Source organism: Silene latifolia, chromosome 7 (assembly GCF_048544455.1).
Source record: "Silene latifolia isolate original U9 population chromosome 7, ASM4854445v1, whole genome shotgun sequence".
NCBI lineage: Eukaryota > Viridiplantae > Streptophyta > Magnoliopsida > Caryophyllales > Caryophyllaceae > Silene > Silene latifolia.
In genome coordinates this window covers 5,873,464-5,945,552 of record NC_133532.1, presented here as the reverse complement: position 1 = coordinate 5,945,552, position 72,089 = coordinate 5,873,464, and the positions used below count along the sequence as shown (strand labels likewise).

The window sequence follows — 72,089 nt, the reverse complement described above, 5'->3', positions numbered from 1 at the left end:
TGTAAATGATTTGGGCCATTTATTGTTGGCTATGATTTAAATTTACAATTTTACTCTTGTCATTTTTTTCAATCTCTTACCTACTCGATAATTTTTACCGTTCCCTCGTCTTCATTCACCAAAATCACCACCACACCTATTGCTCCGATTGAAAAATTTTCCGTTCACCCCTTGCTCCGGTCACCGTTTAACGTTGCTCCGGCCGACCTTTGCAACTCCGGGTACCACCATCATCGACCTCGACTGCCTTTCACTCTCCCACACCTCCCATCCCCCGCACTTCGATCCGTCCTATAATCAACAACCCATTTCCGGGTACTGCTTCGTAAATCAAGGTTCTATCAAGGTTCTGTTAACTATTCCTTAGTGTATGAGTCATTTAGTTTATTACATACCGATATAACATCAACATCAGCATAGGCCTAGTGAGGTGTCATAAAATTGGGTCATTTAGGAGCCAAGTTGTTATTTGTAATCGAATAAGTTATACTCCCTTCATATTAGACCAGTGGTAACACTTAACTTTATGCCCATTTGATATTTACACAAAATGTCATTACATACCTGACATGGCTATCGCAACTATAAAAAATAACAACCTGGTCTCTAAATAATATAGCTATGGAAGTCGGGATTGTATCCACATGGGACGCTAAAATGTGTTCTACTTTTCTGACTAAAGTCTGTCTAGGTAACAAATTTGGGGTTGTTTGATTTTGTTTGGTAAACTACAAGTAGTGAAGGAAAAAAAAGTACGAGAATAGAAATGAGTATAAATTATAGGAGGAGAGAACTAGGATTGTTGGTTCACCAATGAATGTCTAACTGTATTGTCTAGGTGTAGATCGGTCACAAATATCGGTCTAATGGGTAGTGAAAAGGTCCTCTTGGATCGCTAATCGCCCTAGAATGCTTCTAACGGGCTCTCACAACTTATTAGGGCACTCTAATGTTTGTAGTAGGCCTAACCTCCATCAGGCTCTCGATCTTATGCCCAGGTTTACCAAATCAATTTATCAATCATGCCCATTAATTGACTAATCGCGATTAAATGTTATAATAAACAACAAAGGCATAATATAATTGACCAATCTAAAACATAATTAACAACCGTCATAAATTCATTGGCTCCCTTAAATCCTAGCGGAGAAATGAACTAGACATGTTCATAATAACAAAAACGATAGTAATAATTAAAAAGGATGAATTCATGATAAAACGATGATAGAAGAAATTAAACATAAAAACTAATGATAATAAAGATGGAATAAAAATTAAGCAATAAGAACAATAAAGATGACAAAACAAAGATTGATTAAATTACCAATAATCCGGAAGAGTAATGAAGAGGGAATACAAAATCTAGATCTAAAAGTTCTAAAGAGTTTTTTACATAGTAAAGTTTTTAGTAACCAAAAGCTAGAATAAAAGATACCCTAATGAAATAAAATTACAAGCTTTAAATACTAAGTCCAAAAAAAGAGAATAAAAAAGTAACTAAAAGCCCAATCACGAGCTGCAAATCTCGCTAGATGCATGTCTGTCGATCGACCAAAATAACATGTCTATCAACACAACTCAACAACTTCCAAATGCCATCTCTTGTGTCTAACGCCATATGTCGATCGACATAAAAACATGTATATCGACCAGAAAAACATGTATATCGACCAATATGGCTCATATAAGCTTTCTACTATGTAATACCCGTCCTTTTAGAGACCCGTTAACCGTCGTTGACTGACCTTAGACACTTATCTAGACCTTCGAAAACCTTACAAGCTAACCTTGTGACGTTATAATCTTTTGAGTTTTGGTTACTCGATCTAACGTAGGCTACTCGGTCGAGTAGCTTAGTCACTCGATAGAGTAAAGGCCACTCGATCGAGTAAGTTGCTTACTCGATCAAGTAACGGGAGTTCAGCGGGGAAATATAAATTGTAATATCGTGAAACTAAATCATTTCTTTATCTCTCCTCCTAAACCTATATGTCGTCGTACCCTTTCTCCTTCCCCATGATTCATCTTGTTGGAGCCTTTAAGAGTGGATACACTTTGAGGATGCGAAGCTTGAGTCGGGTAGCGATCTTGTCGCCGGAATGCTATGTATAAGTATGTTGTCATCATCATCATCTTTTCCTTGGTTTTGGTTGTGACTATGGTAGAGTGATAGATGGTTATATTGTTTGTTATAGGTAATTATGGTGGTTGCTTGTTGTCTTATGGCCGTGCGCGGAATCGCTGCGGTTTGCTAAAGGTAGGTTTTCCTCCTCAGTACTGTTGGTTGTCTAGTGTGTCGATTGTATTGTATAATTGGTTTTAGTATCGTTGTTGGTGGTGCGGATTGCTTATTGTTGGTCATTGTTGTTTGTTTGTCTCTGGTTCTCGAGGCACGTCTTCGGCTGAGTGGAGTCACTTGCGAGAGTGGCTTCACGTCCTTGATTCACCCTCTGTGGAACCCACCACAAAGGGGATGTGCACATCAAGGAACATGGGTTATCGCTCGGATTAGATGAGCGGGGCTTCGGTGGGAACGGATGCGGTTCCCCACTGGCGGCGTGGATTACCGGTGGCAAACTTGCGATTGGTAATCTAGCAGGACTAGACCTTCGGGCAGTCAGAGGTGTGTGGGTGATTGGAAGATGTGGTGTATGTATGTTGCAGTGTTTGTTATGTCTGCCTTTGTATTATTCCTTCAGTTACTGACCTTGTGTGGTGTTGTTGTGTTGTCTTCTTGTGTTGTGTCTGCCGTGATGGTGAGCAGTTGGTCTTAGCAGGTTGACGTGAAGATCATAGCTGGGTGCTTGGAGGGACGAGTCTACCACAAGTCATGGCAGAGATAGTTTCACATAGTTGTTAGTTGTCACGAGTTGTATCGTTTATTTTGTTTATATCACTTGTAATTTAATATAATTGTTCTTCTATCGATATTTGATTATTATTGTCCTAGGGCAACCAAAATGGTAACGTCATTATCTGTTGGGAAAGGTCTTGTTAAGGTTTCTTGGTAGATGGGGGTGTTATATACTCGTCTTAGGCCCTTGGGGTGAAGGTTCTGCATCCTTCCAACGTCTCGGACGTGGCCTATGAGTACTCGTCTCCTTTATCGACCAACTCTGACTTCTAATTGCGTAAATGAGTTCCAAATCTACAATAGACATGAAACATACCCAAGGTAGCGAATACGGGAGGAAAAAACAATAAAGTATTCAAATAAATGCATAGAAATGCGTGCCAATCATGAGAATAAATGCATATAAAAGGCACGCATCAAACCTCCCCAAACCAACCCCTTACTTATCCCCAAGCAAGAAATAAACATAATACATAGAAAGGAGAGTAATGGAGGGGCACATAACTCAGAGCTAGCTATACAAAAGACTCGTTAAATCAATTTAATACAAAAGTAACACCCATGCTAAGGAATGAATTTCAAATTAAAGCTATAAAGAACAAAAACTCAAATGCAAATGAGTTAAACTAATGACCAAAAACTACCAGACCGTCGACCTTGCAAGACCATCTACGTCAGACTCTCACGGGTCACTAATCTCTCATTTTAAGCACAAGGTGAATACAAATTTTGTAAGAGAGAAGGAAAATAGTCACTCGCCTAACTACGAACTACAAAAGCACACTTGCAATATAACATGATAGATATCTCTGGCATCCGTACACATACACTGCAACCAAACGACGTCCATAACACATACCGAGGACTTATATGTGAATGTGAGGTAAGGTAAATGGGTAAGAACTAAGAAGGGGCAAAAATGATTTGGATATGTGGAGGTAAAAGCCAAGCTAGCACCAAACACAACCAAAAGTAACAATATTCCACTTTTAATCCAACTTCGAAAATTAAGAACAATGCTAAATGTGACATAAACGCACTCACAATATCAACAAAACTCCTCAAATAATAAATAGAATCAACATATGAGTAAAAAGAATGTCACTCTTTTTTTTTTTTTCTTTGTCATATGTTTTTTTTTCATCCCTTTTTTTTCACCTTCATTCCAACATCTATCACAATAGCAATAAAATCGACCACAATATAACTTCCAAACAACAAGACTAGCTTGACAAGGGTAGGCCATATAAGAATGTAGTTGAATAAATGGATCAAAACAAGGCAAATTTGGCTAATGTGAGGCTAATAGGGGTAAAGCATAAATGAAGGGTCGCCTCTCCACATGTGTCACCGCACAAACCCGAGTGTATGTAGGCAATAAGAGACAAATTTCATGCTTATGCAATTTGATGTTACATGCTATGTAAGGAGTACTACTCACATCCTAAATGAAACCAGTCATGAATGTCACCAGTTTATGAAATTCTAAACCTTAGAATGTTTAGGTAGTTTGCCAACAACTAGGTCAAGTCTATTCGTTCGGTAGAATTTATCAAAAATTCGTAGACTATGCAAATAATTTTCTCAAAATAAAGGTGTAAAAAATGCAAGGCTTAAGCAAGTTAACAAGAGTATAAAAGCAATATCATCGTTATCATATAACCACTCCGACTCAACCTAAATGCAAACATCTTTTAGTATTTTTTTTTTAAAAAAAATCCCTTTTTTTCTATATAAATCCTATTTATTAAAACAATAACCACAGAGCTTATGTGTTACTTTGTGGTTAGTCAATTTTTCAAAGTTCCAATTTTTTACCTTAATTTATGGAACCCACGTTCTCTACATCATTTTATTTCATTTGCTCTGTGCTAATATGCTTGCTTCAATATATAAGACAATTTTGTAATTTACAGATTTTATAACATTAATATAAAATCGGAAATAATAAAATTATCTTTTTCATGACTTGCCGATAAATTAACTCGAATAAAAATTTGATAAGAATCAATGCATCATTTTAAGAAATAAATGGCTTTTGAGAATGTCATGAATCTCTTAATACAATTGATATCACATAAATGTTCCTGATTATAGTAAATATATAATCACAAATTAATTAACATAATCATATCTTTTTCAAAAAAATTAACATAATCATATATAATTACAACATTTTTCGTTTGTAAAGTTAAATATGAAAAAATAAACCCAAAACATCGATAAGAGGGGGGAAAATACGGAAATATTTTTTTGAAAAATTTCATGTATGACATTTTTAATAAATTGGCCACTAGATCTAGCAAATTCAATAGCTAATTAGCGAAGCTTCCCATAAATAATTTACAAGAATCGAAATAATTGGATATTTTAAAATTGCACGATACTTAAATTACCAAAATAAATAAATAAATTATTACAATAAAAAAGGGAAAACAATTAATTCCTTAGGAAAATAAAATTGCGGGAAAAATACATATTAATTGAAAATATGCATACAAAATAATATTAATATAAAATGTTGTATTTTCGTCTACAATAGACTAGAATTGTCTGCAAAAAGATCCACACATTATCTTTCTTTTTCAAATCCTTATAATTTACACTCCATGTATAAAGATCAAATAATTAATTGAAGATTAAAAATAATTTGAGATGGTGTGTGAGAGGTGCGGCTGTAAGGGCACTAGTAATAGATGAACCTCTAAGAGGTTTGTTCTCATGCCACATAAGTTAATACATAAACCCATTTACCTACAAACCTTCTACCAACAACAAATAAACCTCTTCAAGGTTCATATCATGGCCTACTAAACTTTGTCTACTCTCACATTCTCTCTCCACAAACCTGAATACTAATTTGTAACCAGGGGCGAGGCCACTAAGGGTGAGATTATCAGTCAGACTCACCAAAGTCTTAAGATTCTGCCACATCAGTTTTCCACTAACTTTATTTATTTATTGTTCAGACTCACCTCAGACTTACCTCAGACTTTATACATTATCAGTTTGACCCACCTCAGACTCTACTTTTTCACTTTACTTGAGAAAATGTGGGGTTTAAGAAAAAAAAGAACAAAACTAATATAACACTTGTCATTCTTTAATTGGATGTCTTCTTTTAATAGTGGGGTCAAGACTCATGTAGAGTTTATGTTGAGTCTTGAATTTCCAAGACTCTACTTAAGACTTTGTCAAGACTTTATTAAAAGTATGATAGATTATTGGTAGTTTTGAGTGAGTCTTGTCTTAAGACTCACCAAAGTCTTGTCTCAAGACTACCAATAATCTTACCCTAACGTCTTCGGTGTCGCAGCCGCTACAGCAAATAGGAAAAATTCGGTTAGAATTTTGTGATTTGCTACACCAAAATTTACTACTTTCACACTAATTATCTATACACTTTACCTTGAGTATATACTTTGTTACACCGAAATCAAAATCCTGGACTCGTCACTGATTGTAACCCCTCTCATTCATGAACCTCAATACTCATCATCAACAATAAAAGGCTTGTAGACAAACCTCTAAAAAGATGGGACATACCATCCTACAAATCTTTTGATGAATTTCTATTGCTAATGCCCTAAAAGAGTGCAAAATAGAGTGAAAGAGGATGAAATAATAAATACGGAGTAGACTGCATAAAAGTTTTGTTTAGCACAAAATCTCATTGAAGACGGCACGTATCCGTCACTTTGGAGTGACGGATACCATTTCCTCTCACAAATGACCCAAATAGAGGAGAGAGGGAAGCACATGAGGGTGCCCCCACCTTGTCCCCCCTATCCGTTTTGTGAGTGACATTACCCGTCACTTGCTCCAACCCGTCTTCAGCAAGACTAATCTTATCTATATTAATACAAAAGACAATACTCAATCCTCAGCGCGCCACGTCATTAATGCAGATTTTTTTTTTTTTGGAAATTCATGTTATGTTGGGACCCGTGAGTGTGCAATGTATTTATTTCTTCAGATTTCCGTCTTTTCAAGCATGCGATAAATTCCGTCTTACAACAAATTCTATGAAATAATATTATGAAAAAATTCTATGAATTAATATTATGAAATGATTTTTATACATTCCGTATAAATAAAATTAATAACATATAGGCAGAATGAATTACAAATGCGAGTACATGAAATTGAATTACATAACTTTTAAAACAAAATTACATAATTTCAAGAAGGAATAACATTTATATACGGAATCGAACATAAAACGCAAATGAATTACATACATATGTTAAAGTTGATTATATTAGATTATATTTCTTTTATCCGGATGTAAAGTTTTTTGTGTATGTTATTTACAAGAGTATATTACGTTATTTCCTTATAAACCAGTGTATGTGAACACGTGTTTATAACAAATTTAAACATAAATTATGTAGATTGTAGATTTAGACCAACTAGATAAGTACAATAGAAATGCAAAAACAAATATACATCCAAAAACATTAATACTACCCTAATACATACCCGTGCAATTTTGCACGGGTTTAAAACTAGTTGTTTGTTTAGAATGAAGCATAAAAATGGGCAGTATGGGTTGAGACGCTGAAGGTAGGTTTTCTTTTCTGGACAGTATTTATATGGTTGTGTACTTAAATGGGCCATGTGCGATGGAATCCGTCTTAAATCTATAAATACTATTAAAAGACATCCTACAAAATGCCAACTAGACAAAGCCACGTAGGATGAGAAAAAGCCACATAGACATTCACATTGCCACCTTGCTTAAGTTTGACACACGCTTACTCAACCATTCTCCACACAAACATCTATATCTAAAAAATATTATTAAAATGCTACCCTAAAATGACCAATTAAGTCCACGTAAACAATCACACGTAGGATAAAAAAAAGCCACGTAGACATTTGAAGCTCACGTCAGCCGCATAACCCAAATGCATGCCACACACACATTCATACCCAATTACCCCGTCTCTTATCATCACTGTTCCTACCGACAACGACAATCCGACGTGACATATTTTTAATGTGACATGACAATTAATGTGACATGGATTATCGATTTATTATTACATGCCATTAATTTAATTTATTTATCTATAAATTAATTTAAATCACGTATTTATAATATTGTTGAATATTATCACTATTCTTAAATTAATTTTGTATATTCAATATATTATTTTCCAAAATTTATGTAAATCTTACAAATTTACATCAAAATTTCATAATTTATAATTAATATTGACATTTTAATTGAAATTTTTGTAATAAAAAATGTAATAAATTTTATAATTTATAATTAAAATTGCATTTTAATTGAATTTTTTGTTATAAATCATGCTAATAAATTAATTAAAACTCTTCATATTACTTAACACCCACCATTTTTTTTTAACATTTTTTCCTATTTAATTCATTTTGTTAATTAAACATCCTATTTATTAAAAGAACAACCACAAAACTGAGTTGTCAGCCTGTGGTTGAAAGTCAACAATTCAAAGATAGTTTTTTGTTCCCTAAATTCAAGGCCCACGTTTTTTTCAAGCTTTTAATTACAAACAATTTGTTTGTTGCTTCTCTGAATTTATACCCTGTGAATTGTTCAACCTTACAATTATAAAATTATTAACCAGCTTGAATAATAATTCGTATGACATAAATATTGAAAATACAAATATTAAATATATAAATTTACATCTTTATAATTACAGCAGTTATTTAAAATAATTAAAGTCACTGTTTCTGATTAGGATTTTCCTCAATTCATTTCATTAAAAGACCTTCACCATTAATTCAATTTTATATGAGATTAATAGTTATCTTTATAAAAAATGTAATATATACAATTTAGAATAACATTATCAAAATTAATTCCAGAAAAGAACCCAAATTACATTTTCAAAATCTAAAAATATAATGTCAAATTATAGATTTCTAGATACAAATATAACTTCATTTTAATTTGTTTAATGATACTAAAAATTCAGAAAAAAAAAAAAAACTTGAAATTTTGATTAAGCTAAAAAAAGTTGAATAATAAGATGCATACCGGACACAATCTTTACTCACTAGATATAATAACAATTAAACCACAAAAATTACTTGATCTTGATGCAATATTATCAAAATAAGCCAAATTTGAAGTATGATTTAGAGAGTTTTTTTAGGGATATAAGAGGGGGAGATAAGTAGATAACCATGGAGTAAAAGAGATGGATAGTGATGCGGCTCAGCGGCTGCATACAGGAGAGTCATTTAATTAGGGTTTACAATTTATAAATAGGAGTGTATGTTAAGTTGTGTGACTAATAGTTTGGGACATGGAATATATATGGGCTTGAACAACATGTGCGTTTTGTTAATATATATATTGTTAGACACAAATTTATATTTTATATGAAAATATCCGTCTTAAGTTTAAGACGAATTAAAAAGTGAATTGTGTTGTCTTATACGTTTAAGTGGATAATATTTTAATGTACCAAAAAAAGGTGGATAATATTTAACCTGTTTTAACATAAAGGCGAATACCTTTGTCTTTAGGAAGACTAATCGATAATCGTATTATCTTTCAAGGATGTTTAATTTGTCACTCAACCGTATTATATATGTATATTTTTTAGGGCACAAGTATATGTATATTGGGTTGGGTATAATTTCAACTACTGTTTTCAATAGGTTAAGTTTTTGGGCGATGAGATATATAAGTTTATATTGTACTCGCTCTAATCGCTTAAATTTTATACTGATATGTTTTGCACGAGGTTTAAAAAAGATCGTTAAATTTAAAAGATAATAATGAAAAAGTAGTTAAAATAAGGGGTTTGGTAAACTACCCTTTCCAATTTATTATGTTTCTTGATATGAATGAGAAAGTATGAGTGCATAATGGTATTTTAAGTGGTAAAGTGAATAAAATAGAAACGTACGAAATCAAATTGAATATCCCGAAAAGGAAATTGTATGAAATTCAACTCAACATCAGAAATTTCAATATTTATTGTTGATGATTCTGATGTTTTAGTTATTATTTTAACTATTGTTTTGAAAATTTCAATAATGATCAGATGCTTTAGTTAAAAATTATGTTTTTAACTTTATATTCATCATTATTAATATTGATATTATTATTATTATTATTATTATTATTATTATTATTATTATTATTATTTAAAAATTGCATAACTTAACATCAAACAAAAACGTACAATATTATTATGATTTTATTTCTAAATTGATTTTAAATATTTTAAGTATACATTTTTGAGCAATTAATGTGATTTACGTGTTGATCTAAACTTGAACTTTAACTTAGAAGGTGGTTTTTAGGTTCGATTAAGCTCGAGCCATGGGTCAAGATTTACGTGTTTATTACCCTTATAAAACGGAAAGGTCCATAATTTTTTCGTTTTGTAACAAGCCTGGACAGACGTGACGGGTCAAATATGTATACAAACTTATAGAAAGGGAGTGAATATACTTATCTGGAACAACGACATGGGCATATGTGGTAAGATTCACGAGTTCATGTGACGGGTCGAATATGTATGCCATAATACGACAATGATAATGTCTTACAACTACTTGCAACTCTATGTCTTACAACCACTTGCATATAAATACCTTTTTTTCTGCACTTCTAGAATTCCGAAATTAATACTACCATGAAAGAGCAACCCCTATTAACAACCCTACTTCTCAACCCCAAATGACAACCCCGTGCAATTTGCACGGGCATAAAACTAGTGGTAATAGATTCCAAAAAAAAAAACTCTTCATAATACTTAACGTCCACCAAATTAATTAAAACTTTTTCCTATTTAATTAATTTTTGTAATATCTAATTTAATTTGCCTATTGAGTTTCTCTCCAATTATTAGAACTATCGTTATAACTCAATGCCAAATGCACAGTGTAGTCTTATAGTAACATAAATGTTAAGAATTCAAAAGGGTTTTTTTTTGTTAACTACTCTCATTATTGTAGATTGATTATTCATTACTCCATCACTTCCCATTTTCCTGATATGAGTATAAATTATGAATTGTATCTATAAGCTACTCAATGGCTACATAACCCTCCATGCATACACTAATCAAGGATAGAATTTATTGTGCCATCAACCATGATCTTCCGATTCACATAATCACATATGAGTATTTTTTAAAATTTTAATATTGTTCTTACCTTTTTTTTTTCTACAATTATGTGTTTTTTATTGGTAAAATTTGATGAAGATCAATATCAAATGTTAATGGTCGAGTTCTCATTTGACCATGGTATAGTGCATTTAATGTGAAGATTTGTAGTAGATTTATCCCTAACTCCATTTTCACTCCGTATTATTCTTCTGTAATGTCGTCTCATGTATTTTATTTTGTTGCCGATTTTTATGAATTGCACTTTTACTTGGCTTAATGTAAAACCATAAATCATTAACATACATAATATTGTGGCCTATTTGGATTCATCTTCTCCATGCTAATATTTGTCCTTTTGGCCAATGAAACTCTTTATCAATTTCAGGAAATTATTACACGCGATGGTCGTTTTCACCATATGGACTATGATGGTAGAGCGCCACAAAAGAAAATAGGGGAAGGACGACAAGTATAAGAAATGCAAGACTGACTAACTGAAACTTTTTAGGTAGAAGCCGATAACTTTTTGAAGCATTGTTCTATTATTCGGAAATGAATGCATTTTCTACTATTACTTCGTAGCGTAAAACACTTATATTCATAAAAGAAGACATTGATCATATTTGTAACTATTTAGTGATAAAAAGTCAAAACTAACATTGTCCATTTTTAAAAATAAAATGGTAATACCTTTTTTTTAATAAAAAAATGTACGCATTGTATCGTAAAATGGTCACATTTAATCTGTCTTAATTTCAAACGGATATCACCTGTCTAAAATGAGGATTCGGAGGAGTTGAGTTCTTCTCATGCTTAACTCAAAAAGTATACAATGTTTCTACGTTCATACTTAATTCACAAACCTTTCTTTGTTATAAACGTGCTATAAACTTTTTTTTGCATCATGTTTTATACTCATGGTTATATTTATATATAGAGCTGCATGAGAAGACACAAACACAAAAACAATAACCTATTTTCCCCACTTTTACGTAGTTGCGGACTTGCGGCCATATACCAAGTTAAGTTTTAAATCACAACATCTCAACAAGAAAAATAAAATTGTTGCTACCAAAGTAACAAATATTCCGCAAGATACAAAAGTCGTAGACCAAAAATGGCCCAGTGATTTTCACGGGTACCAATGAAAGCGTTTTATTTCAACCACTATTTAAGATTAATGATAATAATAGTAATTTTCATTAACGTTTTTTCCTATTTGTTTTACCTCTTGAGCTCCTCACTCATAACTCGAAAATAAATAAAAAGGCAAATTAAAAGATGGCAATCAATAGTTTATAATGGCTATTAAACCTACAATAGTTTCCATTAACTTATCCTCCATTTAATAACTATTCCTCATGAACTTCCAAATTACAAACTAAATTTCATGGATGAATTAAAAAATTCCAAAAAAAAAAAGATGTAACTTACCAAAATTCACATCAAAACTTTTAAATTTACAATTAAAATTCCCATTTTACAATAAAAAATGCAAGTGAATCGAGTAACATTTTTCATAGTAATATAGCTCATAAAAGTTATACAATTATGGCATTTTATATTCAACCATTATTTAAGTTCAACGCACGATAATTTTCACATAAGCCCAATGATTTTCTTAAAGGCATCGTCGAATTTTCTCACAAGTCTCTTCTAATTCCCTAGCCTAGCCTAACTGTTACTCCATTTAACTCTCATACTAATTTTGCAATAATTTCTACCACCATTAATATTATATAAAGCAACCCATTATATACAACCCTTTCAATGCTTTTGTTTTTTTTCCTAATTAATATTTATGTCATTTAAAGTTTGTGAACACTAATTTTAATGTACAACATTTAACTTCCAAATTAGCATTATATAGTCTCTTCTATTTAAGATCGTCTCATTTGTTTCCTCCAAAACAATAATTTGGGGTGGTAAAAATTTGCAGTATTTTCTTTAACTTGAATTTGGAATGACGAATTACTAATTTGTGTATTATTTTTTGTTGTACTTTTGTTTTGTAGGCGGTACGAAAGGAAGACCTTGCGGTGAAGTCATATGGTTAGCGGCTAACTCTTGATGCCATGCACACTCCACAGGTAAATTCACTTTTCTTCAACTAACAACTTCAATATTTCAATTTTATGAATTTTATTAGATGATGATCAAAATTAAAGAATAGAAATATGTATCAATGATGAACTAAATTCCGATTTCATTTGATATTCACAAAAAAAAATCAATTATCTAAATTTTTAATTTTCCTAGAGATAACCCGTGATTTTTCACGGGTAACAAAACTAGTTCTCATTTAAAACGCGTATATTTGTCTAAAGTTTAAGATGAGTTAAATATGTCCCATGCCCTCATGTGAGATGGATAAGATAACAACAAGATGCATAGAAAAAAAAAGATTTGTCATATATAACCACGTGGGATGCTATTTAACCATTTTAATACTAAACGGATAAGTCAGTTTTGAGAAAGAATAGCCGCTCATTTATATGGATAGCATTACTTATATGGGTCATATTGGTAAATCAAAGTTGTATCATAAAGTCTACCTTACATAGGGATTCATTCATTTTATAATATCAACGGTTAAATATTTAAACTATTGGAATAGGGTTGTTATTTCCTAAATATTACTCCCTCTTATTTCCAATAAACTTCTCATTTCATTTTGACACGAAAATTGAGGAAACACATTATCCCACCATATAATAAATTTGGACCACACAAATACACTACCCAACCATACAATTAAATTTGGACCACACAAACACTTACCAAAAAAGAAATAATAAAATTATCGTGAATAGACAGAAGAAGAAATATGGAAGCTTATATTGAATAACACAAATTCTCATTATAGACGGACACTATTCGTCTATACGTATAGACGGATACCATTTCCCCTCACAAAATACTCATTTACCATAAAGTGGGAAGCACATGGGGTGCCCCACCTTGTCCCCCCTACCCATTTTATTAGAGGTCAAGACCCGTCTGTTCGCCCCACCCGTCTATACCAAGACCTATTGATTGAATAAGGGGGTGTATTATTTTGTCTTCATTTATCTAAGTGGCTAATACTTGATCCATTTTAACTATAAAACGAGTACTAGTATTGGTGTCCGGCTTCGCCCGAGCTACCTCTACTTACCATTAATTTGTTTTTTCATTAGATAAAATTACTTAAAATTGCATAACCATAAATTTATCATTAATATATTTTTTTATAACATATCCTAAAATTACGATGAAATAATTTTGAGACAAATTCACTACTCCCGCTATTAATATTTTACTCTTATTAGTGAAATAATAGTAATAACATTTCACTACTTGTCCGTAATCATTGTTACCTTCACTACTTCCGCCGTAATTATTGTTACTGTCACTACTGCCGCATTTGATAATTTTACTACTCCCGCCGTAATTATTGTTACTTTCACTATTGCCGCATTAATATTGATTATTTTACTACTCCCGTTATTGTTTCTACCACTCTCACTAATCTCGTTGATAATATTGTTACTGTTATTATTCAATTGAGTGATTCCTATCATATAACTATATCCAATGTTACTCCCATTCTTTTCTTTACTGACGAAATTACTTTTACCACTTAGGCATGCAATTTTAAGAGGATTATATATTTATATAAATATATTACATATATTCATGAAATCAAATCGAAAGAATTATATTATGGAATCTAACTTGAATTATTTATAACCTACTTATTATATTTTTGTATGTTAAATAATTAACATATCTATACATCTAATAAACTATAATAAAGTTTAATAAAATTGCATAGATTTTAAATTTAATATATAATTTTATGATGATAATAAATAATACCGTAAGTGTGCATGTTTAACTAATTAATTATTTTATTTTAAGAAAATTGACCATCTCCTAGACTTCCATAAATATTTAGAAAAATTACAAGGCATCTTCTTTCTTTTAGTCTCCTTGAAATTGACCATCTTAATTAATTATTTTATTTTAAGGAAATTGACCATCTTAATTAATTATTTTAGTTTAAGGAAATTGGCCATGTTTAGGAAAATTACCAAGCTTCTATATAATTTAATTTTAACCCAAACTATATAATATTTGCATTGAGATCCCTTAATCGGGTCCATCACACGGTGCTATTGATTTAAAATAATATAGTATAATTAATTTTTATAACTTTCTTTAATTACATTGAAATCCTTGGTTTCTGGATTTAATATATAGTATTGATTGATTGATTGATTGATATTCGTCTTAAATAAAAAATTGTATAATTAAAATCTTCATGACTCATTTGGCATGTCAAACTAGCCAGGTAGGTTGGGTGTCGGGTAGGTCATACAATTAGGGCCGGATCAGATCAGGCGAGTTTTAGAGTCATATTTGCAATTTTTAAGGCGAAAACATATTTTATAGATTAAGTCGTATTTGATATTAATAATGATGGGGCATATTCTGCACCCGCTGACCGAGTCAACATATCGAGCAAGGTCAAAGATATCCACAGCAAGTCAACGACTTAGACATGACTTAACCAACGCGACGGCTTACTGCTCTCTTAGGTCTCTACTGGGACAACTAGCCGGTAGGGCACATATCCGCGTACTCATATCCAAGACCCCTCGGCATGGATTCAACAGGGCCCGCCGGCCTGCCATGGGTCCCTCGGCCGAGGTTAGATCAGTCTTTCCACCTGCTAGCCACTTGGCCACTTGGCCACTACGTGACAAAAGGTGAAAGTCTATAAATACTCCTCAACCCTCATTGAGGAAAGGATCCACAATCTAACCTAAAACACCTCATAATCTGGTAATATCTTCCTTATCTCTCTACAATATATACTTCGCCAAGTAACACACAACTTATCTCTTTAAGTTCACTGACTTGAGCGTCGGAGTGAGTACGCTCGGCCAAAGCCGAGCCTCGCTTGTTCATTGTTTCAGGAGAGGCCGAAAGAAGGATTCAACCAAAGACGTCATTCTACAAGCCACGAGTGGTAACAAATAACTGCTTCGGAATTACACCCGGAACAATTGGCGCCGTCTGTGGGGAAGATACTAGAAGTTAGTCAAAATCCCGTACAAAAAAAAAACACAAAACCCACCCAACGAGCTAAGAAGATGTCGAAACAACCAGAGACGGTGCTTGTGGAAAATGAATTCTACCAAGATGACACATTCCACAACTCCGAAATCGGGCGATCCCCACCGCCGTATCACCGATACGACGAACGGGATGCCAAAGGAACAAGACACACCGCTGCCCGCCGACCAAGTCACTATCATGGGACACGTGGTTGATGCAGCTAAACTGAAGCTACTCCTGGAACTAATGGGTAGCACGCCGACTCACACTGTCACAACGACAAGAGCGGCGACCCCCCCACAAGAGACCAGGGCCCAAAAAGTGACTCCGAGAAACTTGAACGGAGCCTTGGAGGAAGCTGACCATGTCAAGACGCCGGGGGAGCCCAGAGTGCCAGTGGTAGACCTGAGTCCTTCCCGCACTCGCGGGAGGACAAGATGTCGCCCGCAAAGACCGACGAGGTCCGCCCCCAGAGGAGTGAAGAAGTCCGACTCACCGAGTCGGAGAAGAAGTCCGACTCACCAGAGTCGGAGAAGAAGCCCTTCCCGCCACGGGGAGAGGAGCCGGACTAAGGATGTGAGGAGCCGATCGCCGCGTGTCATTCGACACGTGGTCAGACAGCCCCTCGATGCCTACGTCCTAGAGGTCCCGGTGCCGACTAAGCTAAAGTTGCCACCCATATCATACAAAGGAGAAGGCGACCCAACCGACCACGCCGAGGCTTTCGAGTCTTACATGTCGGTATGGGAGCAACCTGATGAGGTTTGGTGCCGAGTCTTCCCAACGACTCTGCATGGGATGGCACAAAGTTGGTACAAGGGGCTACCCGATGGGTCGGTATACTGTTATGCCGACCTAAGGGACGCATTTTTGGCCTAGTATTCTTGCAATAAGATGAGGGTCGTCGAGACATCGGATCTCCTGACTATCAGACAAGAGGGGGGCGAGTCTCTCCGAAGTTATGTAAAGAGGTTCGATGCCAAGGTTCAGCAGATTCGTGAGCTAAACAGCGAGCTGGCGGCCTTCGCACTGATGAAAGGCCTCCCAAGAGGGGACTTAAAGAACGAGCTCATCAAGTGCGGAGGCCTGAACTTAGACTCCGCCAGGAAGATGGCCGACCAAGCCATAAAGGTGGAGGACTATCACAAAACCTGGGTGGGCCCCAGCGAGGTCGGGCACTCAGAGAGAAAGAGCCGCCGGGAAGACAACCCGGACGAAGGACGCCGTAACAATAATAGGTCACGGTCTGACAGGTCCGCCAGGAAACAGAACTCGGCGGGCGCCGGGGAGAGTTCGGGACCGTACTACCAAAAGCGGTACAATGATCACACCTCCCAGGGGTCGTGTCTCGCTGCCGAGGTCTTCTCCCGAGCAAGAACGAGGGTCGAAGTGGGAAAGGCCTCCCAAGGCGAGGGGACGGTGACACGAGCCGATCGTGAGTACCACGACCACACCGGTCACTTAATCGATAAATCCGCAGCATCTCGAAGAATGCCATTGAAGAGTCGATCCGGAAGGGGAGCCTCAACAAATATGTTGCCGGAGGCCAAAAGACTAATACCGGCGGCTCAAATAAAAAATCCGTCTTTGAACGGATAGGAGTAATCCATGTTGTCATCGGGGGCAACGAGAACGGTGGGTCCGCTCATGGGCACAAACGGCACCTGAACGAGCTATATCAGGCCATCAACTTTGTGCCCAAAACAGCGACCCCCGCTTCCAACATCCCCGACATAACTATTGGGAAGAAGGACTACGAAGGAGTCATCGCCCCGCACAACGACCCACTTGTAGTCCACTTGGACATAGCCAACCATCTGGTCAAGAGGTGCCTGATTGACACAGGCGCCTACACGAACATTATGTTCAGGGAGTGCTTTCTCAATCTCGGTCCGAAGATTGAGGACTTGAGCCCCCGCACCAATCCGTTGTACAGCTTTTTCCGGGCAGGCCTGGTACCCCGGGGTCAATGGGACCGCCGGTGATGTTCGGCGAGGGGAATGCGGCTAAGAATGTCCTATCTGAGTTCGTGGTCATTGACGGCTCGTCCGCCTACAACGTTCTCATAGGCCGAGTCGCTCTGAGCGAGGCCGATCGGTAATGTCCATCCGGGCCCCGACAACGATGTATGTCTCGGACCGGGGGAAGTGCATAAACTCGTCTCAAAGGACGAAAAAGACGAAGTAGTCAACGTCCAGATATCTGCCAGAGGGTGCAACATGCAATCCCTCAAAGTGGCGAAGAAGTCAAAGAAGGGAAAAAGCCCATCCTTACAACAGGAGGGCGACCTCATGGATGCCACTGTCGGCATGGTCGAAGGAGCGGAGACCGAAGAAGTGGAAATTGACCCAAGGCGCACCGTAACTATCGGTGTCAACCTGGAGCCAAAATTCAGGGCCGCTCTCCTAGACCTGCTGAGGAAGAACAAAGACGTCTTCGCTTACTCAGCAGCCGAGATGCCAGGCGTAAGCCGGGACGTAATTGTTCACAAGCTGAACGTACTCTCCACCGCTCGCCCTGTCAAGCAGAAGATGAGGAACTCCTCAGCCGAGAAAGATGAAGCCATCAAAGCCGAGGTAGATAAATTACTAGCGGCGGGCTTTATCATGCCTTGTACTTATCCTGAGTGGTTAGCTAATGTTGTAATGGTGAAGAAATCATCGGGGGCGTGGAGGATGTGTATAGATTTTACCAATCTTAATAAAGCGTGCCCCAAAGATTGTTATCCCTTGCCTCGAATAGATAGTTTAATCGACGCCACGACAGGCTACACTATCTGAGCTTCTTTGGACGCCTTCTCAGGGTATCATCGGTATTCATGGTCGAAGAAGACATGCCTAAATGCGCATTCATCACCAGAACGCAGCACATACATGTATAAAATGATGTCGTTCGGTTTGAAGAACGCCGGTGCAACTTACACAAGACTGGTGGACAAAGTGTTCCAAAATCAAAAAGGGCGAAACATTGAGGCTTACGTCGACGATGCTATTGTAAAAAGCAAGTCTGACAGCGAGCACCTAGCCGATTTACACGAGACATTTTGTTCACTGAGGAAATACAAGATGAAACTTAACCCAATGAAATGCAACTTCGGTGTCCGGTCAGGTAAGTTTCTAGGCGTGCTTGTCAGCGCCAGGGGAATTGATGCCAACCCAGAGAAAGTCCAAGCAATCCTGGACCTGCCGGAGCCAAGGAATCGAAAAGAGGTTATGATGTTGACCGGGAGGATGGCGGCTCTAGCCCGTTTTATCTCTCGGTCAGCCGACAAGAGCACCCCATTCTTCAAAGTGTTGAAGGGAAATAAGGACTTCAGCTGGGGGGAGGAACAGAGCACAGCTTTCAAGCAACTGAAAGCTCATCTTCAAACTCTCCCAACCCTGTCCAGGCCGATGCTGGGGGAGACGCTATATCTATACATAGCAGTTACCTCGGCCACGGTCAGTGCCGTGATCATCAGAGAAGAAGACAAACAGCAACACCCAATCTACTTTGTCAGCCATACATTGTTGCCCGCCGAAAGAAATTACCCACTGATTGAAAAAGCAGCCTTTGCTGTCGTCGTTGCCGCAAGGAAACTGAAGCCTTACTTCGACGCACATCCTGTGACGGTCTTAACCGACCAACCATTGGAGAAAGCATTGGAAAAATTTGAGCAATCCGGCAGGCTCATCAAATGGGCAGTAGAGCTATCCGGCTTCGGCATTCAATACAAGCCGAGGCCCTCGATAAAGGGACAGGCACTTGCAGATTTCCTGGCCGAGTGCACATATCAAGAAGAGCAAAACCCCGGAGTATGGGAAGTATACACCGACGGGTCCTCCACGGCGAACAGCTCAGAGCTAAGCATACTTATCATCAGCCCAAACGGGGACGAGTTTGAGTACGCCTTGAAATTTACCTTCTCGGCCTCAAACAACGAATCCGAATACGAGGCGGTGATAACTGGAGTCGAGTTAGCTAGAGCTGCCGGGGCAGAGCACATCATTTTGAAAACAGATTCACTTTTAGTGGCTAATCAAAGCAGAGGAGAGTACGAAACTCGAGACGACGGGATGGTAAGATACCTGGAAAGGGTAAAAGCTGACACTTCAAAATTGAAATCTTTCCGGATACAATGCATTCCTGTGTCGAACGAGAACAACCGAGCCGACGCTCTCTCAAAGCTTGAGTTCAACCATCAAGAATGTCGGTCGAACCGTCTTTGGTGGACATCAGGAATGCCAAAAGCATTATCGAGACCGTCGGCATGGTGGGCGACATAGAGGCCGAGACGACGTGGATGACTCCGATAATGAAGTACAAACCGATGAACGAATTAGGAGGACCGCAGATCTCTCACAGAAGATAAAGAGGATCGCAGACAAGGTACTTGGTGTTTGAAGGAGAATTATACAGGAGGTCCGTGACAAGGCCACTCTTGAAATGTGTCGGCCCAGCCGACGCGGAGCTAATATCTTGTAAATTCACGAAGGCATCTATGGTCATCACATGGGGGCAAGAACACTAGCCCACAAAGCTCTCGAGCGGCTACTTCTGGCCCACCATGCTTGAGGATTCAGAGCCAAAACCAAAAAGTGCAACACCTGTCAAATGCACGCCCCGGTGATACATGCACCTTCCCGAGACTCGCATCGGTACTTAGTCCCCTTCCTTTTGCACAAAGTGGGGGATGGATCTATTAGGGCCATTTCCAACGGCATCCGGAGGAAGAAAGTACTTGATTGTCGCCGTTGACTACTTCACCAAATGGGTTGAAGTCGTAGCGGTACTGCCAAGACCACGGCGGCCGTAAGAAAGGTAATGGGAAAATGTCATAACTCGTTTTGGGTTACCCCAAGTCATGGTATTTGACCACGACCGAGAGTTTTGGAGTGACACAATAATGAACTGGTTGGAGGAACTTGGTATCAAATTTGCATACTCCTCCGTCCGCCACCCACGAGCAAACAAAGGCGGAGGCAGCCAATAAAACAATCCTCTCGGTTTGAAGAAGACAGTTGAAGACCTAAAGGGAAGATGGGCCGATGAACTACCCGGCGTCCTGTGGTCCCTTCGAACCACGGAGAAAGAAGCAACAGGGTACAGTCCATTCCACTTAGTCTACGGGTCCGAAGCGATCCCGCAATTGAAGCAACGTGTGCGACATTGAACGACCACCTTTAACCCGGTTGAAAATGAGGAAGGTCTAAGAACCTCCCTAGACCTGGTCGAAGAAAGCCGAGATACAAAGACGCCTCAACTTGGCAAAGATACCAAAACCGAATGAGAAGAGCCTACAACCGAAGAGTCCACAAAAGGGACTTAAAAGTAGGGGATCTAGTCCTAAGAAAGTCGGCCGCCACCAACAAAGGGAACATTCATGGTAAATTGACGGCCAACTGGGAGGGTCCTTACAAAGTGGTTGAAGAAATGAGGCAGGGTACATACCGGGCCGATGGAGATATGGAGGGTGTGCCTTTGATGAGCCATTGGAACACTGACAACCTCAGGAAATACTTTGTATAGCGGCGGAGGTGTCCAAAAACTATTGTTGGCACCCCAACGCGTGTTTATATCTATTGAAAAATCATCCAAGTTTTCCATCAAAGTGTTTATCCCCTCCATAGTCATATCGAGGTAGACGCCACGGCCCAAGCCGGGCAGTCACCCCAAGAAGTAGACGCCACGGCAGTCACTACCATTGCAGTTGATACTCGCGAAAGCGACCAACATGCCTTAGGAACGTATAAGTACAGTTGAGACGCAATTCTAGCCGCCTCGGCCAACCGAAGGCCTGGCAGAGGAAGCGATCAATATGTCTACAGATACGAACGCTGTCGAGCCGTAACCTCTAGCCGCCTCGGCCAACCGAAGGCTTGGCAGGGGACACAACGGTCGATACGCTAACATGTTCAAAGCGGCGGTTGGAAAACGTAAATCGGACGCCTCGGCCAGACCGAGAGTGAAAGAGGAAGCGACCAACATGCCAACATGTTTAAAAAAACGTTAAACACAGTTGAGATACGCATTCTAACTGCCTCGGCCAGGCCGAAGGTAAAAACGAAAAAGCGCTCAATTAATAACGAAAGAAGACAAGTGAAGGATTGTGATCAAAGCCCCCGCCAAGCCGGGGGCCAATAAACAAACGTTATTGAAAATGATTACAAGGAGAATACAGACGACGGCCGTCCCCATAGAGATAAGCCAAAACACAACCTACCAAAGTTTTACAAAAAACAAGGAAAAGAAGAACAAAAGGTTACAGACATATCATTTGAAGCGCCAAAAGATGGCAGGGAGGAAAGGCTTAATAATTGGCCCCCGAACAGCTGAAGCTATCCGAGATGCCGGGTGAGCCTGGTGACGACCGCCCGTCTCCCTATGCCTGTTGCTGCTTGCCATCGGCGGCGTCAGCAACATCGTCTTTGGTAGGCAACCCAGAAACTGTCTTGGCAGCTTCAGCCTCAGCTGCCCTCATTCTCTCGGCTTCCTCCTTGGCCGCCTTAGCCTTCTCAGCAAGGGCCGCCTTCTCCGCGGGCTCCTCTTCCTCCTTCTTCACCCTCGTCCCCTCAACGGCCTTCTCCTCCGCGGCCTTCTCCTTAGCTTCAAGCTTGTCATCAAGCAGCTCGTCAAATTTTGGCCACGGAAAGGAGCCATCAAGAAAGAGCTCCCCAATCACTTCCCTAGCGGCTTCTTCGGCCAGGTCCCGGTATTGGGCGTACATGTTAGGGAGGATAACGCGTTGGAGCGTCTCAATGTCCTCCTCCCTCTGGGCGATGATAGCCTCCTTATTCCGAACCACCTTCCCCTGAGCCTGAAACATGGACTTCCATTCGTCCCTCTTCTTAGCATTAAAGTCGGCGACTTTCTGAAGGTGGTCACGCCCCTCCAGCAGTTTAGCGGCATCAGCCTCCGCAGCCTCAACCTTAGCTCTCTCAGCAAGAACGGCCTTTTCAGCGTCCTCCCTAAGTTTTCGCTCAGCAAGGACCGCCTCTTCAGCCTCGGCCTTGGCCCTCTCAGCTTCCTTCTTCGCAGCATCGAGTTCAAGCCTGAGCCGCTCGAGCTGTGGGGCAGCTTCAGCCATGGCCTTTTCTTGCTCCACAATAAGAGCACTGACCACATCAACCCACTTCGACAGCATCCTGGCCAAACTTAGGCCCTCCGACCTAATCTGGACGGGGGTAGGCTTCGGGAAGGAGGAGACGACGGCGGCATCTTGACCAACCGTCTGCGCAGCTTACTTCTCAGCACGCCGTTCAACAGTGTGTCCGATAGACGGCGGCGGTTGATCTACAAAAAATTCAATCAAAGCATCCATGTCAACATTCATGGACATACCAGAGAGCCTGTCATCAGGAACGCCTAATGAACCGGCTAAGTCTGAGCCACAGGATAGATCTGTACCAGGCTTGGCCTTCTTGGCCGGACAACCCATTTCTTTGCCGGCCTCGGCAGCGGTAGCGGCAGCAGTAGGCTCTTTCCTCTTGCGGAAGAGAGGAGATTCCACTGCCAAGGTGACCACCTCCTCGGCGGTAATATCAACGATCTCCACCGTCTCTTTTTGGACTGAAGGGATGGGAGGTGGAACTGATGTCGCCGCCGTCGCCGCCGAAGACTTTGTTTTCCGCGTTCGGCGCGGTATGTTACCAAAGAACCTTCGCCTGGCCGCCGTCGTATCTAAGCCCTTCACTGCCGATCCATGAGATCATTTGGCGCCGGTCTGCGATCACGAGCCTGGGCCTTAGGATGCAAATCAACAACTTGCTTGTCCTTATCAAGTCCCATTCTCCTAAGGATATCTTCGCATGCATCCGGGCCAAAACGGTCTCGTAAAGGAAATGAAGCAAGGGTTAAGTAGAAGAAATAAATCAAAGTTCAAAAAAACAGAAACATTAAAAGAGGAGATGGGCCTCACACCGACCCCACTCACCCCGCCCGAGGGCGGTATGAGGCCGACGTGGCAGAGCGACTCATCCTCGAAGAATGATCTGCGTCGGGGTAACCATCCCTTCGACATCCCATTCTTCTCAGCCTCAAACAGCCTCATCGCCCGCTCCTCATCCGCATTGAGAGGGACCCTGCTGGCGTCCATCTTAAGCTTACTCCGGGAGACCCATTTGTCATGCTCCCCCTTACTCTCGCACCGCAAGTTGACACGGTCTTTGGAAGGACCGGCGATGGATAATCCTTCGAACCTTAACGTACACCCACCGCTCCTTCCGGTCCTTGCGGGAAGAAAGCTTATCAACGGAGACGTAACCCGGCTCCGTCGCACGCCGTACCACCCAACGCGACCTGGGGCCGACGGCCGAAGATGATGAATCCGCGGAATAAGTTAACCGTGGGGACCTCCCCCTTGAAAAGACAGAGCCACACAAAGCCGACTATAGTCCTAATGGCCAACGGGTGCAGTTGGGCCACGGCGACGTTCATGGCTTTGATTATGGCCATAACGTACTCATTCAAAGGAAACCGGAGCCCATACTCCAGGTGTCTGATGTATACGCCGATATAGCCCTTGGGAGGACAACAGACCGCCTGACCTTCCCCAGGAATAACAATCTTATACTCCCTGCCGAAGGAGAAATGATGTTCGAAGAAGTCGGGGCGGAACAATCGGCAAATTTGTGGGTCCAAGCACGGTCAGGGCCGACCTTACAGGCGTCGCCGTGATCCAGGACGTACGGCCTCTCGTCATCAGCGTGAGCCCTTTCCTCATCATCACCGTCATCATCAACATCATCATCATCCTCCCAATCCTCCAGAGCTTTTGGATCAACTTCAGGAGAAGGAGACCTAGGGCCCCCAGACCTTATCGGGATGGCGGCCAGTGCCTCCTCCTCATCAAGGCGCGACGGGGAACCCCCCGGCGCAAGGTTACTAGGTCCGGCATCAGCAGAAGACATGTTCACAACAAAAACTTAACAATTAAAAGTTGGGAAATTTGTTTGTTTACCTTGAAGAAAAAGTGCTACGCCGAAGTAACGATTCTGAAGATTAGAATAGAAAGAAACCCTTGAAAATCTAAGAAAGAAATTTTTTTTGAGAAGATGAACTTTGTGCGAAAATTAAGGGGCATACTACTCTATTTATAGAGCAAAGCCCACGAAGACGGACCAATCAGGGCAAAGCCCATGAAGCGTCAACCAATCAACGCCGAGCCACGTGTCAAGCATGCAGCCATGAAATGTCAATCGACAAACAGTTACAAAACTTCTTCAACACGCCCCTTGGTATCTACTTGACAAACGGCCCGCTGATTCAACCAAGCTTGGCAGCACCGGCTGGGGGCAATCAAAAGCACACGGCACTCACAACCTCGGTCTCGGACAGCGCCACTTTCTTTTCCACATCTGATGTCCATTACACATCCATGTGGAGGGGGGGATATGATACGGTACGGCCTAAGCAGAACCAAGCCGAGGTAGAAGAAGCCGGGGCAGAAAATCTCAACTTGCGCAGAATACGCTCAACACTCATCGAAGGTCCATACCACGGCATAGACTACGCTGGGGGCAAATTGATAGGGCATATTCTGCACCCGCTGACCGAGTCAACATATCGAGCAAGGTCAAAGATATCCACAGCAAGTCAACGACTTAGACAGCCTAACCGACGCAGCGACTGTCGGCTGTCTCTTGGGTCTCTACTGGGACAACTAGCCAGCCGGGGCACATATCCGCGTACTCATATCCAAGACCCCTCGGCATGGAGTCAACAGGGCCCGCCGGCCTGCCATGGGTCCCTCGGCCGAGGGTAGATCAGTCTTTCCACCTGCTAGCCACTTGGCCACTACGTGACAAAAGGTGAAAGTCTATAAATACTCCTCAACCCTCATTGAGGAAATGATCCACAATCTAACCTAAAACACCTCATAATCTGGTAATATCTTTCTTATCTCTCTACAATATATACTTCGCCAAGTAACACACAACTTATCTATTTAAGTTCACTGACTTGAGCGTCGGAGTGAGTACGCTCGGCCAAAGCCGAGCCCTCAGTTTGTTCATTGTTTCAGGAGAGGCCGACAGAAGGATTCAACCAAAGACGTCATTCTACAAGCCACGAGTGGTAACAAATAACTGCTTCGGAATTACACCCGGAACAAATAATTAATTATATTTATTATGTATCGTACATAAATTAAATGATTTATATAAAATAAATTATTCTAATAATTTTATTATCATTGACCAATGGGCCGAGTCTGATTTCGAATTTAAAATAATGAGTCCTCTCGAGTTTATGACAATCGTGTTGCGAGTCAAAATTTACGAGCCTTTGATCCTGAACAAACAGATTGGGTATGAACAAATCTACGGGTGGGTCAAGTTTTGACACGCAACATCAAGTATGTACATGACTCAAGTCAAATTCAAATAAAATAATGTATACCTCTTTAAGTTTTGAGATTGTAGGGTGAAAAATATATACAATATAATTTTATAATACATGTACATTGTACAATGGTGTATATGCTTAATGAAATTTCATCACATGTAAAACTATTCTTTAAAATTTATATTATTTGATAAATATATATATGTTTTTTACATAATCATTTATATTTATATGCTGTTATATTTGAAATAACAAGTGCAAAAATATTTGCACGATTTATATTTGAAATACCGTTAATCTGTTATACATATGTTAGCAATGTACAAACTTACTGATTTTAAATGAAATTACAATACAAATAAAAAATCTTAAATATGACTAATAAAATTTAAAACATTATTTTTTAGGTTTTTAATAATAACAAAATTCGAAATAGCGAGTCCGTCTAATTTGCACGGACTTAAAACTAGTGTATGAAGAAAAGCAAGAAATATGCGCATATGTAAACCAACACACAACATATATATACCCTCCCCAAACCAAATACAATACCCTCGATCGTCACTCACCTGAATTAAACAGGTTTAATTCCAGTACGAACAATGGCGGACGACTTCGCTCTTCTCTCCTCGCGTCTCAAATTAAACAGGTTTTCCTCCTTAATTTCCGATATCTTCGCTTTTCTGGTTTTGAATTGAATCCACAATGTTTTCAATTTTCATTTGAATTTGCAACAGTTTTGACGATGAGACACTTCAAATCCTCGACCGAATGATCTTTTCTCCTGATATCAACGAATTCCAGAAAATTCGGACTAATGCTGTTCAATTTGTCTCATCGAAATTCCTAACCGTAATTCGCCAATATGCTGATAAACCTGTCGAAGTCCAGCTCTCTACTTTCGACTTCTTCATTCGCGCTTTCGAGACTCTTAATGAGACACAGGTATTTTGATTTTAATGATAGTAATCAATTTTTTTGGATGTCGCAAAATCACTTGGCTTATAACATAAGTGTTTCTGAATTTATCGTAGAGTTGCTGGTCTTTGAAGTTCGAGAAACTAGTTATTCGTGATTCAAACGCGGCTTCTCAACCGAATTTACATGTTACTTGCGAAGAATGGTTGAAGTTTGCAGAAGATGTGTCTGATTATGGTTTATACTGTATCGCTTCAGAGGTAAATCCTGATTTACTACATATAAGCTTTGATTCAACAATTATTTTCTACTTTTCCCCTATCCGTCAATATGTCTGATTTACCTTTCTAGGATTTTGGATAACCTGGCTAATGACTGAAATTAGGGATGTATCAACGTATCATAGTCATAGCATTTACTGTCTTTGTTATTTTCTCTATTTTTAGGCATGTGAGTATGCTAGATCGTGCTTGGATAGAAATGGTGGTGATGGGGATCATGACAAATTCATTGATAGAATCAACAGGCTTAAGGATGCTGCTCTCCCAAACCACTTGGGTAAGAACATTGCTATTTGCTACGTAGCTTCTTATCGCTATAATTGGCTGCGCAGATGCGGACATTTTTATGCGCTACCAAAACTCACTGTATAAAACACTTGTTTTTGTTTGGAGTGTGCAGCATATATTAGCATATTAGCCTTCCTGAGTGTGCTCTTTAAATTTTGTTCTAGCAGCACAGCCTTGGCGAAAATGCTATTTTTTCGACCTCTTGATTATTGACATCAGTTCTTAGACACTTTAGATCCACAAAGAGACATATTGAGGTACTATTCTGCCTGTACCTAGCCTTGATAGGGCTAACCGCTAGCCCTTGGCCATGAGACCGTGTCACACATCACATATCTGGTGCATGCCTTCAATGCATCACTGCAAACCTGACAATCAAGCATTTTGGCGTGCATAATAGTTAGTCACCTATGCTCGGTTTGGGATGCCTGTCCCATATGGCGTGCGTCATGGTATGGCCTTGGTCACCAAAGCCCCTAATCCTCTGCTACGCCTATAACTTATATACATCAAAAACTACCTAATGGCTTATCCCTGATGACTTGAGCCTATTGGATCTCTATGACCTTGCTACTAACTATATGGGCTAGTTTTGAGTCCCAATTTTGTCATTATGAATGTAATTTACGCAGAACTAAATACCCGTCGTAAAAAAATGAACGATTTGTTAAATTTGTATTTTTTGTCATCTTGTTGAAGTATGACTACTCGGTATTTGATTACTTTTTGCCGCTGTTTTGAAGTTAATGTGACGCCACAAACTCGACGGTAGAATCCAAAATTTGCATAATATCTCATGCTAGTGCTTTGCTTCTAATCACTATACTAATTTTTGTTTGGTCGAACTAGACTAATATGAACCGAAATTAATAGTCGACCCTCCTAATACTACATCATTCAAAACCGTTCGCTTGCTAGAGGAGTAATTTTAAGCTTCATCAAAATGCAAGGATTATTAGGGTGTTGATTCTGATATATTATGTAAATGCATGAGTAACATTAAACCATCAATGTTTGAATTTGCTTGTTGGAAATGGAATAATGGTAATAAATGTGATTGTGTGTTAATATATTATACTACCAAGTCTCGAAAATGAACATTTGTCTAGCTAGCTTTAGAAATCTAGAAAATGCACTGATTAGAATGAACTTCATTGTTAGTTGTTTTGGTTTGATTTTGATTTTGAATGGGTTAGGTAACGAAGACAACATATGTGATATCCTAGAAGAAGACGTGTCTGATGGTTGTGATGTGCATACGAGTGAGGACAATGAAGAGGAAACCGGACAAGTAAGTAGGAAACAAAAGACAAAGAAGAGGAAGACAAAGAAGAAAAAGAAGAACAGGGGGATAGGGAAGAAATTCTGCTTCACCATTGATAAGTAAGTACTTCGGCTTTCAATTAATGTTCAGTTGTTTAAGAAGAACAAGCCGTTACATCGGTGTTGGCTTTGTTTTGTAAAACTAACCGAAAAGTTAGCTAAAACCTAAAAATGTAGCTGAAAATTGAAAGTTAACTACGAATGTAACTGATGATAAAAAGATTAGGAGGTACCTAATTATATAAAAAAAAATGTTTGGCAAACTGAAAATGTAGATGATTTTTGGTGAAATGACGTAAAAGAATATGATAATTATTCAATAGTATAAATGGAAGGGGTGAAAATGGAAGATAAAATAAGTTTCGGTACCTTATTTGGTTGAATAAGCTATTTGTCAAACACTTGCAAAAAAAAAAAGTAAGGTAGCTGAAATTTGGTGAAATAACTTTGATGGTGTACAGGTATGTCTTGGAGGTGTGCAGAGAGTTGGATGAGAAGAAATTGTTCATGGTGTACAATGCCGTTGTTATCCTAGGATTACCGGCTTTTCAGAGTCTCGTTGAAAGGGTAAGATAATCCGACGTTTTGTAGACGTAATATATATTCTCTCATATTGTACAAGTTCTGTAAAGTTTAACGCGCAAGTTTTTAGATAAGTGACACTTTTAATTAACTTTCCCGTATGTTCATTCATTTCAGGTTAGGAAAATTCAAGCGGATGGTGGTCAGAAGACTTACGCAGGTGAGCGCTTGAAGAAAGGCGGAGGCATATTATGGAGTTTGCTCAGGAAAGAAAATAATTTCGCCTACAGGGTTCTAGCTGAGAGAGAGAGACAGCTTAAGTTATGAATTCAACTTTGTAGTCTATTATTTCATTTTCATGTTTATAATAGTAGATTAGTAACGTTATAATTTTTTTATGTTTTTTTAAATTGATGATTGATCTATATTTTAATAATTTCTTTGGTTTTTGCAGATGCGATGTGGTATTCGTCGGGATTGATTGTCGAGTACTGAAACTAGCTCAAGTCATGATTTCAACAATGTGTTTGGAGTGCTTGGAGCCTGAGTTGAGTCCTTAACTATGTGTTTGGATAATACTCCTTTAGTTTGGTTCAGTGGCTTTGTGCTTTGAATCATTCATATCCAAGTCCATAGTCACAAAAACAACGTAAGTTCCAATCATTTTAGAGCCTGTTTTATTCCATCTTATAGCCCAAGTCCTTAAGCTTTGCGTTTTACTTCAGCAGTTATAGCTAAGAAGTTTTGACTCTAGCTAGTACTTATGTGGAATCTGGTGTATAACTTGATATTTTAGCAATCATGTGTACTACTCCAGTACTTATGTGGAGTCTGGTGTATAACGATCTATGATTAGCAATCTAGCATATGGATTTTGATGAAACCCATGTGATGAAATTTATGTTCGTACTTCATTGACATTCAAATCTGAAAATCAGGATTCTTCAATCCAAAAATCAATTGAACCGTGGGCGAGGAAATGTACTCATTAATAAAAAAAAGAGTTTTTTTTTGTCAAAAACTACCTTATATTTAGGGATCTTTGTAAAATAACTACCTTTATTTTTTTTTGTCAAATGCTACCTTTTATATTTTTGATTTGTATTTTTAGTACCTATTCCAACTTTCCGGCCAAAAAGTCAAATTTCAAGCATTTGTGTTTCTTTTACATTTTTTACCTTTTAACCTTAATCAACTCCTTTTCATTCTCACTATTTAGTGCATCCTCTAACTTTTACACTTCCCTCATCTTACCTCTCTCTCGACAAAACAAATAAAAACCTTTGTTAATCAATCATCAAGTCATTGCATTTGTGTTGATCATCATCATCCACATTCCCAGCTCCTCGAGTTTACTTCTAGCATTTGACAAATATTAATTTTTAACAAAAAACCATATTTTTAACAATAAGTAATTTGTACTTCTTTATCTCCTTCTTCGATATCTTCAAAGTCTTTATCAGTGCCATTGTACTTGGATTCGAGCCTTCACAAAATCTCCTTAAACGCTTTCCTATTTTTAACCATGTCATTTTTTTAGAGTAATATTCTCACTCAATAAGTTGTTAATTATCTTTCTTTGTCAAATAGTCATATCTTTACCCACCCAAGAGAAAAAAACTGCAATTATGAGATTGTGAATCATGGTCATAGTAAGGACAAGCGGCAAATCGTCTTCCTGGATTGAGGTGCGTCTAAGAAGTTTGGATGGCAGTTAGGGAGCCACAATAGCATTCCATCCTTGAGTAAGCTTTGTTGCTCATGTTGGAAGACCTATTTGACATTAGAAAATGGAAGTAGAGAGAATATAATTAAAGAGAAGAAAGGGAAATGAAATAGGAGAAACATGAAGGTAAAAATGAGAGGAAATAGAAGGTAGAAAAACAGAGGAAGAAAGGATATAAGAAAAGAACATAAACATAAGATCTCACGTGTTAACTAAGTCAATGCCCGAGTATTGATTTTTTTTTGGCCGGAAAGTTATAATAGATACTAAAAATACAAATTAAAAATGCAAAAGGTAGCATTTAACAAAAATAAAATAAAATAAGGTAGTTATTCTACAAACACCAGTAAGTGAATTATACATATGATATAATTATTGAGCATTTAGTTAAAGTTTTTGAGTTTTGTTTTAAACATTATGAGTTTTATTACAAAGTTTTTGAGTTCATTTTTTTCAACATAAAACTAAAAAAAAAATTACAATATAACTCAAAAACATTACATATAAGCCCAGAAAAATTTGAGTTTTGACGTAAAAAAACTAACATGTAACTTTTAAACTTTATAAAGCTCGAAAAAAATACACAAAAACCTCAAATATATATGGAGTCTAATGTAATAGATCCGATGTATAATCCTTTTTCTCTACAAACACCCCAAAATATAAGGTAGTTTTTGACCAAAAAAAATTAAATGCAATAGTAGATTTGAAGTTTATAATTATTCATGGGATATTCTACATGGTACCCCTCAACTTTTCGACTTTCTACGTGGTACCCCTACACTTTTTAAAACATACATGATACCCCTAATTGTTGTCATTATCACTAAGTGCACCCCTAAACTTTATTTTCCGTCAATTAAACTCAGTTTTAGGCGTTAAGGAAAGACTTGGGCGCGTAACCAAGCTTGTCATTTATTATCCCATGACATATGGACTCTATTAAGTTCAATATCCATCTCGATCCTAATATTTATTGATATATATGAGCTAAAAAAATTTTGACGGAAAATTTATTGATCCCATGCCAAATTATCACGTCCAAACATGGATATTGAGCCTAATAGAGTCCTTATGTCATGGGATGATAAATGACAAGCTTGGTTACGCGTCCAAGTAACCACTTAACGCCTAAAACCGAGTTTAATTGACGAAAAATAAAGTTTAGGGGTACATTTAGTGATAATGACAACAATTAGGGGTACCATATATATTTTAAAAAGTGTAGGGGTACCACGTAGAAAGTCGAAAAGTTGAGGGGTACCATATAGAATATCCCATTATTCATTTAACCCGCTTGACGTCCTTGCGACTATATTTAGCAGTTAATATATTATACAACTGGTTGTATATACAATTTATCCAATGGGTAGTTGAGCTTTGTTATAAAGTTGTCGAGCAGTACCAACAAAATTATCGAGCTATGATACAAAGTTATTGAGCTTAACAGAATAATTATTAAGCTCGATAACTTCGTAAAATAGCTCAAAAACTTGTAAAATAGTTCAACAACTTTGTGTAAGAGCTCAACAACTTTGAGGCGGTTGTATAATGCTACCATACAATTGGTTGTAGGATAGTATTTGTGCTATATTTAGCATTAATTATATTTGATTCAAGAATTGCAAATTTGAATTCTGACATCTAATCGACTTATATATAAGTATATAACTATTTGAAATTATTCATCATTGAACCATTAAAATTATGTTGGGTCGAGATTAACAAACCTCGACAAAATTACAAGATTATATGAGTCATGAGACCAAGAATAAAAGAATATAAAATATACAAGGAAAAGTAAAAGAGGCGTCAAAAATTAAAAGTACACCAAAATAATTAAATCTATGAATCGTAAGGATTAAGGAATTGGTAACTGGTAAGACATACTGTAATCTACCATTAAGCTAAGAGTTGATTGTTGTTACCCTTCATGACATTAACATAGTTCCTCTTAGTCGTTCATTTCTTCTCTATTTCCTTTTTTATGGTAGTTGGATTTTCTTTTCTCTTTTCCTTTTTGGAAAATTTTGTGCGGTCCAAATTCATTGCATGTGACGTAGAGTAGGTAGAGTGTTTTGTGTAGTCCAAAATCATTTCTTTATTGTAATATATTTTTACAGTACATATTTCTCTCATTATAGTACTTTTTATATCAATCTTTCCATTTCTATACCCTTGACTAAAAATTATCAAACCTAATTTTCTCTATGTTCTCTCTATTGTCAAATCTTCAACTTCATTCAACCCCTTTCAAATTCTTCAATTATGAATAATTATTCGAGTATAGAGCAGGTATTTAATTTGCTAATCCATTAATAATAATTCATTTGACTGTTTGTTATAGTTTTTATCCTTTTTAATTAGGGTTTATGTTCAAATTAACTGGGGAATTACCATCCCTAATTACTTCGCAAGTTATTACAGTTTCATTTGCTTCAAACAATTGGTCTCCCTTGTGACGGGTTACCATTTGTGGCGGATATTTTGTGAGATAAAATGATAACAAAATGGGTTAGTGGAGAAAGGGGACCACATGAATAGTGTTGCAGAGAGAGAAAAAGTGGGTACTTTGTGAGGTAAAATGGTATCCGTCACTCAAGAGTGACGGATATGTGTCGTCACAAACAAGAATTTGTGTGCTTCAAAACCTACATTCCGAAAAACAAGCATAACATTTGATGCGTGCTTCATTTATACATTTTATCTTGCCATTTTGCACGCATTTCTATGCCATATTGAGTAGCGTAAGCTACTATTCCCCCTTATTTCGGTTACTTTGGGTCGTATTATGTTTCATGTAGGTTGTTGGCCCAAGAGGTGAAGAATGGGCCAAAACCCGTCCCCGGAGTTGTACTTTGGATACTAGTGAAGCTTGAGCTCGGAAACATTCGTCTTGGAATGTGTGAGGATGTAAAGAAGTGCGTGAGGCTGATGCTGAATGTCTCCTTGTGGATACGATCCCGACTTCCTCTACTGCACACTGGACTCCTCCACCTCACATAGAATACCCGTCTAAGTAGGTTGTTTCTACTCGCGTGCTTTCAATGTTAACAACTTTTGTGCTCCCTAATTTTTCGCTTTCCTAAGATTTAAGCTTTGATGTTCCACCCTTGGCTGAAGGGTGGAATCATTCGGTGGATTCTTACAGGAGCTGTCAAAGAAAGTTAATGAAGCTAAGACAGTATTTCACATTGTTTTTATATGCTCACATTGTATATTGGTGCTACTTATGCTTTTGTGTAGCAGATGCGCAGATTTATGATAAACTTTTAAGGGCTTTGAGCACCTACTCTTACCTAGACTCAGATGCGGCTCGCTGATCAATGGCAGCTTGCCATGACCTCTCCTTGTTTGTTGCTGGTTTGGGGAGGTCTTTTGCGCCCTATCTTGTGAGTTTCCATTTCCCTTTCTGCTTTACTTTACTTGTTTTCATCTCGTTCCGCGTACACTTTTCCATATATTTTGATGCTGCTGATTGTTTGTTTATCACAATGAGGATGCTTTGATTTGGGGAGGGTATGCATCTGTCTGTTTGCATACATTTGCATTTTTATTGCATTTCTGTTTGCATACTTCTTGCATTTTTGTATGCATTGTTCTTTCTTTTCCACTTAAAAAAAAAAAAAAATTGAAATTTAAAAAAAAAAATACAAAAACATGTTTTCTTTTGCATATTAGGTCGAGTCGGAACGGCTAGATAACAATGATGAAACCGCGTTTGTGCTTTTATTTTTCGCCCAAGCCTTGCATTGCCAATACCTTTCTTGTACAATCTTTTGCATAATCTACGAGTTTGTGATCAACTTTTCTGAACGAATAGACTTGACTTAATATCGGCAAACTACTCAAAATTTATGAGGTATAGAGCTTAATAAACTGATGACATTCATGATCGGTTTCATTCTAGGAATGACGTGTTTCCTTCCCAAAACTCGCCATTCCCAATGGCGTGTTTGTTTTAGTCCATTTTATAGGAACTTTTTTCCTACTTACTATAAACACGTCATTACTAATGACGTGTTTGTTCCGTGTTTCAGGTTCTGAAAATCCGAGCCTACGTGGACACCATTTTGACAAATATTTTCAAAACCGACCCAAAACGATAAATTTTTTATTTTTGAGCATTATTTTAAAAACGGATTCAGATTATGAACATGTGTGCCTTGTTTATTATATCTTTATCACTAGGAATGAGAATATCAATAATAGGATTTATACTTGATAGTTGACCCATTCCTAACAAATACGTAGTATGAACTATAAAGTGTTTAATAAAGGGCGCTCCACGTCTGTATAGTTTAGCAATATCACAAATTCTCATGTGTGAATTTGTGATGGGTATATATATCGTCTACTATTTATGTGAGTAAATAAGACAAAAGTAAAGCGTATTACGACGGTCAAGTACTACCTATATCGTCTTGCGACGGGTCGAGTACTACCCTCATATTTTCCTTAAAATATGAGTACATTTTATGTCATTACCTAAATTTATTTATTAATCTTATTGTTTAATTTTGTTTTTCTCAAATTAAAATATAATGATGAAAAATGTTGAAAAATAATGAATTGTCAATTTAGACTCTATATAAATAATACATATACTAAAACGTAAAACTCTGAAAAAACGTATATGCATAAATGCATTCCACGGATACTTAGAGCATCTCCAATGGTTACCTAAAAGGACTTGTTTGCAAATAAAAAAGATTTCAAGCTACTTGCTTAACCATTGGAGCACTCCACATCAACTAGCTTAAATTAAGCTACTAGCTCCATGGAGCTAGTAGCTTAAATGGTCCCACAAGAAAATATAACCAATAGAAAAATAGTTGTCTCATTTATTTTTTATTTAGTAATTAAGAATTAAATAAATTAATAAAAAAGTGTGTTAGTTAGGTCTCATCAAGCTAATACTAAATAGGATTCACCATTGGAGAACTTCAGCTTGAAATTGTTGTTCTTCGAAAAATGATGTAAGCGAAAGGTAGTTAATCTCAACTAAAACTTGAGATATTACGAAAAATACAACCCGATTAAAAAAAGAGCCCAGTTGAACGGAAGTTAAGTATATAGGGGCATTTTGCCCATTTCATACCGAGAGAAGAGCCTTTTTCCAGCATAAAGCCCAATTTGCAGCTTCCCTCGTAAAATTTGCATGGTACAAATTCAAATAATGGCGGACACCCTCGCTCTTTTCTCATTGCGTCTCAAATTAAGTAGGTTTTCGTTGTTCCGATTCCAATATCTTTGATGTTCCTCGCTTCTGCTGCTTTTGAATTTCATCTATAGTTTGTGCAGTTTTCATTTCAAATTATAACAGATTGGACAAGTCGATGCTTGGTATTTTGGACTGAATGCCATCTTCTTCTAAAGATGTCAAAGAAATGCAGCATCTTCGGACTGAACTTGTTCAATTTATCAGATCACAATCTCTAACCATGATCCACCAATCCGCGGATAAACCCATCCTGCACAAGCTCTCCACTATTGACTGGCATTAATGTTTATGAATTTTGGAAAATCACTTGGTATGTGTTTTTGAATTCGTACGTGAAGTTGCTTGCCTTTGCGGTATGAGGGACTCGTTTATTGCAACGAATGACTGAAATTTGCTGAAGATGCGTTTCAGAATGCTTTCTACTCTCTACTCTGTCACCGCTAAGAAAACTTTAGATCTTTTTTTTTTTTTTTTGACAGCAGAAAACTGATTTACTCTGCTCTTAGGCAAATCAAAATTCCACCGTATTTAAAAACATTTGGAGAAAATTGTATCCAAAGACATCTCATCCATTTCTCACATCCCTTCTTTTCCCCGGAAATTTGTATCCAAACAAAGTTCTATATATCGAGGCCCGGCCTATAACGTGTATAGCTGAATGCCTAAGCTTTTAAATAGGCAAATAGACACCATTTGATCAACAAGTAACATTAAGCATAGAATTCTGATAGAAATGATAACATATTCTAGAAATTTAGCATGATCTGAGTTCAACAATCAAAATATTACGAAAAAGTGACATCAAGCCATCAACAATTTTCAGTCACACACAAAAGAAAGTTTGAAGCATGAATATTACCCTTGGACAAAATATTACGAAGGACGTCGTTATGGTTATGGGTTTATGGTGGAATTTTGTGGCAAGTGGGTTGAAGGTAGATGACGTTCTTTAGAAGTTAAATTAGAAGATTGATTAAAAAATTAGTGTGGGTGGAAATGAGCTATATACCCTTGACTTCAGCGTTAGTGTCTGTGTCTGTGTTCTTATCGGTGCTGCCTCGAGTCAGATACATGAATTCGTATAATGGAGTTTGCATAATATATTTATGTATCGTATACTATAGTAAGATGTGATATCGGACTCGGTTTGAAGAGTCGGACAAGAGTGCGTACCGAAATGTTGAGCTCGGCAATTTTATGTAAAGTTGTCAAGATTTTGGTCTAAAATGAAGTGTCAGAACAACATCCATGTATCGGTATCATGTACGTGAGCTCATACGAAATGTCTAAGTAACATAGCTAGTAAGTAATACCACTCATTGGATACTTCCATAAACTAAAGACACAAGAAGACGGATACCTCGCATACTATATAGTACTCCGTCATTGAAAGTTTGGATGAATTAACCACATCATGTTAGCATGACAAATAGCAGCCTGGACGCCTGGTATAAGCCCAAATTAGAGCACCAAAACTTCAAAGAAAAACCAGTGAGCAACCAAAGCTAGGTTTGTAAGTGGATCGTTAAGTATCTGTTTTTTTCCCAACTCCATAAAATCAGCAAAAAGCACATAACAGAACTGGTAGCCTGGCATTTTTTTCTCGAAACAAATAACAGCAACACTTGTACATCACAGTATGTAGCATCATGGCAAAATCTGCAAGATACACCTGCAATAATGCAGCACAAATATCTCACATACGTAAATTAGCTGAATGAAAACCTCGTTTAGAAAAACAGCCAAGACAGAAAACTCTTGTTTGCAAAATGATCATTTGAACCATGAAAGCATTTAGTCACAAATGCCAATTAACATCAACTTTTTTTATACATTTAACAACAGAAATATAAACTTCCTATCACGCCTTTTGGGAAATCCTCAAATCTCCACACACAAAAAAAAGGTTAAAAAAAAATAGTGGGATGAAAAGAGGAAAGAAAGGCAAACCTTGTTAATCACTCTGACTGGGTTTTCCAGAAATGATAGAGGCCTATGTTCAACAAGAGTTTTAGGATCAAAAACGGGCAAAATTGAGGAAGCCGTATCTCTCTGGCTTCTGAAGGGGGAGCAGTAACAAAATGCTGCTTGTGCAAAAGCAAATGCTGGTTAACAAATGCCAATTACCTTTTTATTCATTAATTTCTACAACGCCCATATTCTACTCCCTACCTGATTTTTCTCCTAAAATTACAAGCTTACATATTTACTTCCTAACATATGTAATAAGTCCATGGATTTCATATTTATGCAAGTTAATGAATGAGTTTTAGTTCTTAATTTACATATTGCATCTGTTTAATAAGAGTTTAATCAATGTGGCTAATTCGAGAAAACTAAATGCAAGGAACATGAAAGAGTTCTAGTATCAACAACCAACAATACCATTTTCAGGTTTACTTACTCTACTACTATTATTACTAAACCTTGTTTACTTGAATTCATTGTTAAACATACGCTCTTACTCTTGTGCCCTTGAATTAATCATTTCTCATAACTCCTTCCCCTTAAACACTCCCCAAACATTGAGAAGGAAATGCATAAGAGATTATTAAGATCAAAACTACAATGCAACTAACAGCTACTGTCACACAGACAAACTGCTAGGAACTCCATAAATTTCATCCGGAATTTTTTTGACCATATTCCTGGCTAAAATTCAGAACTTCACAACAAAAGATCAAAAAACAGAAAATTAACTATCAACACTACAATACTGAAATCTAAGATCAAAAAACGATCAAAACTACCATATTTTGGTCCTAGATATTAAAAAAAAAACAGATAGTGCAGCATGCTGCATCAATTGAAAGTTAAAGAAGTAAAAACTCAATAACATCGAGAAATCATTAAACCAGGTTCAAAACTTGCATTACTGATTAAAAGAAAAACTGATCGAGTTAACAATGTTCTAGGAAATAATCACTATAAATTAGTAAAAAGACAACACCTTTACGCTTGCGGGCCCACGATCTATGGTTTCATATATTAGAGGGAGGATTGGTGATGATAGAGCCATAGAGGCATGGAAACTGGAAAGAGATAGGTCGCTAAAGGGAAATGGTGTTGGAGGGAAAAGGGGTCCGAGGGAAGCTGTGGGTGCCTGTGTGGTACAAGATTGAAAGATAGTGAGTGAAATTGGGTAATCTAGGCACGTGGGGAAGAAAGGAGTCACGTGATAGGCATGATTTACACTATTGCTAGAACAGTATCCAGGCCCTTCTTCCTTTTAAAGGGTAGTAGATACTATCATGCTCAAAAGTTTCATGGCATCAAAGATTATGTGTTTTTTTATTAACACAAATTTGATGTCACTAGAAATTAGATTGTATTAAACATCTCACTAAAGTAACTACTTATAGTAAGGTATTTATTGGTTTTACATGTAAAACGGTTTTACATGAGACTCTCGCTATTTTGAGTCAGTCTCCTAGGAAAGTAGAAGTATGTACAAGAAAGAAATTGTGAAGCCAACAATTGTTCTTACATGAATGAATAGTGAGTAGTGAAAAGAGTTTAGTCAACGGGCAGCACCGGTTTAAGGCCTTGCAAGTTGGGTTCTGGAGCATAATAGACAGGCCGCTTTGATTCCCTCATTCTCCTGAAAGTAATAGATATCCTAGGAAAGCCGAAAAGAGAGTGAAAAAGGTATATCAGCAGCATAGCATTAACTGTGAAGTACAGTAACATAAATCAATCCATTTATCCTATAAATGGAATGTGGATCGAGGAATATGTAAGACTTTTGGATTTTCCTCATTATGTTAAGAGAATCTGAGAAAGTCCTCAACAACAGAAGATAAATTAATCACCTCTTGGATGGCACACCAGGCACACAATGCTTGGCAACATTAGCTCCGTTTCCATTCAACACCAACACAGACCTGAAAGCGAAGGCATTTGATGTTACCATCTCTAAAAAATCCAGATAAAGCTATTGTCACTGATAACATTGACCCAATTCGAAATGAATATGAAATACACACTTGGCCCTGCTTTTTTCGGCTGAAGTGAACTTAACTGAACTCAACTGGGCTAATTCTGAATTAGCTGAGACAAAATGAACTTAATGGAACTAAACTCAACTGAAAATAAGCTAAAAAAGGGGCCTAAATAGAGTGTCTGATGTATAGATTTTAAAGAGGCCAAAGTACATAGCCCTCAGTTCCATAGAACAATAGAAGCTAAAATATATGTACAACACTCACCCAACTGGCAAGGGAATTGCAAAATCTCCACTAAATAGACCGGGACCCTCGATGTTCAACACTTCCCCAAACAATATCTCGCACTCACTGAGGAAAGATATAGTACAAAAGGGCCGAAGGAAATCATGGTTATCAATGTGTGGAGGGATGCAGTCCCCCACGTCATATATGTTGACGATACAGCTGTCAGGAACACAGGAAGGAGGAAGAATAGCCCATTCGATCAGCCTTCTAATTAACCCTTTGAGCAAAGAAGGTAACGGATCAACTTCTTCTGTTGAAAGGATGCCTGGAGGGTTACCTTTCTTATCCTGCAATAATACCTCAGGAATAAAAATGTCGGAATTCAGATATCTAGCGGTTTCAAATAACACACATGAACTTGAGATTTTGAGTTAAAAAATCAACAAACGGGGAAAATTCTCTCTCATTCACAGAAACTTACAGTTGCGAAATTATAATAGCAACCGAATTGCACAGTAACACGGCCTTTGCCTTTCATCCACTTTCTGGGTGCTGCGTAAGTGCGCTCTGAAGTATGTGAAACAGGAAAAGCAAGCAAACAATGAAAAAACAAATTGCATAGGAAGCATCTGATTGATTAAAAGCGGATAATCAAGAATGAGATGATATAAATTTCCCCAATTACACTTTAATAATGAAACAAGAAAAGCAAGCAAACAATGAAAAATCAAAGTACATAAGAAGCATCTATTGATTAAAAGCGAATAATCAAGAATGAGATGATGAAATTTCCACAATTACACTGTAGTTATGAAACAGGAAAGGCAAGCAAACAGTGAAAAATCAAGTGCATAAGTAACATGATTAAAAGTGGATATTCAAGAATGAGATGAATTTGTCTAATTGATTGATTGATTATTACCTTTAAGCTCTCCATTTCTTCCCTTCTCCATCAATTCATAGACATGATCAACGATCCTTTCCTGTTCCACTGCATTAAATACACCAGTGTACAGCTCAAGACCCGCCGCAATATTAGTAACCTTGCCATCGACCCTCCTCAAGCAGACAAAATCCTTTTTTATCCCGACATTACTTAGCCTCAGAATCTTCTTTGGTTCCCTCGACCGATTCATCTGATTGCCAAGAAAATCGAATTTGTTTTGGTTTCAGTGCTTTGTAATAAACTACAGTGGTTATTGAATTACCAGAAAAGAGTACTAGTGTACAACTACAAGATTCGATTTATAGTGAATGCAAAGCTTGTTTTATCATTTTACTATTTTTAATGAAACAAGTGGAGAGCGCCTGCATTGTCCCCTACCCATTTGACCATGGTTCCATAGGTAACAATACTTGGTTGAATGCCAAGCTTAATGACAGCTACATCCAGCAACTTAAGAATTGCGGAGAGTACTAGTGTACAACTACATTGATTCTCACGCTAATCTCAATGAATGTATTCATATAAGTCAAGGTTTAGGCCAGAGTAAGATCAACACAAGAAGGACAAAAAAACCGCCTATTTTCTTCGGAAAAATATAATCAAAAGACGTGATCAAGTTTTTTCTCGAACATCAAATTAGTAACGATAAAGAAAGTGAATAATCCAACACTAACAATCTAGCATGATGATAATCGAACAGTTCAAATAATAATCTAAAACTAACAATCTGATGATAATTGAACAATGTACTTATCAAACTTAACATCAAATTACAAAAGTTACGAAACTCAATAAAATAAATAGCATACGCAAAAGAGCGCGGAAATTATTGCGAATAACGAAAGCGAAACTGAAGTCGATTACCGCGAATAAACATACTTTAACCCTAAATCAACTAAAAATTGTCGAAATTGAAGTGGATTAGTGCGGAAATCATCAAGTATACCGTACCACTAAATCAACTAAAAATTATCAAAATTGAAAATTGAAGTGGATTAGTGCGGAAATTAACGAGAATAAACATACGGTAACACTTAATCGACATTAATTACTAATCTGAATTGCAAATAATGAACATGATTATGTATGTTAAAGTGAAATTGGAATTGAAATGGAGAACAAGATTACCTGAAGAGATGAGTTGAAGATGATAATCTCCTCCCTAATTTAATAGTGACTGAGTGACTGAGTTCAGTGAATGAGAGCGCGCGTGCGCGCGTGTTCTTCGCATATACGAGTATTAATTTTGATTGCCAAAATCATTTCCGACAACCTATAATCCACCCTAGTCCTACCCCTGTGTTCTTCCCTAACATCTGAACAATAATCAATTTGCAAATAAATTTGTTTTTAAAAAAGATGCTTTCAATTGTACAACGTTTCATATATTCATAGACTGGACTTCTAGCCACTATGGTGTCACACTTTTAAAACTTTGAATTTCAGGCCAAAATTATTATATGGACATACCTCCTCATCTCTATAAATAAATCTTTTGAAACTTCTGGCCCAAAATTATACATATGTCCTTTTCCAAAATTTATTGAACAATAGTTTACAAGACTAAGGCCCTGTTCTTTTGGACTTAAACTCACTTAACTTAGGTTCACTTTAACTCCTATAAGTTCAGTTCAGTTCAGATCAGATCCTATAAGTTCAGTTCAGTTCAGATCCTATAAGTTCAGTTCAGTTCAGATCCAATAAGTAGTTCAAATCAGATCCTATTAGTTCAGTTCAGCTTTAATAAGTTCAGTTCAGTTCATATCAGATTCTTTTCAGTCCAAAAGAACAGGTCTAAAAATTTCAATTCATAAAATGTACGGCAACAATAATAACGACGCCATAATCTAATACTCTATAGCTTACGCAGATATGAATGATGGAGAAAAGTAATCACATTAATCATGAATTCGGTATGTACTACTAGTACAATTTACAACTACATATCGTGACATCATTTAATTTGATAAATTTTGTTTCTAGTAACTCTACTATTATTATTATATATCGAAATATTGAATCAACAATATGACTTATATGAGCTTGGTTATAATAAGTTTTTTTCGTAATAAATATGTGTCAACGACTAATATATATAAAATAATAAAATAAGAATTACTAACCAAATTTTGTCCTGCCCAAAACTTGATAAGTTAGCTTGCGTTAATCTGTAGCTAGTTTGATCAAGGATCTGTGGCACAATCAGCTAATCCCGTGTTCATCCGTGGGTTAGTTTCTTTTGTTGTCTCGGGTTGGAGTTAGAATTCCTGTGTTAAATCTGTGGAATTTCTTACTTAAACATGTCAAGCTATTATCTTTAACCTCTTGTGCCAATTTGTGGAGTTTATTGGTTATAGTTAAATCCCTGTTCTTGTTCAGAAAGTTCACAAGCAATCTTTGCTTCAAAACTCTTAAAACTCACCATGCCTGACAAACTTTGGAGCCTTATAAAAATTACTCTCAGAGCTAAGAAATTCCTGAAATTTGGCTCAGAAGTAGATCAAATACAAAAGTTAATTACTGCAACGTTTCATGAATTTAGAAGTCCATTTGGTATTTTTTATTAATTTCTGAAAGTTCAATGCATTCCTGAGAAACTTCATAAATAACCAGTCCACTAAAAATTGAGTCTTTTGTGTTAGGCCTGAGGTTTGACACTGCAGGTGTAACACCCGCGAATTTTCCTTTGTGACATTTAAAATTTATTAAACCGTTTGATTACTTTATTTTATATTATTAAATTATTCAAATTAATTAATTCATTTTGAACACGGTTTTTATGAAAAGAACATTTTTAAGCGTAGTTTATATAAAAATACGTATTTTTGGTCGAATAATAATAGTGACAATAATAATGATAATTTCCGTCTCAATTTCCGTCTAGCTATAGACCGTCATATTTTCATATGTAAGACTATCCTTAACCTCGACTAATCAGAATTCGACAACACGTCACACCCACTTAACATCCTACACCCTACTTGTAAAATATCTCCTTTATATATACTCGTATTATTCTAATTCATTTATTATTATTTTTATTATTATGATATATTATTATTATTATTATTATTAATTGTTGTTGTGGTTGATTCCGTGAACCCCACCTCCCTTCTTCTTTTCTCATCCCTGCAAACAACAAAGCGCAGCAGTGAACCAAAAAAATCAAACAGAGCCCGTACACCATTTTTAACCCGTCTTCAACCCGAGATCCTTCCCTTATTTCACATCCAAATTTCATAATTCTTGCACCATTAGCTTCCTCTCTTCTTCCTCGTTCTTTTAAGGTTGATTTTGTAGAAGTTCAAAAATACCGTCTCATATGGCACCTCGGTTTCTGGTCTTAATCGACTCGTTTTTCCTTCTTTTAAGCTGAAGACCGAAGATAGGCTCATGTTTTGGACGTTTTCTCTCGAATATTGAAGAAAGTTAAGGTAACGGTGATAGGTTACTCGACAAAGTGTCGATTTTTCTCCTTTTACTCTGTTTTTAACTCCTTTAGTCGTAAAGATTAAACCTTTGTGAATACTTTACATGTTTGTTCGGCTGTTTCCATAGCTCGGGTATGATGGACTATATGAGTTTAGTGAATACTTTACATGTTTGTTCGGCTGTTTCCATAGCTCGGGTGGTTATTCATACCGCTTTTAGTTTGCTTGATATCGTCTCAACTCGGCTCTATTTCCGTCTTAAAATCGAGTTGAAATGGGGCGGCTGAATTCGATGTAAACCGTGATATGGTCTGTTTCGAGCCCTGTTTTGGGACGGAGAAGGTAGCATTCCCAGATTGATTTTGTGCTTGGTAGTCACGCCTCAATACCGTCTTAAGTACGCTCGAACGTCTCGTATCGTAGTGTCCAACTCGGACTGTGTGTTTGTCTCACGGCTGTTTTGCAGCCGTGGATGGTGTTCTCGGGAGGTCCTTTGCAGGTTGTTTAATGGCTCGTTTCTAGCACAATTTCCCCCAACCCAGTTTGGTATTTCAGAAAGTAAAGATTATAGAACAAATGAGAACCCTGATTTCAAGCATACTAGTTTGAATGCCCGTGCGTTGCAACGGGGTAATTAACTTATTTATAATGAAAAAAAAACGGGTTTAATGTTTACATTCTATGTCTAATGATTTGTTTACATATTATTAAAATATCTCTTTCCAAAAAAATAAAAGATTAATATATACGTGAGTTAACTTTTATTTATAATCATATAATCACCCTACCTTATACTAATCTTTCGGTGTGGGACAATTCTACTATTTATAAGTAATATATTCACCAAACTTGGATTATTTTTCTGATGTGGGACAATTCTGCTATTTATACTTAGTATATATTCATCAAATCTGCATTGTTTTTCAATGTGGGACAAATAACATACTCAGAATTACACCATCTTTTTTGCACTTAGTTCGACATCCAACCAGATCCCGAATACCGAATACGGATAATTGCTACTCATTATATCTAATAATTATATTTAAATTTAATAATATGATCAAGTACTCTTCATTAATATTTGTACGTTGTTTTTCTTCAAAAAAAATTTATCATAATTGAGATACGGAAATTTTTCGTGGTACCCCTTAATTTTGTCCTATTTTCCATGTTACCCCTACTTTTAAGAATCTGCTTATGGTACCCTTGAGATTCTATTTGTTTGCCCATGGTACCCCCTAATGTAAAGGCTGTTAAATGGACGTTAAGTTTGATGGCGTGTCAATAAAATAACAATTAAAAATAATACCCCCTTTATTGTTTTATTGGTACGGATATCTCTCTCTTTTAAATGAAAATTTAATTAACTATATCATTATAATATTGGAAATTTCTCATGGTAACCTTGAACTTTGATAGATTACACATGGTACCCCTAATTTTAAGTTTCTACAAATGGTACCCCTGTGTTCACCTTTTTCTTTCCCAGAATATCATTTGACAACTTTCATCATAACGCCATTACTCCTATGACTTGTGACGCCTTTTTCTTTTATTATCTATTACACAAACACTTCATCATCTAATTCCTAAATCCATATTTTATTTAATAAACTAACATTTAATACCTAAATAACAAAACACAAATAGCATGGCATGCTCAATTACTTTGAGAGATTCAATATATTTGGGATAATACCTAAGTTCCAAGGATAAATCCTATTTATAATCATGAGATCACCCAATCTTATGATAATCTTCTGATATGGGACAATTCAACTATTTATACGTAGTATATATTTATCACACCTACATTATTTTTCAATGTGAGACGAATAACATATTTAAAAGTACACCATATTTTTTTGAACCTAATTCGACATCCAACCCGATTTAATAATAAGCAAATACTATATTATATATTAATATTCATACGTTTGTTTTCTATTTTTTTTATCATAATTAAAATATGTGCAAATGATATGAACATATACTCTAATGATAGATTTTTTTTAACACAATTCTAAATATATTATTTAAAGGTATTATATTTACCACATCTACATTATTTTTCAATGTGGGACATATAAAATCTATAGGTAGAAAATATAATGATATAAACATTTAAGAGCTCTCCAAGACAATACTTAAGAGACTCAAAAGATTTTGGGTTGATGCCTAAGTTCCAAGGATGTCTCCTATTTATAATCATAGAATCACCCACATTATGCTATTTTTTTTTCCGCTAAAATGTAAGTAGTATTATAAAGAAACGGAACCATTTGAGAACGAGTTACATGGATTTGGTCATCCTAGCCTTACATAAACATAGCCAAGCAAGGCCCAACATGGAAAAATAACAAAACACAGCTTAAGACATCAAAACCAAATTTTCCACTTTCCCCTTTGCACTTCCCCCTTCCTTCTCGTGAAATCGATCATTTCCAATTCTTCAATTCCATCAGTTCCATCAAACCCCTATCCCGCGATGCAGCTGGTTTATGGAAGCAAGTACTGAATTTGATCCTCAATTCCTCTATCATTCTCCGAGCTACCTGTTCTGGTCGTTGAATGATCTGCTCATACCTCGCAAGATTGCGTTGTGTCCAGATCTGATAAATACACGCATTTAAGATTGAATTTATCAGATTCTTTCTCAGGGTTGTGCCTATCTGCCTCTCCCTCCAGTTACAAATATCATGGTAAGGCAAGTTTTCATTTGTCCATTTTCTTGCACCTTCAATAATGATCCTGATGTACTGACAATCAAAGAAGAGATGCTCAAGGGTCTCAGCAGCAGATCCGCATATGCAACAGGTATCATCAGAGCTAATGCCAAGTCTGTTTAACTTAACATTAGTATTCATGCTTTTATGGTAGTATAACCAGGTTATGAATGCATGTTTTGGGATTGTCCATTTGGTCCAAATAAATTTGTGCAATTTATGCTATATTTCGATGTGGGAAAATTCTATTTTTTATATGAAGTATATTTGTCACACCTATATTATTTTTCAATGTGGGACATATAACATACTATGAAATACACCATCTTTAATATGTGCAAATTATATGAAATCTATATATACTCTAATGAGAACATTTCTTACCATGAATCTAATAATATTATTTTCATAATTTTTTTACAGACATTATTTTGCCAAATGAAATGTAAAAGTTTTTATATAAAAATTAGAAGCATCACTTGAATATAAAATAAGAAATACATAGTATATATTACAATAACTAATGATTTTCCAAAGATTAACTTAGGTTAAAAATCATTATTGTAGAGACAGTAATACAAACTCTTTTAAAAGCTCTCTCTGACAATACTTAAGAGAATCAAAAGATTTTGGGTTATGGCTTCTATTTATAATCATAAGATCACCCTGCCTTATGGTAATATTCCGATGTGGGACAATTCTAATATTTATACATAGTATATTCACCACACTTACATTACTTTTCAATGTAGGACAAAATAACATACTAATTACACCATTTTTTAATTTTTCGCACTTACTTAGGTATTAACCCAAAATTTTTTGATATAAAAGATAAGTAGTTTTTAGTATGTTATATGTCCCACATTGAAAAATAATGTAGGTGTGATGAATATATTATGTATAAATAATAGAACTGTCCCATATATATACATTTTCTATATTATATTAAAGTGATGTTTATAATTTTGATATAAAAACTTTATATTTCATTTGACAAAAAAGTATCGTATGAAAATTATATAATTAGATTGTGACAAAAAAAATGTTATCATTAGAGTGTAGATTGTATTGTATTGTATTTTCTCATTATTAAATCGGGTTGATGTCAAAGTAGGTGCAAAAAAAAATGGTGTACTTAGTATGTTATTTGCCCTACATTGAAAAGTAATGTAAGTTTGGTGAATATACTATGTATAAATATTAGAATTGTTCCACATCGGAAGATTACCATAAGGCAGGGTGATCTTATGATTATAAATAGAAGTCATAACCCAAAATCTTTTGATTCTCTTAAGTATTGTCAGAGAGAGCTCTTAAAAGAGTTTGTATTACTATCTCTACAATAATAAAATTAACAATAATCGTGATAAAATACTAAAAAATCGTGGCAAAATTATAATAAATTGTGGAAAATGTAAATATATTGTGGTAATATATAATAATAAACTGTGAAAAAACTTGCGATAAATGTATGTACACACCATCACAGACTTTTTCATGATTGAAATGTTTGCTGCAAAATAATTTTTACAAAGTATGAATGAAAGTATTATAGCTACGTAATGTAGGAAACTAAATCACCTTAATATTTCATATATTTCCTACACTAATATTATTGCATATAATCTCCTAATTATAGTAGCTATATAATATCATTATTATAATTAGGAGATTATATGCAATAATATTAGTGTAGGAAATATATGAAATATAAGGTGGTTTAGTTTCCTACATTACCTAGCTATATGGCACTATATATACGGTTGTATTATTATCAGTGGAGATTAGAAATCAATATTAATGCAATACAACTTATGAATTACCTTTGCCTTCTATTTCTTAACATGGTATCAGAGTTGTTCTATCACATTATGCCTACTTGAAAAATACACTTGAAACGCAGAAAAATTAATCCAAAGAGCATAAGATAGGACTAAAAATTCAAGTTACAGTTATATATTAATCAGAGATTCCTACTCATAATACGCTTTACCAAGTCTAGGATGCGACAATAGTCGAAGAAAAGTGACGACTCCTTACCCTCGAGTTCGTCTCTGCTTACCCTATTACTACCAGCAAGATTGTTACATGGGCTACCGCCAATAAGCAGATCAAAACCACCATATGTCCCAATAAGTTGCTTAATCCTATCACCTGTCAACTTTTGAACGTCATCGATATCTATCGGAATTCCCTTTTGATTTGTTTGTTCCCACCAGACTCGAACTATATCTCGATTCACTTCCGATTTTTCTACTGATACGACCAACTCAGGCGTATACCAAATCGGTGAAAAGCCACCTCAGCACCTCCAATCCCAGAAAACAGAGATAGAACATTGATGCCATAATATTATTCTTATATGATATAATATACCATATTCCTCAATAGTTTTCAACTATCAAAAACGACGATGGTCGTCTATATAAGTGTACATAAACTATCTGCAGATTTTGCAAAATTTATAGAGTAATATTACTTCTTTTTAATTTTTCGCACTTACTTTGACATCAACCCGATTTAATAATAAGGAAATACAATACAATCTACACTCTAATGATAGCATTTTTTTTGTCACAATCTAATTATATAATTTTCATACGATACTTTTTTGTCAAATGAAATATAAAGTTTTTATATCAAAATTATAAACATCACTTTAATATAATATAGAAAATGTATATATATGGACAGTTCTATTATTTATACATAATATATTCACAACACCTACATTATTTTTCAATATGGGACATATAACATACTAAAAAGTACATATCTTTTATATCAAAATATTTTGGGTTAATACCTAAGTTTCAAGGATGCCTCATATTTATATTTATAGAATCACCCTACCGTATACTATTTTTTCGATGTGAGATACATAATTTAATTATTTAGACATAGTATGTTCATCATGCCTACATTATTTTTCAATGTGAAAGATATAACATACCAAGAAGTACACGTCTCTTCTTAAAAAACCCACTATTGTATACATATTATTTTTCTTTAAAGGTAAAACCACTTAGTCTCGATCATTAGATAGGGATCTCTACATCGTACATATAATGACTTATTAACGCTGCTACCATTAATAAAATCTTTAGCTTTGTATTTTTTGATTTTCTTGTTCAACCTTTAGTTTTGTATTTTTTGATTTTCTTGTTCATGTTCTTAACTCTCTCCCGAGGAGTTCCCAACGATTCCCACTTTATTTTTATATCATATCGTAGATAATGATAGAAAATCTTAAGAGCTCTTTAAAACAATATTTATGAGACTCAAAAAATTTTGGGTGGATGCATAAGTTCCAAATATGCCTCCTATTTATAATCATAGGGTCACATCACCTTATACTAATCTTTCGATGTGGGACAATTTTACTATTTATATGTAGTATATTCACCACACCTACGTTGTTTTCCAATGTGGGACAAAACATACTAAAAATTACACAATTTTACATACTAAGAAGTTTTAATATGTGCAAATAATATGAAATCTATACTCTAATGATAACATTTTTTTCCACGAAACTAAAATAATATGAAATCTATACTCTAATGATAACATTTTTTATCACGAAGCTAATTATATTATTTTAATAATTTTTTTAACGATACTTTTTTGCCAATTGAAATGTAAAAGTTTGATATAAAAATTGGAAATATCACTTGAATATAATTTAGGAAATATATATATTATAATAATTAAAATATTCTCCACTTTATTTTTTACATCAAAAATTATTATTTATGATACTTTCCTAAATTAATTTTTGACGATGTGGACGCTCTAGAATTGCTCGAAAAAACTCTCTTTTATATATATACTAGGTAGCATCCCGTGCTTCGCACGGCCTGTTTTTATATGCTATTTTTTCAAATTATAAGTATTTATTATTATTATTATTATTATTATTATTATTATTATTTATTATTTTTTCAATAGCTAATGACTTGAAATAAAAGAGACAATAATTTAACTATAACAATAAAAAAACTCAATGAATTCCCTTTATATGGAATTTTCTTCGGATACAATTTGGTCTTCAGTTGGTAAAACCTCACTGTTATTAACTCGTTAATTTAGCTCAAATTTTGTTTCTAATCGCCTCTTCCATGCAAATTTTCTTCATATCTTTAGTACTATGTAAACGAAAAGTACAATATTCGAATTTTTTTTGGAAGCAAGTGAAAAAAATAATAAATCGATAATTGGTAGTAAACGATAATATTTCCAATCTTTGAAAATTATCAACTTACGTTCATGATAACATAATTGAGTCGCAAGTGGAATTCTCCACTACCTTCTTTGCGATTTCATATTGTATGTCATTTGGTAGTTGTGAAAACATGTAAAAATTCTCTATTAAGGGTAAAAATTTATGGCTTATTCTATTTGATGGACTTATGTATTATTCATTGTTAGACAATTTCACGATATGAGATCCTTGTTTTTGAATTATTACAACGATAGAAACGATATTTATAACCATGGCGACACTGTCATATCCAAAATTTTGTAATATATTTTATAGAATTTCGAGAATCTTCTATAATAAGTTCTTTTATTAATAACCACATCGTAAAACAGACCAACTACGGTAAAAAAAAAAAATTACTTACTATCAATAAATTAACGAAATCTACTCGTCTTAGAGGGGACATCCTCTTGTTTTCCCTCTACCATTCACGTAAACACAAAATCTTTAAGATGATATTATTCGTCTTAAGCTTAAGACGGTCAAATATTATACTATTTGCAATGATAAGACAAAAACAAAATACTTAGATAGTGAGTATTAGAAAAAGACTTGTCGGTGAATTATTTGACCCGTTTTAGTGTAATAAGTATACTATCCGAGTATCCGTGATATAAAAAAGACTTCGTCACATAAAAATACTAAGTATTTTATGTATAGCAGTACTCCAAATAGCAAAGTGTTCTTTCCTCTATCCTAATATTTCCTCTCTGTAAACATTAAACAACAAAAAAGGCGAGTGTAGCCGGTGGATGTGTGATCAGGGCATTTCAGTCGATACTCAAAGAATCCTCTGCTAAAAGGTTTACTACTCTTCATTTTGCTATTCAGTCTTCTCTGGGTTTGTACCCTTTTTTTTATTTATTAGATCCTAATTTTAATGCTTATTGGATTATTTGTAGTCATCAATTCATTATTTCTGGGTTGACTGTGTTTGTTTAGATGACATTAAAGAGGAGAAGAAACAACTTGTGTCCGAGGCGACAAAGAGGTTAGATTCATTGTCAGAATCATCATTTACAAAAGAGAAATAGATTAATTGGTTCCCCAAATTCTCATTTGTGACGGTCCTCGGTCGTATGATAATCAAATAAGGGTCAAAATGGGATAGTTAGATTTAAGTTGTCTACTTTTTACTTCAAAGCTAATTTAATTGAGTTAGGTTGTCAATTGAAGGGATATTAATTTTAGTAATCACGCCTCTTTGAAACCAATGACTGACAATTCTTGTTTGCTTCTCAACATGAAGACTTGACAATTATCCCAAATGAGTTAGGTTTCTCAAGTCGATTGAAGGGATAATTGGCTCCTCTCTTCTAATAGCTGGTGTATTACCATCTCCTAGATCAAGTAACCACTTATTAAATTCTTGTTTGCTTGTGTCAATTTATTTATATGTATTTATATATAAAATGTTAGTCCCACAACCTGATGCGCGACAGTGAGCCCCAATCTTCATTCAGACCTTAGTCATGCAGTAATTGTTTTGTAAAGGAATGTTTTTCCTGTACCTCAATGTCCATACACAAAGAAAATCTCCCCATTGTCGGAATTGACAGATTCTATAACCTTGTCGTATACATGTAATTGTTAGGGATTAAGTAGGGGCTTCCACTCGTCATGCTGTTTTCGGAGCATTCCAACATCATAGCTTAGTTCCTCCCTTATTGGTCTATTTTCAAGGAGATGAATCTCTTGAACATCTTATTGTTAAACTCTAGCCACTTGGTAAACATGGTTTCATGGTTTTTGTCATTGACATCAACTAACCTAGCACAGTCTAATAATGTGACCATTTGTTCACCAGGTAGATGGACGTGCAATCTGACAACTGCCGGACTTCTTAGATGTACATCAAAGGCGAAATTCTCTATGCTGCCTCTGGTGCGGAAACATATCGACAGTCAAGGTAAGTTTTAATTTCATCTTCCTCATCTCCATCACCATGTTGGGCTCTTTTCAAAATCATTGTGGTCCTGACAGGCCCTTTTGTTATGTACTTGAACTTGTATTTAATTGCTTTAGATTTGTTACACCACTCGACATTGATATATGCATTGAACAAAAACAGGAAATCTCTGTTATGTGGCACAATATAGTCATTGTCCAATAATTTATCTTCTTTGCGGACAAAACTGGAAACAAAAAAATTTTGCTTAAGAAGAATATGGTCAAGTAAAAATTAAAGAATGACTGGTCGACACTTATTAAAATAGGTGAAGTATACTGACCTGGTAGTATTCCTTATTTTATAAATTGCATATCCGGTGTCATCGATAATTGTTTCTGGCTGGAGCTTTTTTGGGAACTTTTTATTGCATCCATCATTTTGTCATGCATGGTGCACTGCTGTTCATTTTACCACATGGTCCATGAACCATGAATTGCGATACAATATCATACACGATGGGGTCAGTCTCTTTGTCATATAATGCTATATATGAAGTCTGGGTTGCGATGCTTTTCATCTGGTTCCAACCAAAGAAGTATGTGGGCATGTGGCAATCCTCGTTTTTTGAACTCAATGGCGTAATCATCTGTGAAAAAGAAGATGCGTTAACAAATTAGGATTCTACCTCAAAACACATACTGTATTACATTAGATTAGATAGTTTGTATGTCAAAGTTTAGAGGCATACGTGCAAAAATCGCCCAAAAAGTTGCTCATGAGTCAAAACCTTCATCAATTGATCAAGTTTCAACTTGAAAACTCTACTAATGATGTCAGTCCGTCTTCGTGTTTCGACCTTCAATATATTCAAATATGTATTTTATTTCGGCCATTTAGGGTTATCAGTAAAGGTTAGGAACAATAACGGGTTCCTATACCATCTACAGATTGTCATTGCGTCATTGCATCGTGGTAATTCTGCATCATGTATCGTGGGCAACCTGTGAAAGAAGGTGGCAGAACTTAGAGAGTAAGTTTCTGAGTCGAAAGCTACTTCGCCTGCAAAAAAATGAAAAAGGTTAAAAATAGTTTCTTACTTCAGGAAACACAAATCCAAGCATGCTGTTAAATAAGTTTCTTTGAATCCTCAAAGTAGCTCATTGAGAGAAAATCTTTTTGTTTGACATTGATGCAGGTTTTGCTAAGATTTTGAATATCTTACTTTTTGTTCGACATGGTACAGGTGTGCAAAGATATGGAATATCTGATGGAAAGAAAGACTTGTATAAGATTGAGAGGAGAATTGTGTGATGAGAGGAAGATTTGGGGTGGTGAATTTATATGAATGACAATCTTAGAAACAATGTATCAGTATGTGTTTTACATTTACAATGTTCATTGAAGGACTCTTAAACGTATATTAGAAACAATGTCTATCTATCTGTATCTAGATATTTTTTCACACCTACAATGTTATTATTGGTTCTGGCTTGTATGAACACATTTAAGCCATTCAAGTTTTATTTTTTTATATCTTTTTTCCACACCAGACTGTATGAACACATTCAAGTATTTTTCTTTATTTCTATTTTCCACGCCAGGTTGTATGAAAACATTTAAGTATTTTTTTCTTTTTAATTTTTTTTTCATGCCACGTGTCAATCCACAATTCTCCTAACCCAGTTTTATATATATATATATAGGATATAGATTTACGCAAGCTTGACCATGGATGTATTCCTCTTGAAAGGGTAACATGTGTCTTTGGAAAGTTAATACGGGCTTATGCCATGTTCAATTATTTGGGTTTGACTTGTGATTTTGGTCGGACTTGTCTTGTGAATTCGGTTGGGCTTGTCTTGTTTATCTAGTTGGGTTTTGGTTATGATTAAATTAGTTGGGCTAAGTACGTTTAATTAGTCGGGCTTGTGATGGTTTACTTGTGGTGTTTGTTGGACCATCTAGTGGCCTGGCCGTGGCCTAGCCAGCTACGGGTTGATGCCGCGTGTGGTTTGTTGTGAGGTCGAGTTTGAGGTTGCCATAATAGCTTTTGAGCCATGTCTATAAATTGTCGGGCGCTAGTTTGTTTTATGTAAAATATTATTAATTCCCGTCTCGCGCTTTATATGACACAATCCGTTAAATATTGTTCATTATATATGCACATTTTCTCACATGATCAAATGTTTGGGTTCAATATGATTTAATGGTTGGGTTGTACATGAGTAATATGTTGGGTTTAACATGTCTTGTTTGTTGGGCTTAATGTGACCCAATTATTGGTTCCCTTATAATTGTTTATTGGGCTCATAAATGAGCCACTTGGACTTGGTCACATTTTATTCCGTAATTTTCATATAACGTAAATTATTCATTATCATTTATTATGTCTTATTTAATCGGCATGTTAAATTATAAAATGAAGTATTTATGCATAAGACAAGTATGAGATATTTATTGTTAAATAATTATTTGTGAAGGGTCATATCCTTGATAATGTCTTGTATTGTTCGGTGGTGTGAGTCGTGGTCCTACCGGATACTAGGGGTGAGCCATAGGCCCTCTAGTTACGGTATGATCGTTGGGAGTGATGTTCCCATTTGTACTTATGGTGAGATGCAAGCCATAAGTATGAATGTGACATTAGTGATCCCGTGTCTTATGACATTCTATCGTGTTTATGTTCACATGATCATTGTTGCTCGTATTTGTGACCCGAGTGTGACGTTTTACATTGTGTGACTACTTGAAATTCCTTATTTACCCATTTCGGACCTTTGGTTACGAGTGTGTGCCATGTTTCCGGATTGGGTTATCTTTCCTCTTTTGGACCTTTGGTTACGGGTGTGTGCCATGTTTCCGAATTAGGATATCCTTCCGCCTTTCTTCGGACCTTTGGTTACGGGTGTGTGCCATGTTTCCTATTAGAGGTTACTCGACCTTTGGTTACGAGTGTGTGCCATGTTTCGAGTCTTGGATACGATTGGTATATCGTTTGTCGAATCGGGTGACGTCCATCTCGAGAGTCTGGATCCAGGTTTAGACTAGGACCGTATTATGATCGTCGTCCTACCAAGAGGTTGGAGTCTAGGGGTATGTCTTGTTTTGAGTCAATCCTTTGTAAATGTCTTGCTTGTTACGGTCATTGGCGTGTTCTTATATACAAGAGTTCACGTCTTCTATGATTGTTTGTGAGAGTCTTGGTCCTATCGGATACTAGCGGTGAGATGCAAGCCCCTAGTTGCGATATGATCGCCGGGATCGATGTTCCCATCCGTTCTTATGGTGAGATGCAAGCCATAAGTATGAATGTGACATTAGTAGCCACGTCCCGTGCTATGATTGTTAAGAGGTTTTCAAAGTAATGGCTATTGGTTTCCATCCATGTATTTTCTATTTAATTGATCCGTTATTTACCTTCCTCATATGATTCGATGCCTAATCTCATATCCATGATTTGTTCCCTTGAATGCATGTTTAATATAATGTACCATGCCTATCTCTTTAAGAATGCAATATGTCTATCTCATCATGATTATCCATTATATCTCTTTGTTCTTTATTGTTCATATATGATGCATGATTAATATGTTTAATTAAGTGTTTGTTACTTGCTTTCCGACATATTGTGGCTGGGAGAACCTTGAGTTACTCCCCACTGACTGTGGCGTTCATGTTTACATGAATGACAGGTGGTGAAGATGTTTACATGGAGAAGACGTGTGGGCTAGCGAGAACTAAACCCTTGGACCTTAGTTTCTAGTTTAAAAACCCCTTATATGTTTATTCGTGGGATATCTTTTCCTCGCTTTCTAGACTTGGGTTGTGATAACCTAAAATTGTCTATTGTTGTATTTGTTTCATTCGTTAGTGGCACCCGCGTGCTAATCTTTTCTAGTAATTTAAAAGTTTTTAAAATCTCACTAATTTCCGCATCAATTTACTAGTTATATTTTCCGCTTTATCGCGGGGTGTCACAACAGGTAGCAACATTAAATTATGTGCAGGGGCTACTGAAACTCATCATTAAGCTATGGTTGATGATTATATTAACCGTGGTCTTAATATTTTGGTTAAGGATTTCATAATCACTGACAAAGAATGGAATGTTTGTAAACTACCCAATTTAATGAATAACGATATTGTGAATCAGATTACTAACATTTCACTGTCACATAATAATATTTCCTGATACGTGGGGCTGTTTGTGGATGGAAATTTCTCTACTAAAACAACAACTTGGTTAGCGAAAGGTTTGTTCGATCAAGCTCTTGACAAACGTGAATTTCGATGGATTTGAATATTGAATATTTCTCCAAAGTTTAAATTTTTTCTTTGAAAGCCTGTGTTGACGACCTTCCAACGAAAGGTAGGCTTCTAAAAAGTCATATTAATGTCCCACCTCATTGTGTTTTGTGCAACTATCCTATTGAAAGCAAAGACCATTTCTTTTACGAATATCCCATGGGTCTGTTATCCAAGACATGAACATATTAGCTTCAACAAGTTTTTTTCAAATTATAATAATATTGCAAGTCAAAGTTTTATAACGAAACTTAATTATCTCAAAGACCTAATTCCAAAAGATGATTTCATTAAAATTATTTTTATTTGGTGGAATGAATGGTATTATAGAAATGACATTATTTTCAATAATGTTCATATAAATATCAGCAAACTTATTACTCTGCCCTCCAAGTCTCCAGTCTCCTAACTGTTACGTCCATAGGTCTCCTTCTCACATGCCCAAACCATCTTAGTCGATTTTCCATCATCTTGTCCTCTATTGTCGCCACTTTTACCTTTTCTCGAATCACCCCGTTTCTTAATCGATCTTTCCTTGTATTCCCGCACATCCACATCAACATACGCATCTCCGCCACATTCATCTTTTGAATGTGACAATGTTTCACGGCCCAACACTCGGAATCGTAAAGTAAGGCATGCCTAATTGTCGTGCGATAAAATTTTCCCTTTAATCTTTGGGGCATATCTTTATCGCATCATAACGTCTTTAAAAGACCCACTAAAAACTGACCAGCCTTACTTTACACATCAATAGACCCCACATAAGGCCACCTTTGACCATCGTATTGATAACCCATGGAAAACTTGTATTTCCACCTTTCCAAAGAGTTCAAGAACACCTCAAACCAACATCGTTTGCTATCCCAAACATCGATTGAAAGTTACCCATTGCAAAATGTTAAGTCCTTTACCCAAAAAGTCGTGTTTGACAACAAAAAATTTATTAAAGGTTGTGTTTTACAAACTTTTTTTTAAAGGTGGTTTTTGGAAGATTTTTTTTTTTTTTTTTAAAAAAGATTGTGTTTGACTCGGGTGAGAACTTGCCACGCTGGTGAAAGCGGTCTCTAAGCGAACCCAAGGGAGGAAATCTATCCGTGCTCAACCCATGATGAAGAATGTATGTTAATGAAGGGAAATGTTTGTTGGCACCTATGGTGATGATTAGTGATTACCAGAGACACTTTCTATAGACTAAAAGAATAGCACAAATATGTGTTATTTTCGCTCATCTTTTCCCCCATACGGAATATCCCCTTCTAATATATACCTTATATTCAAAATATTTTAGTCAACCCATATATGAAATATTTCTACAACAATATTCTACTCAATCAATAATAATATTGTCGTCAATCACAAAAGTACACTTACATTAAATTAAATTCATATTCAATTTATTAAAATAATATTAATACACTAAATCTCTCGAATTAACCTTTATAAAATTATCGTGCTGTAGCACGGATCGCTATACTGGTTGTAAAACAAAAACATAAAAAAAAAAAAAAAAAGGTTTAACCAACTTAGAAGGAAAGCAATAGCTTTTCCTTCACACTAGTTTTATTTCCGTGCAAAAAATGCACGGGTCGTAATAGTATACGCTATTATTAGATACATGAACATATAATTTAGCGTGATTAAGTGTTCAATACCGTGACAATATAAATAGTCCATATTTGGAGATTTGAATATTTGATAAATATTAGATTTGAATATTAGATAATGTACAATCATATTTTATTAGAATTATATTAAAGATATTTAACATGTTAGACCCGTTGAATGTATGTAAATTGCAATATTTTATGTAAATTATGACATTTTAACATATGTTTTAACAAAAGTAATTAAAAGGGGTATAAGAGATAAGAATAAGAGAAGGTAATTAAATAGAATAAGAAAACATGGGGGAGCCCACATGTAAAAACTTTAGCGGCCAATCAAAAACAAAGAAAAACTCATCTTTTATACTATGTAGATATTTGAGATACATAACAACCTCCAAACTAGTGAAATCGATTATATTCCTTAGTATCCTAACATTCGACATAAATCAAGAACGTAGTACATTAACATGTTCACCTATTATATTATCACAATTCAGTACGTCCCAATTTTCCCTTACAACACGTAATTTGCACAAATACTTTACGATAGCGTGCATACTTGGTCTCCTATCATCAGAGTCAAGACACCGCATTACAAGCCGTGTTATCTTCAAGCCGTCAACATTATCATATGTTGAATCATCCATCAAATTCTTATGCACTAATGGTGTTCGAGATTTATATAGAGAGGAAGAGATATATCGATCTTTTTGTTGCATGAATGCCCATTGTCTCTTAGGACAACATTTACGACATTTACGTGTGTGTCTTCTACCAATTGGGCAACGGTGGACCCTTCTGGAAATTAAACCTAAAAGAGTTATTCCATATTTTTCAACTGCAAGTGTCATGAAATTTACCAAGTCATTTATTGGATAACATTAAAAAAAAAAAAAAAAAAAAAAAAAAAAAAAAAAAAAAACTCATTATCTAAACATCATTAGCGACACAAAAAGACTACTATTTCTCAAATTAATAATTAATTGGTTAAACTGGTGTTTGGTTGGAGCTTTTGGAATAGCGTTAGATATCCAATGGGTTCTAACTCCATTCCAACCCCTTGGAATCTCATACTCATGTTTCCACTCAAGTTTCTAACTCCATTCCATATTATTACCGTCTCTATATCCATTCTAGGGTCGAACCAAACACTCATGAGAGTAAGTATGAGGTTCTAACTTCATACCACTATGGTATCACAATCCATTCCATACCATTCCAATATTTCGAACCAAACCAAAGTTGGCTGGTGTGGGTGGTAAGGGCTTTCATCTCTTAAACAAGTGGTTAGGGGTTCGATTCCTGACTCTTGCGAATGAAAAAGCCAAACTTGGGAGGGGTCAACCCATTAAATTGCCTTCAGTACCCCGAAGGAGATTGCCCCAGCTGTCGGTAGGGGATACTCCTGGTCAACACCAAAAAAAAAAAATACTTCGAACCAAAGTGTTGGAATGAAATGGAATGGATTTGAGTGCATTTTGGAATGGAGTTAGAATACCCACCTTCCCACTCAGGTTTCTAACTCCATTCGCCTTCCATACAATTTTAGAGTGAACCAAACAATAAATAATAGGTATGAGGTTCTAAATCCATCCCCTGATGATATCTCATTCCATTCCAATCCATTCCGACCTTTTGAACCAAACGGCCCCTAAGAGTCAAGACAAAGATAGATATCTCTTTTATAATCAAAACGAATCAAACACTTGAGAAGTACCGCCCCATTTGCGTCAATAGATAGGACAAACTTTTGTTATTCTTAAGTTATATGCTTTTCTCTCATCTATCTAAATGGGTAGTATTTAACCGTAGTAACTATAAAAGAGATGCCTCCATCTTAAACCAAGAATTGTGAAATTAAACAATGTTGCCATACCATCATAGTCACTCCTAGTAGAATAGAACAGTGATTCAAAACCGTCGTCATAGTCGTCTTCGTCTCTGAAATCCTGTGATCTCTGCTTGAAGTTGAATAATGTCGGCATATAATCCTGCAATTTTTTTTAATTAATAAAGAAAAAGAAATAATGGTCTTCTTCTCTGAAATAGCTTTGATAAATTCTGGTTCACTAGTTCATGTGCCTTGTGCATTTTACTTAATATCATTTCGCTCAGTTTTTCATTAATGAGATACCGATACAGCCAAAGACTAACGGTTCTCTTTGGTTCTCGACTATGTTGAAAGAAAGCAAAATGACTAATTAAACTACTTGCACTTTCAATTTATGAAGTGTATCGGTATTATCATAAAATATCAGCAATTTTATGACTCTTCGACACACTGTCTACTTCAATCTAGAGTGAGACCGATGTTCAGCTCAGCTCAACTCAACCCAGCCCATTCAATCCAGTTTGTCTTAGTCACTTCCGCCCTATTTAGTTCAACTCAATTAATGAATTCAATCCAGTTTGTCTTAGTCACTTCCGCCCTATTTAGCTCAACTCAATTAATGAGTTCGGTTAAGCCTACTTCAGTTCAGCCTCACTCGATTCAGTCAAACTTCATAATAACGCTAAAGAGAAGTGGAGAACAAACATACCTCGTCCAGAATTACAGAAGAAGGGGTTGCCCTGGAATTTAAGGAAGGGAGATCATCATGTTTTCTATGCATGTATTCCGAAATGCACGCCAAAACAAGCGCCACCTTCATTCTTTGCAACCACTTGAAGCTATCTATTAGTCATAAGACCAATTGTTAGCTAAAGATTAATAAGATTAATAACTAAAGTTGTTTAAATCTACTTGTTGCATTAATAGTTCAAATCTATGTTACTTCTACTCTTCACTGTGAGACAATACCCGTACCCATATCGGCACGACACAACATGGACATGGGTATGGATTCCATACCCGATGCTTATTATTACTCCGTATTTGTTAAACTTATTTCCATTTTTCTTTAAAAAGAGTTGAAATATTTCAAGTTTAGTGTATTTTTGCTTTACACGTATCCACGCACCCTTATCCATATTTTAAGACAGGTTCACGTGTTAGTCAAGTCAAGTCCGACACTTGGACATGTACTTGTGCAGACACTCGTACCCCAAGTCACAAAACCATAGATTCAAATAAATCATCTACATGGCTATTTAATTCCATATGGAGGACGTATCTATTTCATATTTTTATACTCCCTCTTATTCACCATTTTCTTCCCTATTTCCTAAACGGATTATTCAGGTTTTCTTCAGCTTTCTTTTTTGGAAACTTTTACTCTTATTTAATTAATTTATCTCTCATATCACCAAACCCCACCCAACTCAGAATTCCTTATTTAATTTTATTTATTCATTCCTCTCTCCTATCACCAAACCCCACACAACTCAAAATCCTTTATTTAATTCCTAATTATTCATTCCTCTCTCCTATCACCAAATCTCATCCAACTCACAATTCATATTTTATTCCCCTCCTAAAATCTTGTGCCCACAACAAAGGGGAACAAAATGGAGAATAGGAGGGAGTAATAGATTGAAGCTCAATCAATAGCAACGAAAATTACCTTTAGTAATGAGGTTGTCTAAGGAATCCAGGGGTTTGAAATCATACACCATACCGAGTCGCTCATTGTTATCTTCAACACAGTAACCAAGCATGTTAACAAAGTAAGGATGATATTTGAAGTTTGGATGCTCTAGTAACTTCAGTTCTTCCTGAAAACAAGAAATCCAAAATAGAACATTCACAAGACATTAAATTGATAAAAGAAAAATTAAAAAAAACAAAGGAAATAAATGGTGAGAATCAGATTTTTAAGAAAATGACAATTAGTCTCCCCCGTGACAGGTTATCCGTCTTTTTAATATAACGGGTCAAACACTATCCATTTAGATAGATAAGGACAAAGCATTTTTATTCTCATATTTGCTTGCTTTTGCTTTTTTCTATTTGCCCCGTTACAACAATATGACGGATATCTCTGTCACAATAAGAATATGTGAAAAAATGAAGGTATATAATGTACAATTGTACATACACGAAATCTACACATTGACTTCTCCTTGCGTTTATTGTAAGGACTCTTTGCTCGAATAATCATTTTTTTCACGACAACATCTCGAGCTGGTGAATCAAATGAACTCGGTTGATGAAGTTTTCCACGATAAATTTTGAACTTCTTTGTTCTTATAATTAAACGATCATCACTGAAGTAATCAGTAGACGCTCTTAAATCTTCAAAACACATCTCCTGAAGTGGCATCCTTTGTTGTTCTAACTTTGCCGGATGACGGCCTTTTTCTTCATCTGAAAAGAAACACATGTACAACAAAAGTGGTTCAGAGTATGCACAATTTTTCCTAGGACAAAAATTTGACGATACCGGATAATGGTGAGATTTGGAACTCCCAACTCTTGGAATTTGAAAAAAAAAAAAAGTATATTGTTTTTTTTTAACGACTCTTATTCATGTTTTAGATGAATTTGAGAAAGGTATGCCGAATATAACCTTGAAAGGAAGCTCTCTGTTGAGAAGAATGAGGGTATACAGAAACTTTTAGCTCACAAGCTTTTGAAACCCTTGGAATAGACATCAATTTTTCTCTGAACCTTAGATCATCCCTTGAATCAGCCGGGAGTAGCTCGACCAGGAAAGAACTCAAAGCATCTCCATGCTCGAGTAAATAATTTATGAGATTGAATTCTGCTTGGTGAGACTCGCAATCCCTCACTTCGACATGGCGAAGGGTTGACATCAAACAAACGGGGACGCTGCTGGGTTGAATCCAAACTGAATCCCTTGTGAACTGAGCATCCTTACCCTTGAAATCCTGATTTAAGTATTACCACAATCAATGTTATAAAGTTGATATCACCAATGCCCAGGCTTGAACCCTAGTTAAAATAAACATAACAGGACCGTCAAATGAATTTGAGAGGTTCGATTTTAAACTAAATGTTATAGCTTATTGTAGTTGAACTACTCGAACATGAAATTTAGCTAGCACTGACTCTTTTGAACCTGGTATTAGACGCCCCTTTTGAACTTGGTACTAAGCACCACTGTCGTCAAATGAATTGGCGAGGTTTGGTTGCAAAAGTCCAGTTTGAAGCCTCCAATAATAGGACAACTAAATTATATTTTTATAACTGATTGTAGTCGAATGACTCAAACTTGAAATTTTGCTAGCACATAAAAACAAACTACTGGGTGTAGGTCCCTCCCGACCCTTTTGCATTTGGTATCAGTCCTGAAGTTAAAACTTAAAAACAAACCTTGCTTATGTCTAGAACTTCGAGATTTGGTGCAGATTGCAACAGTTTTGGGATAACATCCCATGAAGAGTAGTTGAGAAAGCATAGCTTCAGCTGACATAAAGCAGGGAACTGCGGGAGGTTACAGAATATGCTAAGAGCCTGCACACAATGAGAAGAAATATTGTCAAATTAAGTACACCATGAAGAGTAGTTGAGAAAGCATAGCTTCAGCTGACATAAAGCAGGGAACTGAGGGAGGTTACATGCTCATGCTCATGCTAATACTAATACCAATCCCCTATATATTCTCAAAAGTTTTCCCTCCAAACTCATCTACTTATATAAGGAAAGAAATGAGATCTTTTCCATTAAATTATCATCTTTCTTTAAAGTATAATTTTTTCATTAAATTCTCAATTGTAATGTTTTAATCAAAATAAAATAAAAATGGTACAAAATTATAAAATACAAATTGCTAATCTTTCTTAGAGAATGCCTTGATACACACTTACAAGGTATAAAACGGAAATATAAATTAGTAATATTTTTTCGCGAAAAACGTAAATTCATTAAGATGATTTAAGAAACGTTGTAGAGTAAAATCATTAACTTTGTAACAAAATTCATTAAAATAAAGATTTCATGACATAATTTTTTTATTAGTTTTGTTTTTACGTCTTAATTTTTTTTCTCATATCAAAATACAATGAAGTGAAATATAAAAAAAAAATATAAGGTAAAAATTTGGAACGGATAAGTAATACACACTACAAGGTAAAAACTCTATAAATACCGCGCATTTACTGCGCGGGTTCCGTACTAGTAATACTAATAACAATAATACTAATACTTATACTAATATATACTACTACTAATACGCTAAGTACATGATTCATAAAATGAAAGACGCTAACCGATAGTTAGAAATGCCGCCAAAGGTATAACTTTTTCTGACAAAAACAAGAGAATAACTACTACTGCTGCTACGACGACTGATGCGGCTACTGCTAATACGGGCAATATAGCAAATCACCCCCATAAGTTTGATACTATGTGCAATTAAGTCCATTAACTTATAAATGTATCAAATTGGCCCCATAAGTTTCTTTTAATGTGCAATTAACCACACATCTTATTTTTAAGAATGAAATTTACTAAATTAAATATTTTTACTATTATTGAAAGTCAATTATTTATCAAATATTAGTCCTACAATTCCAAATTATTAGAAAGCATATTTAATTGTTTTTTTAGTGAAAAATACTCCTAATATAAGAATTTTAGTGAAGTTACAATGATAGACCAAATTTTTTTATATATTAAATTTGTTTTAAAATTTTCATTTAATATGTAAATATTGTATTTAATTTTTAAGTTATTTTTAAAATGATTTTTTGTAGTAAAAAATAGTACTCCCTCCATAACACACCAAAGGTAACACTTACTATAAACGGACACCAAAGGTAATATTCCTTATTTGGTCCACAACATTACCAAGTTATCCTTATACTCATTTGATATTTACATAAAATGTCATTACATACCCCATCTAACAACCCACAATTAAACCCACAATTACATACCCTACCTATTTTTTCCCTCTTTACACTTACTTTTTCCACCTTTTCTTAAATACTCCAATTTTCCCTACGTTACCTTTGGTGTGGTACGGAGAGAGTAGGTTTTAGTTAAAAAATGGTAGAAAAATTGATTTGTGCTTAATTGCACATGTTTGGAAATTTATGGGGCTAATTTGCTACAAGTGAAATACAAGTGAAATTTAAGGTGTTGATTTGCACATAGTACATAGGTTATGGGGGTAATTTGCTAGTTGCTACATCCCCGAATACTAATATTGATACTAATACAACAGAGGGAGAAGAGAGGCTTACATCCATGGTATGAGCCTTCAAATTCAGGAACTTGACCTGGGAGATTCTATGCAAAAGCTTAGAAACCCGATGAATATGAGTATGTAGCTCTAGAAATTTTCTAATAAAGGGAAATCCAATGTCAAGTTTTGCGCTGACAGGGCAATTACTCATAGTTTTTACGACAAACTCCTGGAATGATTCATCCACAACCACAAGCTCCTCCAAGATTGGTGCTTTGATTAAGAATTTAGTTGACGATTTAGGTGATCTAAATATCATGCGCAGTCGTTTCAAAGAAGGGGCAAAAATGTTACAAAAAAACTTGTTTGATCTTAAAGAACCGCCAAAATAGGCTTCCTCAAGCCGTGGGGAAGCTCGAAAGAGAGCCTTGAGTAACAGCCATTTTTTATGGATCCCATCCATCCAAAAATGTAAAATCTTCAAATTGGGTAGGTACAAACGGGGTCTGAAGTAATTAGCGGTCAAAAAATCCTTCTCCTCGAAGTATAATTTAAGAACTCGCAACGATGCACTGTTGAAAATTTCAATAGGAAAGTAGGGTCCGGAGAAATAGGAAAGATAGTGGTGACAAAAGTGAAGTTGTATCTCTTTTGCTTGCCTTGTGTTAACAATGTCATCAAGCCAAGCATGAACTTGCAATGGTTCAACGTCATCAATGTGACCCTCATATCCCTGTTCATGAGTCGGGTATATCTTTAGGAAAAAGGTGTCGACTTGGGGTACCTTAATAAGTTTGAGAACTGTATCAACAAAGTTTTTAAAACGCATTGTGCGAGCAGAAACTGTGAGACCATTAAAACCAACATCCTTAATGTTCAAAGAAGCACTATCATCTAATAGTATAGACTTCTGAGCATAACACCATAAGAATTTCCATCTCTTAGATAATACGCTAGTTAAGAAAGCATCTTTTGTAGGAAGAAAAGAAATAATATGAATAAGTAAATCATCTGTCAATATTTCAAACAAATCCTCCATAGCTGTTTTTTGATGAATTTTGATATCAAGCATAAGTTTGTCTGCTTTTTTATTCGAGATATATATATAACAACACAAAGACAGCACAAACACCATGAAACCGCTTCCGAATGGAAATAGGAGGAATACAATTTGAGATTAGGAAAGAATTTCCTTAACCATATGTTAGGATTGCTATTATTATTTGGAATGGAAATAAATAAAATAAGGAAGATGGAAATAAATAAAATAAGGAAGATGGAAATAAATAAACAGAGAGGATGAATTATTTGATGATGATTTAATTAATATTCTAACTGAAAATGATATACCTCAAACTCCATTGATACGGTTTTACCTCAAGGTTTCAACCATGGCGGCTTTTTGCACAATCTGATACTATATCACTTCCGAAATCGATTTTGAGCAGTAGGATCATATGTTCCCAATCCCAATTAACGAGGAATCTATAAAGTGGAGCAATTGCACAAGATCATTGCCAAAGAAGATTTTTTGCAATTGGTTTCGTAGTGTCATCCATCGTAAGAACTAATCAACAAAAAAGATGAAGAAATTTCAAAATGCGATTGTAATCGGATAAACCCTAACCCTAAGATGAACAAAATTTAGGGGGAAAATGGTCGGTGGGATTTTCATTCTTGCCCTTTGTTTTTTTTTTTTGATTTTTTTTTTTTTCAATCGAAGCCCGCAATACAGGGTGGGGGAATTCGAACCTGCTATTGTCCACAATACCTCCGTCTTAACCACTAGACTAAGACATCTTCGGTTCATTCTTGCCCTTTGTCCGACCGTTGGCCCAGTAAGTAGACGGTATGTAGTACGATTAATCCTTTTTATATACAACTTTTTGAGTTTTACTCCCTATATAATTTTTTAAAAAAATTACTACCAAAACATGTGATTTTTTTTAAAATTGATATCAATCCTCTTTTTCGGTGGAAAAATTATTTTATGGACCAATATGCCCTCATTTTAAGACAACTCTTATTTTAATTCTTCATTTTTACACAACCCTCTCTTATCTACCAATTTTAACCTAAAACCCCATTTATCTCTCAATCACAGTAAAACTTCATCCATCAACCTCAAACTTCATCCATCAACCTCAAACTTCATCACCCTCAAATCTTCATGTTATCATCTCAATTCTGCCATTTAACTTATAATCTCAGTTGTTATCTTAATCGGTTAGTTAATCATATCTATTTTACCTGGGTGTAAAGATGTCAAGAACAAATCTGGGTGTGAGTATATAGGGAATTGAATGAGAGATGAAAGAGGAAATTGAAATGAATGAACAATTATGAATGAATGAGGAAGATGCATACTAAATATAACTGATGGGGCATATTCTGCACCCTCTGATCGAGTCAACATATTGAGCAAGGTCAAAGGTATCCACAGCAAGACAACGGCTTAGACAGCCTAACCGATGCAGCCTGTCGGCCTATCCCTTGTGTCCCTATGTGCCTCCGACTGAGACAAATACAGATCTTTCCACTCATCCCTCTTGGCGACTACGGCGTCATACCCGCCCTTATACCTGTCCCGCTCCTCCAGCAACTGGGCGGCGGTGGCATCAGCAGCCTCAACTTTGGCCCTCTCGGCCAATAGTTGCTTCTCAGCTTCCTCCACACGCTTTCGTGCAGCAAGGAGGTCAAGCTTAGCCTTCCCGGCTTCCCCCTTCGCAGCGGAAAGATCAAGCTTAAGTCGTTCGATCAATGGCCCAGATTGGGCCATAGCCTTTTCTTGCTCCATAATGTGGGAGCCGGCTAGTTGAGTCCATTTCGCCAGCCTCTTGTATATCCTCGTCCCCTCGGCCACAAGCTCGGCGGGGGGAACCTTCTGGAGTAAGGAGTCAACGGTGACGTTTCTATCACCCGCCTTCTCAGGCTGCTTCTCTAATTGTCGCTCAGTGAGAACGGCGGCTACCGACGGCGGATCTACAAAAAATTTACACAGCGCATCCATGTCAACATTCATTGACACATCAGAGAGTCTGTCATCGGGAATGCATAATGAACCAGCTAAGTCTGAACCACGGGTTAGGTCCGTACCAGTCTGGATCTTCTTAGATGGAGGACCAGGTGAATCGTTCTTTTCCCCGGCAACGGTAGAGGCCGGCAGTGGCTCTTTTCTCTTCTTTGGAGGAGGAGGGCCCTTCGCAACAGTCACCACCTCCGCGGTAATATCGACGACCTCCACATGCTCCTCCTGGACCGCTGGGGTTGAGGAGAGAGTTGGGATCGACGCCGTCGCCGATCTGGATGCTGCCTTTGGTATCCTCTTCGGCACGCCTCCGAGAACCCGCGCTTGAGCCGCCGCCGGATCCAGCGCTTTCAGCTGCTTGTCCATAAGTTCGTTGGGAGCAAGTCTACGATCGCGCGCGTCAGCCTGAGGGTGCCGCTCAACGACGTTCCCGTCCTTATCAAGCCCTAACCTCCTCAAGGTCCTCTCAGACAGATCCTGGCCAAACCGATCTGCAAGAAACCAGGCAAGAGTTACATAAAAGAAGTAAAACAAAGCTCTAAAAGCAGGAGCATAACAGGCAGAGATGGGCCTCACACCGACCCTACTCACCCTGGTTGAGGGCCGGTATGAGGCCGACGCGCCAAAGCAGCTCATCCTGAAGAATAACGAGTCGGGGGCACTCATCCCTTTCAAGATCAACAATTGCATCGCCCGCTCCTCATCCGCACTAAGAGGAACCCTACGGCATCCATCCGAGCTTACTCGGGAGACCCATTTTTCACGCTCCCTCTTACTCTCGCACCGCAAGTTGACTTAGTCTTTGGAAGGACCGGGGCAGCGGATAGTCATCCAAGACTGCGACATACACCCACCGCCCCTTCCAGTCCTTGCAGGAAGAAAGCTTATCAACAGAGAGGACGCCTGGCTCCATCTGCACGCTGTACCACCCCACTTTACCGGGGGTCGATGCCCGAAGATGATGAAGCCGGCGGAATAGGTTGACTGTAGGGACCTCCCCCTTAAAAAGACAGAGCCACACGAAGCCAACTATCGTCCTAATGGCCAACGGATGCAGTTGAGCCACGGCGACGTTCATAGCTTTGATGATGGCCATGACGTATTTATTCAAAGGAAACCGGAGCCCATACTCCAGGTGCCTGATATATACGCCGATATGACCCGGGGGAGGGCAACAGACCGCCTGGCCCTCCTCCGGGACAACAATTTTGTAACCCTCACCGAAGGAGAAATGGCCCTCGAAAAGAGTTCCACCGGAACAACTGGCGAATTTATTGGTCCAGGCACGGTCAGGACCAGTCATGCAGGCCTCACCATGATCCGGGATACGCGGCCTCTCGCCACCAGAAGAAATCCTTTCCTCACCGTCATCATCAGCATCATCATCATCCCAACCCTCCAAAGCTTTTGGATCGACCTCGGGAGACGGAGACCTAGGGCCCCCAGACCTTATCGGGATGGCGTCTAGTATCTCCTCATCAAGACGCGACGGGGAACCCCCCGGCGCACGGTTACTAGGTCCGGCATCGGCGGAAGACATAGTAGCAACAATTACTTAACAAAATAAGAGAGAAATTTGTTTGTTTACCTTGAAGAAAAGCACTAGCCGAAGTAACGACTCTGAAGATTAGAAGAGAAAGAAGCCCTTGAAAGTTTAGAGAGAAGAAAATTTTAGAGGAAATGAAATTGGTGGCCAATTTCAGGGACTAACTGCCCTATTTATAGGGGAAAGCCCATGAAGAAGGACCAATCAGAGCACAGCCCATGAAACGTCAGCCAATCAGCGAACAGACACGTGTCGGACATGCAACCACGGAATGTCAATCGTTGCAACGGTTGAACGTCAATCAATGCAACAGTGACCAAGCGTCTTCAACACGCCCCTTCATATCTCTCTGCCTATTCATCCTCCTCAACAAAATTCCTAAAGTATCTGTTCTCCGCCGGCAACATGATCAACCTAGCCAGATAGCACCGACCAGGGGGCAATCAAA

General features: G+C 36.6%; 3 protein-coding genes and 2 long non-coding RNA genes across 11 annotated transcripts; 3 read left to right on the top strand and 2 right to left on the bottom strand.

Moving 5' to 3' along the window:
- Window positions 1-26,942: 26,942 nt before the first annotated feature.
- On the top strand, window positions 26,943-30,618 carry LOC141591503 (uncharacterized). The gene is made up of 8 exons (XM_074411857.1): window positions 26,943-27,052; window positions 27,141-27,348; window positions 27,438-27,581; window positions 27,768-27,879; window positions 29,087-29,273; window positions 29,675-29,780; window positions 29,913-30,055; window positions 30,190-30,618. The coding sequence occupies exons 1-8, from the start codon at window positions 27,006-27,008 to the stop codon at window positions 30,293-30,295; spliced, it is 1,053 nt and encodes a 350-aa protein (XP_074267958.1). The 5' UTR covers window positions 26,943-27,005; the 3' UTR covers window positions 30,296-30,618.
- A 1,262-nt stretch (window positions 30,619-31,880) lies between these two features.
- Window positions 31,881-38,142, top strand: LOC141591502 (uncharacterized). The gene is made up of 3 exons (XR_012520919.1): window positions 31,881-34,480; window positions 34,708-34,853; window positions 36,757-38,142. It is a non-coding gene; the product is annotated as an uncharacterized LOC141591502 (long non-coding RNA).
- On the bottom strand, window positions 38,140-43,257 carry LOC141591500 (RNA demethylase ALKBH9B-like). Of its 3 annotated transcripts, none has more exons than XR_012520914.1 (8): window positions 42,932-43,257; window positions 41,780-41,993; window positions 41,339-41,424; window positions 40,894-41,204; window positions 40,498-40,569; window positions 40,173-40,304; window positions 38,636-38,769; window positions 38,140-38,357 (listed from the first exon to the last, which is right to left on the bottom strand). XR_012520914.1 is itself a non-coding variant. In XM_074411856.1 (7 exons), exons 2-6 carry the CDS (start codon window positions 41,991-41,993, stop codon window positions 40,202-40,204), a joined length of 786 nt encoding a protein of 261 aa, XP_074267957.1. In that variant the 5' UTR covers window positions 42,932-43,257; the 3' UTR covers window positions 38,140-38,357; window positions 40,173-40,201. The 3 variants fall into 3 exon arrangements, 1 of the variants encoding a protein (XP_074267957.1); XR_012520913.1 differs by having other exon boundaries at window positions 38,636-38,678; XM_074411856.1 differs by lacking the exon at window positions 38,636-38,769.
- Window positions 43,258-44,883: 1,626 nt separating this feature from the next.
- LOC141591501 (uncharacterized) lies at window positions 44,884-55,667 on the top strand. Of its 3 annotated transcripts, XR_012520917.1 has the most exons (6): window positions 44,884-45,237; window positions 52,966-53,033; window positions 53,173-53,221; window positions 54,038-54,139; window positions 55,069-55,151; window positions 55,365-55,667. It is a non-coding gene; the product is annotated as an uncharacterized LOC141591501 (long non-coding RNA). The 3 variants fall into 3 exon arrangements; XR_012520915.1 differs by lacking the exon at window positions 44,884-45,237 and having other exon boundaries at window positions 52,764-53,033; XR_012520918.1 differs by lacking the exons at window positions 44,884-45,237; window positions 55,069-55,151 and having other exon boundaries at window positions 52,765-53,033.
- A 4,705-nt stretch (window positions 55,668-60,372) lies between these two features.
- Window positions 60,373-68,798, bottom strand: LOC141591499 (F-box/LRR-repeat protein At3g59200-like). 3 transcript variants are annotated; one of them, XM_074411855.1, is made up of 9 exons: window positions 68,444-68,798; window positions 67,126-67,800; window positions 65,252-65,392; window positions 64,485-64,806; window positions 64,014-64,282; window positions 63,540-63,690; window positions 62,577-62,710; window positions 61,913-62,027; window positions 60,373-60,874 (listed from the first exon to the last, which is right to left on the bottom strand). In XM_074411855.1, the coding sequence occupies exons 2-9, from the start codon at window positions 67,528-67,530 to the stop codon at window positions 60,483-60,485; spliced, it is 1,929 nt and encodes a 642-aa protein (XP_074267956.1). In that variant the 5' UTR covers window positions 67,531-67,800; window positions 68,444-68,798; the 3' UTR covers window positions 60,373-60,482. The 3 variants fall into 3 exon arrangements, with proteins under 3 accessions (XP_074267956.1, XP_074267955.1, XP_074267954.1); XM_074411854.1 differs by having other exon boundaries at window positions 68,418-68,723; XM_074411853.1 differs by lacking the exon at window positions 68,444-68,798 and having other exon boundaries at window positions 67,126-68,320.
- Window positions 68,799-72,089: the final 3,291 nt, after the last annotated feature.

Coding starts and splice junctions, on each gene's coding strand:
- LOC141591503 (XM_074411857.1), top strand. CDS start 27,006: ATGGCGGACGACTTCGCTCTTCTCTCCTCGCGTCTCAAATTAAACAG. Junction 27,880..29,086: donor TGCTCTCCCAAACCACTTGG/GTAAGAACATTG, acceptor TGAATGGGTTAG/GTAACGAAGACAACATATGT. Junction 29,274..29,674: donor TTCTGCTTCACCATTGATAA/GTAAGTACTTCG, acceptor GATGGTGTACAG/GTATGTCTTGGAGGTGTGCA.
- LOC141591500 (XM_074411856.1), bottom strand. CDS start 41,993: ATGAATCGGTCGAGGGAACCAAAGAAGATTCTGAGGCTAAGTAATGTC. Junction 41,425..41,779: donor AAGAAATGGAGAGCTTAAAG/GTAATAATCAAT, acceptor CACATACTTCAG/AGCGCACTTACGCAGCACCC. Junction 40,570..40,893: donor GCAATTCCCTTGCCAGTTGG/GTGAGTGTTGTA, acceptor CTTCGCTTTCAG/GTCTGTGTTGGTGTTGAATG.
- LOC141591499 (XM_074411853.1), bottom strand. CDS start 68,202: ATGGTGTTTGTGCTGTCTTTGTGTTGTTATATATATATCTCGAATAAA. Junction 64,807..65,251: donor AAGTTCTAGACATAAGCAAG/GTTTGTTTTTAA, acceptor TACTTAAATCAG/GATTTCAAGGGTAAGGATGC. Junction 60,875..61,912: donor TACTAGGAGTGACTATGATG/GTATGGCAACAT, acceptor TGACACTTGCAG/TTGAAAAATATGGAATAACT.